General features: G+C 48.2%; 1 protein-coding gene across 1 annotated transcript; it reads right to left on the bottom strand.

The window, feature by feature from the left end:
- Nucleotides 1–40,933: 40,933 nt before the first annotated feature.
- LOC147729067 (elongation factor 1-delta-like) lies at nucleotides 40,934–67,464 on the bottom strand. The gene is made up of 3 exons (XM_086959352.1): nucleotides 67,169–67,464; nucleotide 67,053; nucleotides 40,934–41,591 (listed from the first exon to the last, which is right to left on the bottom strand). The coding sequence occupies exons 1-3, from the start codon at nucleotides 67,394–67,396 to the stop codon at nucleotides 40,990–40,992; spliced, it is 831 nt and encodes a 276-aa protein (XP_086815478.1). The 5' UTR covers nucleotides 67,397–67,464; the 3' UTR covers nucleotides 40,934–40,989.
- Between the last annotated feature and the right edge of the window lie 4,625 nt (nucleotides 67,465–72,089).

The raw sequence follows: 72,089 nt of genomic DNA, 5'->3' as shown, positions 1-72,089 counted from the left end.
TAAGAAAAATGAACATTAAACAAAAGGTACCACATATGGCGCACAGATGGTCCCACACAGTGGGAAAGCGTCAAGGTAAGATGAGGCAATGCTGCAACACCAGAAAGCCAGAGGAGTAGAGGCTTCGTCAGTTGTACGTGTCGGCAGTCCCGTTCCTACCCCCCAACATGAGGTCGCTCAGTTAGTGCAGCCGACAAGGAGTCCAGAATCGCCTTGTCCTCTAGGTGAGCCTCATCTCATCGATATAACTGTCCCAAAGTAGCACCCAACCCCAGCCCCCCACAACTCCCCCCCCCCCCCTCCCGTGCCGGTGCCGCTCACATCCCCCATTCATCCAACAGGCACACTCTAGAGCTGAAATAGATGCAAATTCCTCAGTGATGCCGGGCAAACTGCCGAAGGCAAACCATTAGAGAGAAAGGACACCAAGGGGCCCCACACGTGTTTGAAATTTTTGTAGTTGCCTAGGAATATGTCCGCCATTCTCTCGAGACTCAGGAGCCTCCACAGCCTCGCGTGCCAAAGGGAGATCGCCGGGGCCTCCTTCCGCTTCCAGGCCGAAGCCAACGTGAGTTTGGCCGCGCCGAGACACAGCCAAAGGATCTTTTTGTCAGCTCGTGTCTGGTGTTCAAGGCCAGGGTCTCTCAACCCCAGTAGCACGAACTCCGGGGAGTCGTCGACAGGGTACTTCAGGATGTCTTTAATATGGGACAAGATCTCGACCCAGAAGGGTTTGATGGTCGGGCAGTCCCACCAAATGTGGCGGAAGTCCCCCAGGAGGCCGCAGCCCCTCCAACACCTATCCGTGACAGCCGGGTAAATGCGATGAAGTCGAGCCGGGACCATGTACCACTGCGTAAGGGTTTTTAAATGCGCCTCTCTCAGGAGTATGGAGTGATTAAATTGTGTCATGTCCTTCCAAAGTGCCGACCACTCTCCGTCAGTGATATCCCTCCCTACCATCTCCTCCCATTGCTCCATGTAACACGGTCTGGGGGAAAGGGCCGAACGGAGCAGCAGTTTGTAGAGAAAGGAGATGGCCCCCTTCATGGCGGATGTCTTCAGGAGAAAGGCCTCAAAGTCGGACAGAGGTCTCGTCGCAGCCCCCCGTACACCCGGTGACGTGGCCCAGTGGAGCAATTGCAAATGCCTGTATCGTTCCACCGGCTGTACTTGGTAGTCCCGCATGCAGTTCTCAAACGTCAGGGGATCGGGGCCGTGGAACAGGTGAAGTAGTGCCCGGCATCCCCCCTCCCTCCAGGCGTCAAAGGGGCCCTCGGTGAGTGCCGGCGGAAACTCCGGATTGAAATGTAATGGAGTGAACGGGGACGGAAAGGTTGTCCACCTCTCATCACCCGCCAGGGTATCCCAGACTTTCAGCGTAGTCCCCGTGGGGGTACTAATATACGCGTTTGCCGGGCGGTCCCGCTTCGGCTTCCACGCCAGATCCCAGATGGACCGGCCCGCCACACTCCGGTCCATATGCAGCCAGTGTTTGTCGGAAAACTGCTGTGACCATTCCACCATGACTCTAAGTTGGGCCGCTTTGTAATAGAGGTGGAAATCCGGGAGGCCGACCCCCCCGTCATTCTGCAGACGTCGCAGGAGTGTAAACGAAAGGCGCGCCCGACCTCCCTGCCAGACAAATTTCAACAGCATCGATTTAAGGTGGCTAAAAAAGGAGGAGTTCAGTGGGATCGGTAGGGCCTGGAACAGGTATAGATACTTGGGGAGAAGGACCATTTTGACAGCGTGCACCCGTCCCAGCCAGGATAGGAATTTTGGTTTCCACCTCTCCAGTTCCGCTCGCGACTTGGCCAAGAGGGGCGGGAAGTTGGCCGTGAATAAGCCGCCCACCGTAGGGGTGAGATGAACTCCCAGGTATAGAATGGAGCCGGAGGCCCAGGCCAGAGGTGTCGTCGCCCTCACCTGTGCCACCTCGGCCTGAGATAGGTTCAGGTTCAGGACGTGCGACTTGCCGTAATTAACCTTGAAGCCGGCCACTGTTTCAAATTCCAGCAAAATATCTCGAACACACGGAAGAGAGTTAGCGGGGTCGGCTACTGATAGCAGGACGTCATCTGCAAAAAGGGTGATTTTGTGCTGTTCCCCTGTGAATGGGATGCCCTTCACCCCCTCATGCTCCCGAACCGCCATCGCCAGGGGCTCAATGCTGAGCGCAAACAACAGGGGTGAGAGGGGGCACCCCTGTCTGGTGCCTCGTGAGTGCCGGAAGAAGGCCGACAGGTGGCCGTTCACTGCCACCCTCGAGCGTGGGCTGCAGAAGTTGTCTCTCACCATAGCGATGAATCGATCGGAGAAACCAAACGCCTGTAACGTGTGGAATAAGAAGCCCCAGTCCACTCGGTCGAAGGCCCTCTCTGCGTCCAGACCCACCAAGACCGCCGGGATGCGGAACTTGTCCGCCTTCTCAATAAGGTGGATTACCCTCCTAGTATTATCGTGCGTCTGGCGCCCTTTAATGAAGCCGGATTGGTCTGCGTGGATAATCGTCGGCAGCAGATCCTGTAGACGACTTGCTAAAATGGCCGAGTAAAGCTTCGCGTCGATATTGAGTAAAGCTATGGGGCGGTATGAGGCACACTGCTCCGGGTCCTTCCCCGGCTTTGGCAGGACTGTGATCACTGCCTCCGCGAGGGTCCCGGAATTCACCCCAGGTCCAACCATATCGTTAAAGAGGGCGGTCAGGAAGTCACACACCTCAGTCGCATAGGTCTGATAGAAAACTGCAGTGAACCCATCGGGTCCGGGGGCTTTATGTAATTTCAAGTGTTTGATGGCAGAGAGGACCTCCTCCCTCGTGATCGGAGCATCGAGTAAGTCATTCCAGGCCCCGGAGACCCGCGGGAGCGATAAGCGCTGCAGGAACTCCCGTTGTTTAGCAGTATCCAGCTCTTCCCCCTTATACAGAGCGGCGTAAAAGCGGCCAAAGACGTCCGCCTTCGCCCCGTCGCAATGGTGGAGTGCTCCCGCGGGATCTCTAATCCCACCTATGTACTCACGCTCCCTCTTATCCCTCAGTTGTCGGGCCAAGTGCCTACCAATCTTGTTACCACTGGAGTAGGAGTGCCGTCCCAGCCTTGGGAGGGTGAGCTCGGCCCTATTCGTATAGTGTGCCTTCAGTTTGCCCCTAACCGCCGTCAGGGGACGCAGGGTTATTCTCGAGGGATTAGCTTTGTGCTCCCTCTCAAGCGTGAGCACCTCGGCCTCCAGCGCCTCCCTCTCCTTCCTACGTAGAGCGTTCAATTGCGAATTGAGGCCCAGGCAAGTCCCCCTGATCGTTGCCTTGAAGGCGTCCCACGTGGTCATCAAGGATGTGTCCGACGGGGGATTGCAATCAAAAAAGTCACGAATGGCCAAATGCAAGGCTTGATGGGACACCTCGTCCCTGACTACCGAAGCCGGGAAGCACCACTTCCAGTTCGCGGTGTCAGGGGGCGACCAACGAAGCGTGAGCACCATGAGGCTGTGGTCCGACACAGATATCGGGAGAATGGCGGCATCTAGAATGTTCCCTCTAAGGGATTGACTAAGGAAGACGTAATCCAAACGGGAGTAGGAGTGGTGCACATGGGAAAAGAACGTATAATCCTTCATATCAGGGTGAAAGAACCTCCAACCATCAACTAGACCCATGTCCTCTACCCCACGCTGCGTAGCCTCAGAAAAGACCCCCGTGTCCGCCCGCCGCCCCCCGAGCTATCCATGTCTCTGTCCCAAACCAAGTTATAATCACCCAACATGAACACGAGACCTTCTGCAAAGTCCCCCACCTTAACCAGTAACTCCTGCAGGAACTTATTCTGACCTGCATTGGGCAGGTAGAGCACCACAAATGTACATAGCCTACCCTGAATGTGCCCTTTGACCATCAGCCACCGTCCCTCCCTGTCGCTGCGGACCCCCATTGGTTGAAAGTGCAACGCTGCCTTGAACATTAAAGCCACCCCCCGATGCTTCGTGATAGCTGAGGACCTGTACACAATGGGGTACGCCCTATGGCGGAGCCGCATTTCATCCTTTCGTGCCAAATGAGTTTCTTGCAACCCTACAACATCAAGGTGATGGTCTACAACATATTTCAGGACCTTCTGTCGCTTCTGAGGAGAGTTCAAGCCCTTGACATTCCATGTTCCTATACTAATTGGCATGGCAAACACAAAACACAGACCCCGCTATCAGTAATACCAGTGGCGCCCATTCCGCATTCCTCCCCTCCCCCCGGCAGCGTGCACCCAAACGTCTCCAGAATAGCCGCTGGACCATCCCCACTGCAGCAAAGTACGCACTCCACCACACACACTCCGCATTCACCCCCAATGGCCTCCCGACACGGGTCCCCCCCCCCCCCCATCCCCAAGAATCCCCAACCAAACCCCCCCCTAAGCAAAACAAAACACTGTACAAAATCAGAAAAAGAAGTGCAGTAACTATACTCATCGAGATCAGTGGGCCGAAGTCCGTAGGAGGCCCCCAATCAAGAGACAGGCCGGAGGAATGAACCCACTATTCCCCTTGGCCACAATCGAGGTCGTCTCCTACCAGAGTACTTTCAGAATCCTCGATCAGAAGGCCCGAGCCCCTCCGGCGCCGATCCGCCATTCCTCGGGGATCACGCCGCCCCAGAGCTATGCTGCGAGTCGGCCAACGTGACCGAGGCCACCGAAGCGACTGCTGCTCCCCGTTCCTGCAGGCTGGCAGAAAGGTCCGGGCGCTGTCTGGCAGGGGAACCGGCGGGGGATCGCCCTACCCTGTGCCATGAGTTCGAAAGGCGGCGCCGCCGAGACGGGGAGGCCGCCGCGGCCTGCGAGGACGGCACATCCTCCATTCCCAAAAGCTCTTTTGCCGCCTGGAGCGTGCGGATTTGAGCTAGGCGATTCTGCCACCTGAAGATGATTCTGAAAGGGTGCCCCCAGGAATAGGCGATGCCCCTCTCTCTCAGAAACAATGTGACAGGTCGGAATTCTCTCCTTTTTTGCAAGGTGGAAGCAGCCAAGTCTTGATACAGTTGTGGCCGATGACCCCTGAATTGCAGCAACTCGATGATCCGGGCTTTCCGAAGAATCCTTTCCTTAAGCTGGAAATCGTGGACGCACACCAGGATGTCAGGGGGAGGTCCCCCCCCGCGCCGTGGCAGTCCCACCCGGTGCACTCTGTCCATCCGTATCTCTTTCGTGTCTGTCTCATCAAGGACCTGGAGAAACAGCTCCTGGACGTATCCCCGCAGATCCCCGCCTCACCGTCCCACGGCACCGCCCGTATTCGGATGTTGTTTCTACGGGAGCGGTTTTCAAGGTCTTCCGTATGTAGTTGTAGGTCCAAATTTTGCTCGGTGAGGCGGATGATGTCTTGTTGGAGCATATGAATATCGGTGGCCACACTCAGATCCTTGTCTTCCAGGGTCGCCACTCTCTCGCCTATGCCGTCCACGTCTCTCCGCACCTCCCGCAAGTCGGAGGCGAGTTGCGCCCTGAGCTCGGATATGTTCTCCTTGATTGAGGCGAACAACTCCGACATGAAAGCCTTCGTCGCAGGCGCGTCTTCATCCGAGGGCTTCGATGACCCACTCGCTCCAGGGGAGGCCGGTTGTTGGGAGGATTTCGAGGCGTTGTCCTTCCCCTGATTCCGTTTGCGCGGCAAAGTAGACATGGCGACTCACAGCGCCTTGCGCCGGCGCCACGTGGCTATGGAAAGTAGCGGGGCCTGCAGGCGGTCCAAGTGCTCGGGAGGCCGCTCACCGGTGCCACCAAGTATGTCCAGTCCCCTGCGCACAGGGCCTCGATCCGTGGGTGTATCCGGTGCCCAAGGCGGGAAACCCCGAGGGCCGGTGTCCGTATGCCTTAGCCCTCCGGGCCTCCACCTAGCACGTGTCGCACCCCCAGCCAGCGGGAGAGTCACTCCTTTGCTCCGTCGTAGTCACGGCTTTGCACAGCACCCAAGCCTCGCGCCTCGTGAAGCGGTGTAATGGCGGGCCTCGAGAGTCCAATCAGGCCGCAGGCGCCAACCACGAGAGGAGGGACGGGCGGCGTAGATAGTAGAGAGTTGCTGCTCGTCCGAGCTCCACTGCAGTGCCAGGGGCCGGTGCTCCACCTCCCCCAGGTGTGGTGGGGTATGATCTGGGCTCCGCCGTCAGGACCTTCGTCGCCCAAGGCGCAGTTCCGATCAGCCTTCCGTCTACCCCAATGCCTGCACGCGGATTTAGGGCCCCGCCCTTCGACCGCGCCGGGCCTCGATGTCCGGAGAGCCCTGGGGTCTCGCAGGCCGCGGGTTATGTTCGATCTCTGAGTCGCTGCCGGGGGCACCCCGCCTCCGCGACCCCACCAAAGTCTGCCGCTCCGTCAGGCGATCTTCCCCGCCGCTGTCGGGGCGCGTGGGCACCCCCAAGATCGTGCTTTTAGATGCTTTACTGGATCAGCGCCGGAGCGGCACGGAAAGGCGTCCTACTCCGCCGCCATCTTGGCCACGCCCCCGGACCACTGTCTTTTGTATCGCATAGTACCCAGGTCCAGGACCACATTTGGGTTAACCCCATTTTTTGAAATGGCTAACCAGGCCTAGAGCCAGTGTTATGCCACAAGACACTTAGAATACAGAGAAAACACCTATATACACTTGGGAACACTATGCATTGCTGTACCCCTCTGATTAGCATGACCTCATCTGTAAGGCCCTAGGAAATAATAGGGCAGGGGGATCAAAACTACCCCCTAAAATGTGCCACAGGGCGCGTTTGTACAGTGGCGAAGGGAGGGGGGGGCTGAGGTGACATGTGTGCAAACACGTCCGTGGCACATTTTAAGTTGGGGATAAAATCCCCTTGAATCCTGAGGGTCCCTGGGGTCCAACTAGACCGCCAGGTACCTCCAGTAAGCGCCACAGAGCTGCGTTGCAGAGAGGTGTAAAAAGGGTAATGGCCTGGACCACGTCTCTGCAACGCAGCGCAGTGGCGTTTACTGGAAGCACCTGGTGGGCTAGTTGGTCCCCAGGGGCCCTCAGGATTGAAGTGGAATTAATTCCCCAACTTAAAGCGCGCCACAGGGAGTGTTTGCACACATGTCACCTCAGGCCTGCTCCCTCTCTTCACCACTGTCAAACGCACCCCATGGCACATTGTAAGTAGGGGGATTAAGTCCCCTTGAATCCTGAAGGTCTCTGGGGTCCACCTAGCCCACCAGGTACCTCCAATAAGCACCACAGAGCTACGTTGCATAGAGGTGTAAAAAGGGGCGTGGCCTGGAACACCTCTCTGCAACGCAGGCCTGTGGCGCTTACTGGAGATACCTGGTGGGCTAGTTGGCCCCCAGGTGCCCTCAGGATTGAAGGGGAATTAATTACCCAGCTTACAATGTGCCACAGGGCGTGTTTGCGCATGTCACCTCAGGCCCGCCCCTCCCCTTCCCTTTACCACTGTGCAAATGCGCCCTGTAGCGCCTTTTAAGTTGGGGGATTAAGTCCCCTTGAATCCTGAGGGTCCCTGGGGTCCAACTAGCCCACCAGGTACCTCCAGTAAGCACCACAGAGCTACGTTGCAGAGAGGTGTAAAAAGGGCGTGGCCTGGACCACCACTCTGCATCGCAGCCCTCTGGCACTTACTGGAGGTACCTGGTGGGCTAGTTGACCCTCAGGGACCCTCAGGATTCAAGGGGACTTAATCCCCTAACTTAAAATGCGCCACAGGGTGCGTTTGTAGAGTGTTGCTAGGAGAGGGTGGGGCCTCTGGCCCAATCGCTTCTTTTTTTTTTTTTTAGAAGGGGGCTGTGTGGCCCCCCTTTTTTCCCTTTTTTGGACCCTGGGGACCCCATCTCACAGGGCCTTCCCTCTTTAAAAAAATAAATAAATAAATAAATAAAAGGAATGGGAAGGGGGCCGCTTGGGCCCCCCTCCCGTGGCCAATTCCAGCCCTGGGGACCCCATCCCCCGGGGCCGGCCTTGATTTATTAATTTATAAAACACATTTTTTTTCATTTTAGGGAGGGGGGCCACATGGCCCCCTCTCCTCAGGCCAAATATGGCCCCGGGGACCCCATTCCCCAGGCCTGGCCTCTCCATGTTTCTTTTTTCTGCACATGTGAGGGGGGCTGCGTGGCACCCCTCCCGGGCCACTTCTGGCCCTGGGGACCCCATCCCCCGGGGCCTGGCCTCTTCGGTGGGGACTATGGGGGGAGCACCAATGCCTCCACGGTCCCTGCCTGCTCCCCTCGTCCTTCGCGAGCCAGCATTGCTTTTCCACATGGGGAGCTGCCAACATTCAGCTCGGAAAAGCAATCTGCTTTTCTACATTGAAGCGAGTGCATCAGGTTTCCCTGCTCTTGCTTCAATGAAGCAAATCAGTTTGCAATGACAGGGCAGGAGCCATGAGGCTCCAGCCCTGTCATTGCAAATAGCAGTGTCCCAGCAGTGTCCCAGCAAACAGCAGTGTTCCACGGATGGGCACCCCGGAACTCTGCAGGAGCCGGCCCTGGGGGGTGGCGGTCCCCAGTGCAATCAAAGTCTCCAGGAGGGGGGCCGCGTGGCCCCCCTCACAACAATTGCAAATCTCCGGGGAGGTGGTTGTCCCCAGGGCTCGGGGGTCTGTTACGGACCCCGACTTTAAATATTAATGCCCCAGGGAGGTGGCGTTCCCTGAGGAGTGTGGGGGGGGCTCAAGCCCCCCACACAGATGTTATTTAAAAATTAAAAGCCCCGGGGTGTGGCGGCCCCCGGGGCAGCGGGGGGCCGTGTGCCTCTACGAAATTATTAATGAAAGTCCCAGGGGTGGTGGTAACCCGGGGCTTGGAACCACCCCACACATAAAAAAACAAAGCTCGGGCAGTGGCGGTCCCCAGGGCTGCGGGGGGCCGTGAGCCCCCGCAAATATTTATGGGAAGCCCCGGGGGTTGCCGGTCCCCAGGATTCAGGGGCCTCCCTGGGCCCCCCTATTAGATTTTCACATGCCCCCGGGACTTGGCCCACCCGGGGGCTAAATGATAACGAAGCGCTGCGTTTTTTTTTCTCTGCCTGATTCGCGGATCCTCCAAGTATCTCGTTGATTTTTTAAAAAAATGCTTTTTTTTGGCCCTGGAGGTCCTTGTGGCACCCCCTAAGCAGGCCTAGGGGGTCAGGGTGTTTCTACCCTGCCCCTTTTTCTTGTTTTACATGTTTGTTTCCCTGGTTTCGTGTGCCTCAGTTCTACAGAGGCACAAGATGGCTGCCCACACTTCCTGGTTTGGAGTGTTGACAGCCATTTAGAATACAGCTCGTGGTCGGGAGGGTGTGCGGATCCTCTGTGTCTCTAAATATCAAAACTTTAATTTTTGCTTTTCTCAACAACTACTGAACAGATTTACACCATTTTAAAAAAGTATGCTTTCTAAAGCATGCACTACTTTTTTGCCAAATTTGGTGTAATTCGTGTCTAAAGTTTCCTATGGGAAATCGATTTTCCGACCTCTATTTTTTAGGTTTCGCCCTGGCCGTAGCACCTGCGAAGCAGGTGCTCCGCCCAGGGCGAAATCTTATGATCTCCAGTATGGGGCTTCGTCCCGCCTCTGTCTTCCATTGGCTAGCTCCATAAATGGAGGCTAGCCATTGGAAGAGATTGGCTGTCAATCACGCTTTCCCAGTGAAAACGCGATTCGGGGGCGTTTCTCGGTCTTTTTTTAAGTCCCGCCCCTTTTTTCGTCATGTCTTTCTGGGCTCCGCCCCACTCCCGCATCTTGTTCCCTGCCGTGTCTTTTTCCCGCCATGAAGATCACCGCCGCCAGCCTGGGGATCCTGTGAGGGGCAGCGTCGGGACGTAAGGTATCAACATAGGTTTTTTTTCAGCTCACGTTGCGGTCTTTAAAGGTGAGTGTTCCTCGGTCCGCCATACTGTATCTCGTGTTTCAGTGCTGTTTAATATTACGGGGTGTGTTTGTGGGTGGAAGTGGGAGGGGCGTCGGAGTCTGGAAGGGGCAAGCAGCAACGAAAATGCGGGGCAGCGATTCGCCTTTGTTAGTGCAGAATGGGGTTGTATACCGCAGCATGACACCCTCCATGTTTGTGTGTTCATTGTGAAATGTAGAGGGCTCTGCGTCTGTGTGTGTGTGACGGGGGGGGGTCGGATGTATACAGGAGAAGGAGTTGTGAGTAAGGACAGGAGGTGTGGCTCTCTCGGCTCTCAGGCGAGGAAACTGAGGCGAGTACGTTGTCTGTAGGGCTGCAGCCTAGGAGACGTCCCAGCTCCGCGGAGTAAGTTCCCAGGTCGCAGGCATTATTCACTCCCCGAGCTCACAGCAGCAGTTGCTGCTGTCTGCAGCGGGAGAGCAAAGTGGTAATTCGATCCCCTGGCAGATGACAGATTTTTTTTGCCCTGCTGTTGTTTTTTGGAGCAACTTTTAAATCCCTATCTATCACTATGGGATCGATGGCTACCTTACTCAGACAAAATAGTGGGCTGCGAAGGGAGGGGGCAACTGGAGCAGACGGGCATGCAAAATGCAGGATGGCTACTGTCAATAGTGAGGCGACAGGGAAAGAATGATCGGCTGCCGAAAATCTGCTGAACTAACGCTCGCCATGTAGCCGCGGACACGTTTCCTCGATTTCAACATGGTGTCCATTCCTGCACCCGGACTGGGTTTCAATAAAGGGGCAGAAGGCTTGCACTGCGAGGCGAGGCACACATGCGGCTGTCTGCGGGGCTGACGGGGGCAGGCGCGTCCTCACTGTAGGAAGACTCCTCTGCAGCCCACACCGAGGACGAGGGACGCACATACAGGCACACACACAGCCACAGACAGACACCACAAGAGAGATATAAACACACACACTTGCGAATGCAGAGACACACAGAAAAACTCATGCCCCCACAAACTCAAGCGCGATGAAGCACATGCACGACATACACAAACACAGGAACACTCCCACCAACACATCCGTGATAGATACACACACAGTCTCACACAAACACCGGCGTACACTCACTGCACGCGCGGACAAACGCTCACACATACACAACCAAAAAGTGAAAGTGAAAAAAACATTTTGGAGAAAAATCACGTGATGTCACAGAAATCGCTTCATCTCTTAGTGGTGTTTAATGTAGGTACATTTACAAACCCCAGCCCTCACATAAGGTGTCTGAAATGACTCAGACCTGGCAGATTCTCTTGATGCCCATGAGCAACAGTAAAGAGCATGTTCACCGCTGAAGAGAGTGACCACTTCACCGTTCATCCCTTTGTGCCTGCAGACAGAACTGAATACTTCACCTTTCACCACTTTGCATCTGCAAACAGAGCTGACCACTTCACCAGCTGAGCATCATTTGCACAAGCGTCATTGACACCCCATACTACCGATTTTTTAATTACATATGGTACCCACAATCACTTCAAGTACGTATGTTGTGATCGGTAGTCTCTGTCACCTGCTATACATTCCACCATACAGTTTAAGATTCTTTTTTGTATTTGTATTCATCCATTTACACCCTTTTACGTTAAAATAGCTATAGCTTTACTGTATAGTTGCTATAAAAGCTTATAATATGGTATAGTGTGCACTTAAAAAAAAAATCACTCCACTGCAAACAAAAAAGCATGAATAAAAAACATTGCCATTTACAATGCAGTAGCTCCAACTCCAGCAAATGTGAGACCTATTGCAATGTAAATAACAATGCCATTTATTTATAAGTAAAAAAAAAAAAGAAATGTCATGAGCAATGCCAATAGCTCTAACTTTTCCAAAGGCGAAACCATTGCATTGTAAATGCTTGTTTTAATTTCTCAGGAACTACTGAACGGATTTACACCATTTAAAAAAGATCTTTCTGAACCAAGGGCTACCTTCTTGCCAAATGTGGTGTAATTCCGTTCAGCAGTTCGGACTGTAGTCGTGTCTAAAGTTTCCAATGGTAATTAACATGGAGAAAACATGTTTTGGGACCCCCCTTTTTTCTCAGCCCCCTCTTGCCGAATCACCCCAAAACTTTAAAAATAGGAGCTGACCGGAGCAGGCCGACGTTTTGAAAATTTCGAGAAGATTCGTCAACCGACACCAAAGATATTGGGAAAACAAAAAATGAGTTTCCTATGGAAATTAAGTCCTAACTATAACTACCAACTGGCGATTGCCAGTAGGTAATATATATATAAATACATATATATTAAACTTCTTTCCAGTACAGTCCTTTCTTAATGGCCATACACTAATTGACAAAAAACAAAAAGTGAAGTAGACTACTTTTTCTGTCAGAGTTAATCAAATTGAAATTATTATTTATTCAAAATAGCACAGTTTTCACTCAATTTTGTACTTATTCCATTTTTCATAAAATTGCAACATTAAAAAACACACACAATGTATAAATTCAAGAACATACAATACATACAATACACTCTCAGGCACTCCAAAGTCCGGATTCTCTCACCTTCAGTCACAACCACTCCACACATTCACCACATACAACAAACAATATATTTACAATTATCAGTCTTTTTTTCACAATTCTTTTTACAATGCCATAGAAAATTGAATCAAAAAAAGTCATCTCATTTAAATTTTTCTGAGGCTAATGTTTACACAATCTTATCGCTGGAAAATAACTGGTCTACGCGTTTCGAACTCTAGCTGGTTTATAGAGTTCTCATCAGGACCAAAAAGACAAGCTGTGGGGAAAGGAAATAATAACCTAAATAGTCTCATTGCTCTTATCAGCCTGCCATCCCTCTCTTTTAGTCTGGAGCATCTCTTACCTGTCTACACTTGTGAGTAACCCAAATGAATCCGTCGCAGGACACTACAAGGGAAATCACAACCTGTGCATTAGCACTTAATGTTCAGCAAAACAAATCATTACAAACACTCCCTCAGGAGTACTCACATTCACACTGGTGGTTAAACTTACATGTGGCTTGTAGGACCAGGGTCACTGTCTGTCGGTGGTTGGGGTCTTGTATACCTGTGGTTGGATACAATCAAAGCTATGATATGTGGTCTATTTCTCACAGACGACTATTTCCCAAAGCAGTTTGTATCATGGGTTAAGAGAGGCACACTAAAGGGGGCAATTCAATTTATACTTTAGACTGTAAGCAAATTAGAAATGTACCTATGAGAAACATTAGGAATCAGGGTAAAATATGTTACTGATGTAGTGCTTCTCACATCACATAAGGGATGCCTGGTGAACAACATAGAATTCAAATGTTTTTGCAGGACATTTTGTCAGGATTTGTCAGGAAATATGGGGTTGTCTTGGTGTCTGATAAACATTCAACTTTAATTATTTCTAGTTAGGAATGTGGTACTGAAAAAAGCAACTTTGTCCTAATGTTGAGGGAAGTAAATGGCATTGGAGGAGATGGTCAGCCCGTGCAAGTGTTGGAGGAGAACCTATATTTTATGGCTCATTTTGCATCCTTTACAATCATCACCAAAGTGAGTGACTCATCCTTAGCTCATACGGTCAATCTCCAAGAACCAGATGTGAATTCCTTCATGTTCAATGGTCGTGGAAATTACTTCATTGTCTACCTTCATTAAACTAGTGCACCTCACGTTGTAGCTGCGTAGCAGGATAATACAAAGAACAGGTAACCCCAGTCGCCTCTCCCACCACAGAAGTATCAAAGTGTCCAGCTTCACTCAGCTCCATCTACCCGCCCACACCAGTGTGCACAACAGTTTGTCCTATTGAGTGAATGTGGAGGTCGGAACTGGGCACATTGCATTATGCAACCCATGAAGGCAGCATGGTACGAACTGCATTTTAGTTACAGAAATCCTACCCATCATCCCTGTGAGAGCAGCACCCATGCGCCGCAGCTTTCCCAGGGGAAACAATTTGGAGTTAACTCTGTTCAAGTGAAGTCCATATGCCATGGTAAATATTAGTTCTTCCAACAACAGCTGCACCAATCTCTCTGGTCTCATAGGTCCACCATGCTGTTGTCTACACACATCAACACCATGTGGGGAGTGCCAGTAAGGTTGACATCCCACAGGTCAAGTCTGTATTTCCGGATCACAGGCCAACATCTTGACGACTAGCGCAAACAGCACAGGGAAAAGGTGGCACCCCCATCTTGTCCCCTTACCCACCTCCGAAGGGTCTGAGACAATGCCACCCGTGTGCACCCTCGCCTCGGGATCTGTGTATAATAGTTGTACCCACTGAACAAAGTTGGGGCAAGAACCCATGTGCTCTAGAACAGCCAACATATATTTCCACCCAACCTTGTAGGAAGCCCGCTCTATTTCGAGAGCTGCCACAGCAAAATCCTCCTCTGAGGAGGTCAGAAAGTGCAAATAGCAAGGATTGCACATTGTGCTTCTCCCGAGGATAAATGCTGTGTGGCAAGGGTGCACCAACATCGAGACCACTCGTAGTAGTATTTGCCAGCAACTTACATAGTATCTTTAAGTAAGTGTTTAACTAAGACAGTGGTCTAAAAAAGGAACGCTTGCTGGGATATCTCCCATCCTTCGATAGTAACACCATCACAGCTTCCCTCATATATGGTAGACGCCCGCCCAAAATGTTTCTAGTAGTCACAGGGTAGCGTCTGATAGACTTCATCCGCAAGACCATTGTATACCAGAGTCCAGCCTTGCATCAATCAATCAGGATTTATAAAGCGCGGCTAGTCACCCAATAGGGTATCCAGGCGCTTACATGTCCCAGAGGCTTATTTGAACAGGCAGGTCTTGAGGGCAATTTGAAATTCCAGAAGTGAGGTGATGGTCAGAAGGTGCGTGGGTAGGTCTTTGCTGCGATGTAGGAGAAGGAGCTACCTGTAACAAACAAGGGTTCCCTGTAATAAATACGGTAATAACCCCTAGGTCAGGGAAAAAGCACTGTGTAGGTATCAACCCAGGCGGTAATAGATGGAACTTGCCCACGTGATAGTGATAGGACACAACAACCCACTTCCGTAGCAAAAGACAGTTTCTTTTATTAAGACAAAATTCATTAAGAAAAATACAGTGACAAAAATTTATTTTAAAAGGAAGCATGTAAATACATGCAATACATATGGACAATTAAAATGCAAGACAAAAAATAATCCACAACAATCACAATTTCATAAAAGCATAATGTTAATTCCAATATCAAACATAATTAGGTATGTTGTCGACGCGCGTTTCGGCGACCAGCGCCTTGAAGACAAACAAAACTTTCAGGTTCCTAGGTAAAAAAGCATAATTACTACTCCAGACAATGTAATCAGTTATCTCATAAAAATAAACAATAACTTTGTAATGTCTATCAATACATTGATAAAAGCAAACTCCATAATATAACATCACATATTAACTGTCAAAACAACATGAACGGAAGTGGGATGAGAGGTTTAGGGAGGTCCTAAGGGATAAGCAAGTAGTAGCCAATATGACAGATGTATGGTTAATGCAGACTTCGGTGATCATTTGAAAAAGGTATTTAATCACGAGGTATAAGTGTTAATAATAAGACATTGGTACCAGGCTGGTAGTAAACATTTAATAATAGTCAGATCAAAAGAGAATGCAGATGGGTTTGTTAAAAATGAGAAAGAATGTAGAGAGAGTGCGTTGGTTTACTCTTCATTTGTCTCTTGATTTATTTTGTCGATTATTTATGCTAATATATATCTAGAGTACATTCATATTTGTGGCCATGATTGCCCCTCAGCAGATTGAAATAACTGCTACATACATACATACAGTATGATAGTCTAATAGCCTATCTCTAATTTCTAATAATAATAAAACAAATGTAGGAGAAAGAGCTACCTCCACTTTCGCTTCAATAGATGCGGGTAGTATGGGCAAGTGACAGAGAAGCAGAGCATATTCTTCTGGTTGGTGGTAGTTCATGCAGTGATTAATGTATGCAGTTCATTGGTTGTGTAGAGCTTTGTATGCTGGTACAGCAGCGTGAGTTGGCATCTCCTCTGTATGGGGAGCCAGTAGAGCTGCTTGAGGTGGGGTATGTTGTGGGTTCGTCGGGCAAGGATTTGTCTGCGGCATTCTGTAGGTTCTGAAGTCTCCATGGGACTTGTGTGGCAATTCCTATGTAGAGGGTGTTGAAGAGCATGGGGCTGAGGTTTGAGCCCTGGGGGAAACATTGGGTAAGTATGTTTTGAATCTATCAAGGACCCCCACTACAATGACACAGCGCCCCACTGACTCTAGAAACACCTTTTACAAAAATGGGACTTCAGCCACTATCCACATCACCATTCCTCTAGCATAATTAGAGTATGTAGCTGTGAACATGTGTCCCCCCATCTCTTACACACCTTCATATCTTCTGCTCTCAGCAGGTAGGTCTCCTGGAGAAGCGCCACCTTCACTTTATATCTCTGGAGATGGGAGTGTACTTAATATCTCTTAGGGCAACTATTAAGCTCTCTGACAATGCATGTAATTAGTATTTTATTCATGATTTAGAGTGAGGGTCTAGGAGACTATATAAATTCTGCATCTCGCTGTAATCAGTAACACCTCCATTTTGCTTAAGGCATTTGGTCGGGCCATGAAAGCTCAGGTTTCAAACATTGCCTCTCTCTGGTCAGACAGTAGCATCTAGACATAATAAACGAATGCGCCTGCTGTTTTTGAATACACATCTCATTTGTTTTTAAACTCTTTATTTTATAACAGTACATCATTAAGACAGCAACAATCATCTCGGTCAACATATCATCATCAAAGCTTTATTTCGATATACAAAATATCATAAAAGCACATAAAAATATGAAACCACAATTCATTAGCTATACATTTTTTAAAATAGGTTATAATAAAAAAACATTCATATTTCAATAAATACTTTAAAACACATTAAACTTTAGCAGCTTTGTGAATATTTAAAAAGATTCAACTAAAACTATAGTCATCTAGTAGCCTTCAATCTAATCAGCCAGCCCCAACTAAGAAATTTGGCCACCCCACACACTAAGGTTATACTAATGTCAGCCTTGAGTATTCTGAGTGCAGAGGAGTGGTCCCTGGTTCCAAGCAACAGACACACAGGTTTAAGCCATTTCTGCCTGGGTTTTGCATAGGCTGGGCATACAAAGAAGACATGAGGGATATTTTCAGTGACACCTTCAGAGATTGGGCAGTCAGGGGACGTTTGGTACGGGGGCTTCCACTTGCAGGTGTACTCAAGAAGGGGAAGTGTTCCCAACCTAAACTGGATGAAAAGGGATCTGTCTCTTGGTTTCTTAATGAAATCCAAGTAGGACTCCAAGCGAGGCTTTAATTTATGTTGTCTAAATGCCTCAGTCAGCCTACCTTGGTTTGGGTCCCTTTGTTCTTGATCATCAACCCATGTCCAGTAGGCTCGCTTAGTTTCAGCCTTGGATAAAGAGACCCCAGGCTCCCAATCAGTTGGCAGGCCAGATTCGAGCAGGAGCTTCTTTATATTTCGAATCCAGCTAATTTTGTGGGCACCATGGAGATTCATAACTTCTCTCAAACCATCTAGATACCTTGAGAGCTCCGGGGTCCGCCATAACCGAGCCCAATATAAAAGAGGGCGTAGACTGGCTAGATCCTTAATAGAGCGAAGACCCAGATCACTCAAAAGTGGTTTGGTTGGAGTACCCCTCGGAAGCGATACCAGCTCCCTAAAAAACGTATTCTCTGAAGTGACCAGGGCATCAACACACTCAAAGCCCCAGAGCTCTGCGCCATAAATGGCGCAGCCTACAGCTTTTGCAGCGTAAATATCCAAAGCAGGAGCAATGGGCTTAGAGATGGATGTACGATGTTTTCGCCCTAATGCTCCAACTACCCTTTTATGGTTTAATGCCATTTTATCAATATGTAACTGCCACTTTAGTTTGTCTGAAATTATAATTCCCAAGTAGTCAAATTCTTTTACACGTTCCCGTGGCACCCCCTCCAGGGAAAGTATGGATCCGGATGACTTACTTGGGTTAAAATAGAGGAGCTTAGTTTGAGGTATTTATGACAAGGCCCATGAGCTTACAAAACAGGCAAAAGCGGTTCAACAACTTCTGCAATCCTGCGGGAGTTTTTGATACCGACAGCGTATAGTCCACAAAAAGGAGAGCGGGGACTTTATCACCTGCCAGGACCGGGGCATCAACGTTGATTTCAAGCAAAATAGAGACTACACCATTCACAAATAGCGTGAAAAGTGTCGGGGCTAACACGCAGCCCTGGCGTACCCCTCGATTCACAGGGATTCTATCTGTTTTTTGCTCCTGTGAACCCCATCTAATACGGGCGTAGGTGCCATCATGCATACGTGCCAGGAGATTCAAAATTGGCAAAGGAATCCCCATCTCCCCCAAGATCAGCCATAGGCGGTCTCGGGGACCAGGTCAAAGGCGGTCTTCAAGTCAATAAATGCCAAATAAAGACCGCCTTTGCCAATGGTAACCACCTTCCAATGTAAAAGTACCAGCCTAAATGCCTGATCTACCGTGCCTGTGCAGGCCCTAAAGCCTGCCTGATAGGGTGAGATGATGTTGTTCTCCTCAGTCCAAGATAAAATTCTCTCCAACAGTACCCTCTCAACCAATTTCTGCCCCGTATCTATAAGACTAATTGGGCGATAGTTGGCAGGGTCCTCCCTGAGACCCTTCTTGTAAACAGGGATCACTTTGGCCGCCTTCCATGAATTCGGAACAGGTGAGCCTTCCAGCAGTGCATTTGTCAGGCTTGCAAAGTAAGTGGCCCAACTGTCAGGATTGGCTTTAAAAAGGTCGCCCGGTACACTGTCCTGCCCTGGGGCTTTAGCAGGTACAATTTTAGCTATTGCAGCCAGGACCTCTTTTTTATCAACTCTAGTGAGGGGAGCCTGTCCAGAACCAGTATCCAGGGCACCGCTCAAATGCCCTGGGGCTCCGGGCAGTTCATTACCACCATAGAGGTTACTAAGGTGCTCAAACCATTCACTATCTGTGATATGGTTGGGAATTTTATCCGGGTCACAACCGTTCGATCTTCTGACTAAGGCCCAGAATAGGTCACCATTCTTGGTATTACTTGCAGCTCTAAGGCATTCATTCTTCCCACTCCCTTTTAGCTTTTGTTATGGCTTGTCTATAATGCAGTCTGGCCAGCCGAACAGCTACTGGATTGCATGATTTAATAGCACAAATTAAGTTATTTTTAGTCATTCTGCAGTTACTATCAAACCATTTCTGCACTGGTTTGACAGTTGTCAAATTCATTTTACCCGGAACTATGAACAGTTTGCCAATCTGATCCATAGTAACAGTGTAAATGGTTTCTACCTCCGCAGACCCAGCAGTGCCATAACATATTGCAGAAAGCCTTATGGACTGCTCGCTAAGGATTCCATCTAGCGCACTCAGTCTGGTTTCGTCCATACTAAACTTAGGCCACTTAAGAAATCTATTGCAATTGGATGGTATAGCACACTTAGTTATTAACCTTGCACTATTTGATAAGGTATGTTCCCTTCTCTGCCACAAATCCACTAGTGTGAGGGACAAGGGGTTATGGTCACTCTCCACTGATGGTATAATGACCATGTCCACCACTGACTTCCACGCTCTCCTGTCCACCATTATATAGTCAATTCTACTTTCACACAATACTCTGTTATATGTATTTGCCCCCTGAGTATCGGAGATGGTGCGACCATTTACAGCTCTTAGACCGGTTTCGATCATTAGAGCATTGAGTTGAAGGACTACTGGAGACCATCTCCTCACAGGCGTGAGGCAGAGGGGTGGAACGCCCCATTGGGCATCATCTTCGTGTACTCCAAGAATGTCATCTACTGCCAAAGGCTCAAACGAACAATTAAGGTCCCCAGCAACCAGGATTAGAGAGTCAGAAGAACATGATTTAAGCAGATCAGTTAAAATATCAATAGTGAAGGATTTGCCCCCCCCCTTGGGTACTTCTAGCGTATACATTAAAGAATTCCCAAGTGGGGGCACCATTCATACCCCTGATAGAGAGTCTCATAACATCCAGAGATGAGCAAGTGTGGTGAGTAATCTTGAGATTAAGATCAACCCTCACCCATACCATAAGCCCTCAAGAGGGACGGCCACGCCCGACCGTAGTAGCCGGTACATAAAAACAAGAAAATCCCTGCTTATATAGAGGTTCGAGGCTCCATGTCTCCTGAAACATACATGTGTCATACCCATCGATAAAATTATTCCAATCCGGTAGTGAGAGCTTGTTTCGCAGACCTGCCACATTCCACGAAACAAGTTTGAGATTATTAATATGAACATTATCGGGAATTGGGACACATGAAGTTTCACCTAAATCCTGGCTGATAACGGTATTAGTGATTCTCAAGATGTCCAGAGCTAAATTTGAGGACTCCGAGACCACGGACTGTCGTATTGCAGGTGGGTGGGGAGAGCAACTACCCCAGGGGTAAAGGGGATTATTCAGTTCTCTTGCTTCCTCATCCAGTCAATCAACAGCCTCCAGACAGTCAAAGCGGTTGTGGTTAAAGATAGTGTCCATGTGAAGGGAGGGCATATGTTATCCCCCCTGAGGTGGTCCCCTCCTGCCCCGCTGTACTAGTGTCCACCCATCTATCTGTGGGGTGAAATAACCTGGGGGATAAAAGTAAGTCAGTGGGAGAGAGTGAATAGTAGCACCTGCACTAGGGTATCTCCAATTGCAAATATAATCAACAATTCTAGGGTTGTTAAAATTGATCAATATACAGTCGCCCCTTATGTTTTTGGCCAAATGACCAACCCATGGTACCCTCCGAATCATAAGTATTTTGCCAACAAGGTGCGCGGGCAGGGGTCTATTCGTATTTAACCAATGTACAACCCTATTCCAGAGTTTTGTGGGGGTTTCCACCTCATCTTTGCCCAACTTTGGTACCCCAGCTAAGACTACAACAAGTGGACAAACCTTCGGGGGTAGGTTTAAGGTATTTTTCCCTATATTAGGTCGAGTAGTGGGGACCTCCTCACCTGTCATATCATGTGGTGGATTATGCTTTTGCTTATGTGGGAGTTTATATTAGCAGACGCCATGTCCTTAATAAGGGGTGCTGCTTGAGGTGCAGGTAAAACTAAATGGGCTGTATTTGGTACTATTGCTTCTTTCTGGGTGGCTGAAGCCGCAGCCTTTTCCTTACGGGTTTTAACTAATGATTTAGTAACTGTAGGAGGATTATCCCTAGTGAGGGGTTCTACAATTCCCTTGAGGTCGCGCTCAATCCTTTTTAAATGGACCTTGATCTTGCTCAACCTATCCTCTAATGGAGCTAACAAAAGCCTAAGAGTCTCATAGATGGCGTTTGACTCAACCTCCGGGACCCCCTCCCGATCCCCTTGACTGGGCAAGTTGCCTGTTACCTGGCTCACCCTGCATGGCAGGAAAGAATCAGCTAAGCCCAGGCCAGGTGTTACAGCGGGCTGCTCCAGGGTAGCTGGATTTTCTTTCCTAATTTCTGGGGCTTTCCTTTTCCTCCCACCGATGTTATTTACTACCCCTTGCTTGTTTTTTGGAATTGCCCCCGGATCTCACCCACACTGTTGTCTAGTATTGTACACCTTAACTGTGTTAGGCACAGAAGGAAACCTTTGGGGGGATAACAACAATGATTCTGAGGCCGTGGACTGACTACTAAGTGAAACCTGTGATAAATCGCAAGAGGGGAGCTGTGGGGTAAGGAGTTCTAAAATTGGGGAAGCACTTATACCACTATTAGCATTTAGGTTAACAGGAGTTCGCACCTTCGAAATTTGTCCCAGTGAAGATCTTCTTGAAATGGCCAGTTCCTGCGAAACACGTCGTTCCATTATTGTAATCCCCTCATCAACAACAGAGTTCATACTCGTTATGAACTGGTCCATAGCTCCCGTAAAATTGACAGTGTCCGCTTTCCCCTTAGCCTCCTTAGGAGGCATTACAGGATTCCCAGTAAACTGCAATAATGTACAATAAGCAAGGTACTCACAAAAGTAGTTCGTGCGGTAGATGAAAAGGGGAGGCCCGACCCGGCCTTCTCCGGTCTTGAACGGGCTTAAACGGGCCTGCCCTTGGCCCGTGCGCTCCCGTGCGCGACTCGCGGGGCGAGAGGCGTTCCTCTCTCTTAATGCGCCTCCGGGCACTCTATTGGCGTCACTCGCTGGAGTCCCTGCGGCGGCGATGTTGCTGGTGTGGCGCGTCGAGCCGTTCCCCTCACGGCAAAATGACAGCAGCCCCAAAGGAAGCCAGTTGAGCCTTTCCCCTCATGTCAGCCGGTAGGTTCACACCGTCTGTTACTCGAAAAACTCTCCCAATGAGCGCTCGGCGCTCCTCTCTCTTAACGCGCCTCCGGGCGCTCTGCTGGCGACACTCGCGCGCCACAATCGCCGGGGCACCTGGGAATTGGAGTCCCTGCGGCGGCGATGTTGCTGGTGCGGCGCGTCGAGCCGTTCCCCTCACGGCAAAATGACAGCAGCCCCAAAGAAAGCCAGTTGAGCCGTTCCCCTCACGGCAGCAGGTAGGTTCACTCCGTCTCTGTTACTTGAAAAACGGTCAACATATCTTTACCACTGACATGATATATACAATGGAGTATCAGCATCCTATGCCATATGATATGCAAACAAGTGTGTTTTTCTAATTTGGCCACAGGTCCCTGCTACTCGTCACAGGAATTAACCCCTCAGTATATTTGGATGGGTCTGTAGGTCGAACTGCTTGACAGAGCATCCCCCTACTCTCGTTCCACTTTCCCCAGATCTTCTATTTGTGTTGGCACCCCTATTCTCGTAGACCACTCTTTTCACTTGCATACACCAGTCCTTATCTTTTGCCCAGTCATTGAAAGTCAGATTGAACTCGGCCCCCCACTTGCGTTCTATGTTGCGCTTAGCAAATATAAAGCCCAGTGGGCCCAGAGTTTCTCCCCCATAGTTAGGTCTGTTTTCTTTAAAATGTGTTTATTGGGATTTTTACATTACTTATTACATGTTAACATCTTATATAATTGTAATGCATAGACACATGACTGCAATTAGGAGCAAAATGATTGAAAGGAATAGCATGTACATTTTTACTGGATCACAACCATTATAAAACTAGACATTGGAAAATGTTTCTGGGAGGAATCCTCTCAAATGTGCCAGCGTATCTGGAGAATTATTTAATATCTTGCGGTAGGTTAATGAAATTGCTCCTCCCCTTTGGGAGCCTATATCCCAAAGGGGAGGAGGCCGAAAGTTCTGCACCCCTCGGAATAGCCTGGGTTAATGCTTGCCTGACCTGGAGGTACCGAAAGTCTTCTGTGGGAGCTAAGTCGTAGTCTTTTTAAAGGTCAGCAAAGTGTCTAAACTTCCACTTCGTCCCACGGTTGCCCACCCTGGAGAGGCCAATTGTATCCCATTTATCGAAACCCGGCTGATTCCCCAACATTCCCAGCTCTCCAGACTCCCATAGTGGTGTGGCTAAGGATATCTTGTCTTTCCATCCCAACACCCCTGATGTTGATGCGGTGTGCCATATCTTGGTTGTCGATGATGTTGGGGGTAAAGTGGTGTTGCCTGCTTCCCATCATAAAGGGCTCATAGGTATCCCCCTGGCTTCATATTGTACCTGTCTATATTATAGGCTGGATTGTCTTAGGGTACATGGATCCATCTATTAACTACTACAAGGTGTGTTGCCCAGTAGTAGGCCTGCAGTCCTGGGAGCGCAATTCCCCCATCGCAACAGCTCTTAATCAGTTTGTGTAGTGCGATCCATGGTGTACCACCATCCAAGAGGAGTGTTCTTAGTTCTGACTCTACCATTTTCAAATACCCCGGGGGCACCACATATGGCGTATTTTGTAAAACGTATATAAAGCAAGGGAGCGCCATCATTTTGTATTGGGCTGCTCTACCTAACAGTGACTAGGGTAAGAACCTCCAGTGTCGCATGGGGGGTCCAGATTCCGGTCATGGAAAACTGCCTGTTATCTAGTTACTAAATTCCCAATTATTCAAAGCCCTCTGCCACCACTGGGCCGCACATTCCCTGGGAAGTCTCTGAGTTGCGCCCCACAGGGAATATATAAGCAACTTATCGCAATTTATGGTGTACCGCGAGTATTTTTGACATAGGGTGAAAATATGTAATATTCTGTGCAGGGAGGAGTATGGTATAGCCAGATAGAGGAGAATATCGCCTGCAGAGAGGGAGATTCTATCCTCCCAGTCTCCTGTTCATCTAAGTCCTCTGATAAGAGGATCCCCCCGTATCCTCACGGCCAGGGGATCCAGCACCAGGGCAAATAGCAGCCGGGACAGGGGGCGTCCCTGCCTTCTGCCTCTACAGAGTTGTAATATGGACGACCTACCTCCAATCACAGACACCTGCGCCAGGCAAACAAGAAGGGCCACTCTATCATATCGAACACTTTCCTGGTGTCTAGCGATATTACCACTGCCTCTTCTCTAGTGCTCCCTGCCCTCCCTACCAATCCATTCAATTGCCTGACGTTGAGTGACAATTCCTATCCGGCATGAATCCTGATTATGCATCAGCGGGTTGCCTGGATCTCGGCGAGGACCTTCATGTCTACATTGAGTAGAGAGATCAGCCTGTGTGACACATAGTCCTCTGGAGGCTTACCTGCTTTATAAATCATGACTATATTGGCAAGTCTTTGATTCTTGGGCAATTTCTACGCCAGGACACTTTCCTGAAAACATTTTCAATAAATACTGTGCGGTTATAGAGGCTGTCACCTTGTATAGCTCGATCAGCAGGCCACTGGGGCCCATTGCTTTCCCTGACCTCAGTGCATCGATCGCTATTATCACTTTACTGTCCGTCAGTTCAAGCTCTAGTCTATCTCTATTTGACTTATCGAGGTAGGGTATATTGAGGGTGTCTAAAAGTTCCTGTGCCTCCACGTGGGTAATCCGAGTTGAGGACATATACAATTGTCGGTAGTAGGCTACAAAAGTATCCGCGATTCCCTGCCTATCTATAAACCGCTCTCTCCCCATGGAGATGACCTCGAAGTCCCACCATGAGGCTTGCTCCCGCCTATCTAGCAACGCAAGTCGTTTACTTGCTCTGCCGCCTACTTCGTATAACCAGTGCGAGGTTGCCCGGAACAGCGCTTTAGCTTGAACATCAGCAATATCTCTGTATTCCTGCTGTTTAAGCTGTAGCTTGTGCTATGCTTCTGGGGTGTTCGAACGCAGCAGATCTAACTCCAGCTGTAGGAGCTCTTCTTATATTTCCATGATCTGCCTTGCATTTTCCCTTTTATCAGCGGAAAACAGGGAAATGCCCTGTCCCCTAATGTAAATCCACTAACCCCTTATTTTCTTCAAAGTAGTTAGTTGATGTTTTCAATAAATCATCTCTGATACTTGGGTTTTTGAGATACCACAGATTAATTGGTATGTGGGGACTGCAGGTTGGGGGAATGCCTCCATAGGTCACGGCAATTGGGGAGTGATCAGAAAAACCCCTTGGAAGAAGGAGTAACTTCTTAAATTGTGACAATTGATCTGCCAACCCGAATACATAATCAATTCGAGACATGCTCCCATGCACTCCCGAGTGAAAGGTATACTGTCGGGCAGAGGGATTACATGTACGGCATATATCTATGAGGCCAATAACTGATAGGAACTCTGCCAGCGCTTTACCTGCACGATCTTTGTGTCTGGGTGGCCAACAATCTACTTCTCCATCCAGAGCTGCATTACAGTCTCCCCCAATCAACACTTCACCCTGCCGCAATTTTACTAGATGTGCACCTAAGTCAGTGCAGAGGAGTGGAGCCGCGGAAGGACGTAGAGCGAGACAATATGTAGCAGTCTACCATCCCAGCTCCAGGACAATATCACAAAACGTCATAGTGGGTCATGAGTCACTGATCTAATCGTAAATGGTTGGGATTTACATAATAAAATACCCACCCCTCCTGAGCCTCTTGTGTACCCCGCATGCACCGCTAGCTTGTAGTCCCATCTGTTGAGTGTGCAATGAGATGTGCCTTGTATATGACTTTCCTGTAACAGGACAATATCAGGTGCTCGTCATTTGGTATATTGCAGCACCACTCCCCGCTTAATTTAATCCCCTAATCCATTTACATTCCAGGAGTGGATCACCAATTGACCAGGGGGTACCCCTCTATTCACACTGTCTTGCATCCGGATTATCTGAAGATGTGGATGGGTCAAGTCTATCCCATGGGATGCGTTAGTCAGCCTCCTAGTGGTCCGAGGGGCACAGACGGTGAAAGACCTGCAGTCCATTTCCAAATCAGTGAAGGTGGTATCTTGTATCAAGTCTCTTGAATAGTTGTCATGCAAGTGTAGAATAGCGAGAGCAGACCTTCTCTTCATGGATAATTTAATTTTTACTTGAATTGCCAAATAAATGCGTGCATCACAGCGCTGTGAACAACCCACACAGCATAACAATGATACTTCAAGAAGGACTACCATGGCGCCCCCTGCTGTTGCACTGCTATAATGAGGATGCTCACTTCTCGAAATAAAACAAATTCGCCACTTTTTTAACCAAGTAATCCAAGGTAATCAATAGTAGTCCACTGCAAATATCAATGTTTAATCCATCCTTCTTTGAATCACTCTGGAGACAGCGATGGTGACTTTGAATCTTTTATTTCGTATTTTCAGATGTCTTATGCTGCCATTCAAGCTTAAACAAAGACACGTGCTTTCAACATTCCTTCGAGGCGGCATTGTTAAAACAACCCAATGCATTTCGAACTGTTAACGTTTTTTGTACTAAAAATAAATTAGAAAGAACTGCATAAAGAAACAATATAATACAGTTTGTACCTGTGCTTAGTCACAACAACTAAAATGATGACTAAAACTATAGCCAATTTTCCTCCCTAAACCCCCTCACCTTAAATCCCCTTCATTTTCTACAACGAAATTAAAAATACCCAGAAGCCATTTAATCCCAAAAACCCTCTCACAACCTCATTCCCCTCGTGCAAACTGATACTACCGCCAGTGCTTAATTTGTAAAATATTAGGTGCAGGTGCTCAATTTTTTTAGGAGGCCACACCCACTTTCCCAGCTCCACCCACTTCTTCCACTGGCCCCACCCACTTACTCTTTTGGTTCTACCCACATCCTCAACTGGCACTTCTGAAAGCCAGATGCAATACCCCGTGATTCCATGATATATAGTGGGTCAGGTCCATCAAATATCCAGGTGCATTAGGCTTGCACAGTCATAATATGCGCTATATATTGCTTCAAATTCACCACCCACGCTCTGCCTCTAGTGTCCAAGCATAGCCCAAATGTCGACAAACAACCACCATGTATAATCCAATTGCAGCCACATGAGTTCTGACACCACCTTTAATTTCCAACACAGCTCCATAATGCACAAGGCTGCGAAATAATCTATTCTGCAACCCTAGGTAGTGTACGGTGGTAGATGGTGTTCCATGACCTTCTGTTGTGTATTGACTGGCCTACGTGCTTCTCCTTGCACATGATGGACTGCCCTCGCATGATCATTTGGGGTCTGTGTCTCATCCCGCATGTGGTGCACGTGCACTCCTTGCGCCTCGCCTATCCCCAAAGGTTTCTCCTGCAGGTGGTGCAAATCTGGAGCCTCCTCCAGGCTCCTCATTTCTCCTCCACACCAGACACCTACGCCCGGACCTCGGAGAGCGGGCAGCCTCGTCCTCGGAGGCCCCACCCTGCAGGGTCCCAAGAAACATAAGATCATATACAAAAGCTGCGCGGTCCTGTGACAGGCCAGGCTGGCTGCAAGCCCCTGCAGGCTGCATTGTTCGCTGTCAGAGGAACCTGCTATTATGAGCCCCTACCCAAAAAACTGAACACTTTCCAGCTGTGCCACACACGGTGCTTCTAGTATTCATGACCCGTGTATTTCTGTCTGCTTTTCATTTCCGTTCCAAGGCAGAGAAACCTTTCACAGCCTTGGTTGCATCTCACTCTCTTTACTGTGAGTGGCTCTGCCGTCCATGACCCGGAAACATAGCTGCCAAGATTTCAGATAGGTATGTGTGACATTTAAATAATTTAATTGCAATTATGAGTCACATTTCAACGACTTTGAGTGACACTTTATTGCGAGCAAAATCGAGCAATGTTGACGAGAGAAACATATAAATATCAGAATTTCAAAATGGAGCAATGTTGACGAGGGAAACATACACATATCAGAATTTCAAAATGGAACAATGTGGATGAGGGAAACATATAAATATCACAATTTACACGCATTTGAGCAACAATAAACTCCTAGAAGATTTTAAAACGGTTGCAATGCACCAGAAATGGTCTCTCTGTCCACAGGAAGGATATGCGATGAACAAGTTACACACGGAGGCATCTGAGCTGCCTTAGACTCACCCAGTTTCAGCTCGTACAAGACAGGCTGTCAAACACCGTTTTGCATTATCCTCACGCTCACAGGCCAAGGCCGGCGCAGTAATGTCTCATACAATTTAGCAGACAAGTTAGGACTGTCAGAAACATGTTTTAAATTACCCCCAGCGGTTTTGAGAAATAAACCGCAAACATAAAGGAGGGGACAGAAACACACACACACACTTGGTCACTGTGCAGCAAATCCCTTCCTCATTCATGCAAGCCTCTTAAATCACTTCGAGCCCTGGTCAATGTGTGGAGTGAATCGCTGGAATACAAAGCCTCTAGAAGTGGCGCCTCCTGTCACCCCTCGCAACACGCACACCTGACCCCATGGGCCATACCTAACCATCACCTTGGGCCTGGCTACTATATTCCCACACCATGCTCTCCCTGTCACGTCACCACTCTACCTGTACCCGAGCCCAGCATTTGCAAGATGATAGGAGTTAGTCCCCAGATGTCTTGTTTCAGGGTGTGGCTCCCAAGGCTGGTCGCAGGGTCGGTCCTGCCATTAGTCACTGCAAATGCGGCGAAGAGCTCAGGCAAAGCGCGGTGAAGTGAACTGGGAGGTAAGCCACTTGCAGGGACCACAAGCTGGTGTACAAGCGATAGCTACTGGCCACAACACCGTACTTAGCAGGCCCCTTGGGATGGCAAGTGACTGTTGGGCACAATACACAAAGCGCAAGGTGGGCGGACCGGGAGATCAACAAGGGTGAAGGAGGAAGACATGGATCAGCAAAACCTGGATCAGTTGAAGGAGGAAGACAGGGTGCGGCAAGCGCTATATAGTGAAAGCATATTTGTAATCAGAGTAAGAGAGAGTTCATAATCCAGACTGCACTCACTTTGCCCTTGCAGTGGCCTCAACGACTCCGATGTTCAGCAGCTGCTTGGAGAGACTGGTGCACCTATGGCTGCGATGAACAACTCCAGCACAAGTCATGCTAAGGGCGGTTCACTCAACCGACCGCACCCCGGGGCGGTGGGTCGGCTCCCTCTGGTTCTGGAGCAACATTTGCATTATTTAAATTAACCGCGTTGCGAGCCTGCCATAAATTTAACTGACGCTGGTGGCAGCAGGATATGTGTGCTACAAAGCTCGTCTTGACCTCCTGACTCTAAGTCACGGAAGTTAAGAATGTAGCAAATATGCCTTGCCGCTGCCGGTGGTGAATCCTAAATGTTACAATAACACGTAGCAGCAGCCACAGCTACAGACTCCGAGACGGCCCCGGAGTGCAGGGCACACTGAAAATGAAATACTGTTGTGGAAAAACTCGGTTTAGCAACTTTTGCACAGCTTTCAGTGAGATTTAAATTAAATCTCACTGAAAGCGGTTCAGAAGCTTAAATCATTTAATCCAATAGGAAAAACTACATAGGAATAGTAAATACATTAAAATATGGTTTCATTCCCCAATCCAATGGGGGAATCCCCGTTCCGAAGTAGCTGTTTCCATTATGATGAAACGCCTTGCTCGACTGTCCAATTTACAGACCTGGATGTAAAGTTCATCCTAGCGCCCAGGCGCAGAACTTTCTACCCCCTCCTCGCGAATGGCACCTCTGTAAAGTCCTTGGGGTCCCTTTAACCCTCTCCCACACAGGTCCTTATTGTCTGGAGGCGTGATATGTGGCCTTATTGGGTGGTCTGTGTGTCTAGCACGTCACTCCGGAGATATCGAGGGTGACGCACATTCTGTATTGGGACTTGCGTAGGTCGCTTGGATTGCCTCATTTGTTTGTTAAACGTCCCACTGTCTACGAGGGAGAATCCATTTTTTCCTGTATTACAGCACCGCACCGCTTGACACCTGCTTCAAAGCGCTTTACATTGTGGAGAAGGAGGCCGAGCGCACAATTCCTGTCGCATCCTTTAGTCCTTATATGGTGAAGACAAGGCGACACGTCATATGGACAAACTCCCCATCCCTTTACGGTGCAAATTTAAGTGGGCTCCTAATTCGAGGTAAAATATTAAAATAAATGAAAAATCGAAAAATAAACCTAGAGGCACCGATTTCATGGTTTGCGTAGTTCTTCTGTCGCAGACACACGGCACCACGCCACACAGGATCGTCGGTGGGGAAGTAGTTGGGTATTTCATCATTTCTTCTCACACACACACCCCCTTTACAGTGCAGGGTTTTACACATGTAGGCAAGAGTGCTTCTACGCAACACATTGGAGTAGTAAGCGCTATATTACCGTTACAAAATACAAACACATGGCAGCCTGTCAGAAGCGCCGGTGCTAGCCATTAAGTGCCGGTGCTGAGCACCGGAAAGCACCGGCTCAAATTAATTTAAAATGACAGTGAAAAACGTGCTCCAACCCATTAACATAATGTCCATAAAAGCAAACTCAGTTCTTTTTACCTCATCACGCCATAACCGGCAGTTATTTGTATGCTTATCTTCCTCCGTATTCAGGGCATCATCAACTTCCCTCCCATTCTGACCTGTCCTAAAACCTATTTTCACACGTGTTCCCTGTAAGTCCCTAATTAAGGCAAACCCGTGACCAAACATGTGCTGTGCTTCCTAATGCAATAAATTAGTGCCTAACATACCCATAATGCACTGGCCCTGTAAGCAGGAACCGTGAACCAAACTCAAATAAAACAAATATAACTAATTATTTGTGAGCAACGAGAAAAAAAGTGAAACAAGTCAATATAGGAAATAAGTTAAAGCTTAAACAGTCATAAAATCGCTCTTAACAACTGAATCAGTCCCTTTCTATTCACCAACAATCTGTTGTGTGTAACAAATAAACTTGATGTTAAATTAAAATTAGATGCAGTTCAGACTAGATGACACTGTCAGCAATCCGCCCAAGATGATTTAATTGTTGTGCTGTCCCCACAGTTGTCTTTCTCAATACACAAATGTATTCAGTCAACAGTATTCTTCTGGGGTGCAGCTTCGCGTTTGGGATGTGAAAAATTGCGATGCAAGTGTAGAATAGCAAGTGCACACTTTCTCTTCATGGATAATAACATTTTTGCTTGAATTGTCAAAAAAATGCATGCATCAAAGTGCTGTGAACGTCATTAACAAGCACCTAACGACACTCCAACAAGACATCGACTCAGTTGGCACCAGGACACTTGCCCTCAAATCCAAAATGCAGGATCTGGAGGACCGTGCGCATCATCTGGAGACCACAGTGGATCTCCTCAATGGCCAACTCAAGACAGAGAACCTAAACCACGAGGACCTTGAAAATAGATCCTGAGGTGATGATGTAAGAATTCGGAACTTGATCGGAGCTCGATCGAGGGGGCGGAAGGGTCAGATATGAAGACCTCCACCGTAGGACTATTTTCTGAACTTTTGGGAAGTTCACACATGAAAGTAAAGATCGAACAAGTACATAGGGTGGGCCCTCTGTCTGGGGAGAAAAGCGTGGCCCCAGAGACATTTTGGTGAAATTACACTCTTTCAAGGTGAAGGAGGGGGGGGGGGTTATTTGAGGTTAAGACATGGGGAGTCAGACTTGCAAATGGGTTTCTTAGACTATGGAATGTTTGAGGGCGAGTTGGGGTGTAATACCAGTGCATCATTTACTTATAGGCATATCCGCGTTGTGGCGTGCTCTGGAATGTCTTTGGGATATCCCGCCATAACCGGGCCCACTCCTCAGGAGATATGTCTGAGGCTAAGTCTGAGGCCCATCATGTCTAATATCCGTGGGGTGTGGGGTGCTGAGAGCGTTGTAAAACAATATATGCATTAGAAATCAAGCACTTCGACCCCTCAAATTAGCGAACCAGGGACTCAAATGCGGTGAGGTGTCTAGTAGCTCCCTGGACTTAGGTCTGGGAGCTAAGCCAATGGCGTAGCTGGTAATATTGCATACGTGCCCCCCTGTGAGATGACATTTTTGCCTGCATTGCTCAAAAGTAAGAAAATCCTCTCCCTGAAAAAGGTCCTGAATGACCTGGCATTCGCCCTCTGTCCATGTACCAAACGCCTGGGTTTGCATTGCCGGGGGAAACATCAGGTAACTGGCTATTGGAATATTTGGGGATGGGAATGACGACAGACCTCGGGAAACTGCCAACTTGTCCCAGATCTCCAATACCATCTTCGTAGGGGTGGCTATGTAGGCGCCGCAGGGACACGTGGGAGCCAGGCCAAGTCCCACAAAAGGTCTACAAGCCACTGCCCGGTCCAGATGAAACCAATGTTTTCTCTTTCGCAAACCACCCATTCCGAGATGTACCTAAGGTGACAAGCCAAATAGTATTCCAAGAGATTGGGGTACGCCAGTCCAACCCGGTCACGAGGCAACATCAGAATCCTGTTAGAAAACTGCGACGGGATTTCCCCCATATAAATTTAGTAAAGTCACACTGTAGGGCAAGAATATCAGCCTGAGGTATTCGGGTGGGAAGAGTTTGGAAGAGATAGAGAACTTTAGGGAGGAGGGACATTTTAATAGTGTTAATACGCCCTAACCAGGCAAGGATAAGAACCTCCCATCTGTGTATTTCCTCCCAGATAGCCTTCCTATATCTAAGTCAATTAGATTGAGTCCAGATCGAGAGTGTAGGGGTCAAGTCTAGGCCCAGATATGGAATCGAGACATTTGTCCACTGCACCGGAATCAGGTTGCGCAGTGCTTGGACTGCTGAGGCAGAGTGAGTAAGGTTAAGAGCATGAGATTTTCCCAAGTTGATCTTATATGCAGACGCATTCTCAAAGGTCTTCAGAAGGGAGGCCACTGCCGGGTGATATGTAGAGGGAGAGGATAGGTAAAGGAGGAGGTCATCCGCAAAGAGGGAGGCTTTATGTTCATACCCACCCATAGGAATGCCTTGGATATTCAGATCTTGACGAATAGCAGTAGTCAGGGGTTCCACAACCAGGGCAAACAACAACGGGGATAGCAGGCTTCCCTTTCAAGTGCCCCGGTAAATGGGGATAGAGGCGGTGAGACAACCGGTGAAGCGAATGCGGGTAGAAGGTTTCGCATAAGGTGCCATCAACGTGGAGATCATCCCTTGTCCAAGCCCCACTCTCAGCAACACTTCTCTAAGGAATCCCCAATCGAGTCGATCAAAGGCTTTCTCCGTATCGAGGGATACCAGACAGGCAGGGATATTTCTATAGCTTACTTTTTCCACGAGATGGGCAAGCCGTCGGATATTATCCGCTCCCTGGCGATGTCGAATAAAAATCACCTTGTCCGGGTCAATGAGACCGGGAAGATGGGGTTCCAGACGAATGACTACAAATTTTGTATAAATCTTTGCGTCTGTGTTTAACAGAGCAATGGGGGCGGTATGATATGGGGAGGGAAAGGTCCTTACCCGGCTTAGGAATAAGTACCACCTCCGCTTCATTCATAGAAGGGGTAAGACCCGTGACGTAAGTGAAGCTATTAAAAAGATGAAGCAGATGGTCTCAAAGCTGCGGGTAGAAAACACAATAGAAAAGTGATGGGTAGTCCATCCAGCCCCGGAGTCTTACCAATTGGGAGTTGCTTCAAAGCCTTAGCTATTTCATTGTGAGTAATGGGGCTTTTCATAAAGTGAGAATCAATAGGGTCCCAAGGGCAATAATTAAGAAAGGCACTAACGGCATTGGGAGGACAAGGATCATTCATATAAAGATCCCCATGGAGCTTCTCCAGTTCAAGCCTTTATCCACCTCTGAAATGGCCCTTGAGCCATCTGGGTGCTTAAGTTTGACAATGTGTGCTCTCGCAGTCTGTGCTCGAAGGCATAGTGCCAGGTCGTGCCAGGCACACCTCAACCTTATCCCCTCCTGTGTAGAACTTCTGCTTAAGATTAACCCCTTCGACGCTTGTGACGGAACGGTTCCGTCACGAGCGCCGGTTGGGCTGTGCTTATGACGGAACCGTTCCGTCAAGGCCACGCCCGTTTCTTAGAACCTTCAGCACAGCGTGAAAATTCGCGCCACGCTGAAGGTGTTAAGCAAAAGTCTTGAACAATTAGAGTTAGGACTGACTGTAGGATCTCCCTGAGATGTATGCGCAGGAAAGCATCCTGTTGCTGATTAGGGGCATATATGTTAATAAATGTTAGGTACCACCCATCACGAGCCATATTTGCCTTAATAAACCTCCCGCCTTCATCTGTCACAACTTTGGGAGTCATCACATGCCAGCTTGATTTAAAGAAAATTACGACCCCCATGGTTTTGGAAGATGAACAGGCCCAATATTGAGTGGGATATTTGGGATGGGACATAAGACAAATATCTTTAGAGAGCAGGTGAGTCTCCTGAATAAAAATAATAAAAACTGATGCAAAAGATTTCGCCAAACCGGATGCCTCTTCTTTGGGGAGTTCAGACCCTTCACATTGAGGGAGAAAAATTGAATAGAGCCCATCGTAACGGTTGTGAAAAAGAGGTACCAACCCTCCAGCCCACACAGCCACCCCAAAAGCATGCGTTCCCACTCCCGAGATTACATGGACACCCAGTAGAACAATAGGGCCATTACAAGACAGCAACACAGCATTACAATCCCAAGTATCACCAGCAAAGCTTTTGTATGCATTCTCATCCCCCCAGCCCCAATATTCAGCACATCCAAAAGAAGGAAAAAAAATTAAACTATGGTGAAAAAGGAAAGAAAAGTGAAGGATACAACAACTGGTGGCCAACTGGGCCACTCACAGCCACAGTCGATCATGAACAGCCCTGTGTCACACAGACGGGCCATTCCGGAAAAGTCACTCTCCTACAGGACGCTGTAGGGAGGTGGCAGTTGTACAAAGGTTTGTGGGGCTCCACCACCACAGTCCCGTGGCAATGTTCAGAAAAGGGAAAACGCAATAGTTGCCCCAATCCTCGGGCCAACCTCGGGAGGATCAGCTGCAGCCGCGATTCTGACGTCGTCTGATGGCGTAGTCACTGAATACAGCAGGGTTAAATGTCACTTTCTATGGTGTGCAATATCGCAGCCTACAATCCTGCTCTAGCAATATCAAGGAGTTCCTTCCCAGAACCGGAAGCACCTCAAGACTAATTCAAAGCACAGGTGGTCCCATCGCAGGTCCAAAAGACAGCACAGCCAGGATGAGTTCATTCGGTATGATCTGATGATCGGGCCGGGGAGGAAGAGCCCACTCAAGGATCGAATATGACTGATAATCTCCTGTTTCGCTTGAGAAGAAACAAGTTCCTGCAAGCGGCATCTGGACTTAGGAGGCATGACTGTGGTCTGTGGACCATATCGGGCAAAGAGCCCCCTCTCGGCGCTCACGCGGTGAAGACACGTGCCGGCTCGGCTGACCGTCTTGAGGTACCGACGGAGAGGTGAGTCGAAAACCAAGCTGTACTTGGACATTGTCTGTTGACAGCATTTTCGGTGTTTTTTATGCTCTTTGCACCGAGTGCTTGCATTGTCTTGATTACTGTTTGGGGCATACGATTGTTTCTAAACTATTGGCTATGTTGCTACTAGACAAAGTGAGGGTAACATACGAGGATCTCTCCTACTTATTCTGGGGCTCAATCCAACAGCCTTGAGCAAGGATAACAGACTTGTGCTTTATGAGCATTTTAGTAAAGAATTGAAGTGGGCTAGTACTTTAGTTGAATAGAGGTTTCTAGTAGGGAACATATAACACCAAAATGAGATATATATCTGACTCACTGCCTATTAGGCTCAGTATTGTGTGAGATATTAAGAAAGGAATAGGGGTGTTTTTATATCAGTGCTACACTCCATTTTTAGATAATGATGAATGGGTACATCAACTCTAACCATATGATAAACAATTTTAAAGTTAATGTGTAAGTGACAGTAGGTGCATGACATGATGGCTTCGTAACACTTTTAGAGGATGTTAAGTCAGTTAGAAGAACATACATATTTATGGTTCTACTTTGTACTTTTTAGAGTGGTGCCTCCCCCTATCCCTGAGCTGTTGCCAGGTGAGGTGAAGTAGCTTCCTTGCAAAATCTAGGTAAGAATTGTAAGCTTATGGCCCACCATTGGGGCATAATAGCTGGCAACTTTTGTGCCACTATTGGTTTGATCCTTTCTGTTTTCCTGTATTGTCTGGGGACTAGCTATACTGAGACATACGTTTTTCTTTAATTTTCCTTCTAGATATCATCAGTCATAGGATGATCGCAAAGGAAGAGAAACACACACCAAGATATAGGTGATTTTAGTTGTATCGTTGCCAACCATTTTTATACACGATCAATGAAAGTATTGTTTTTTCACATTATTTGCTTTTGACAGTAGCAAATCTTGGGTGGGTCCTGACGAAAGCACAGGTAGAATATTGACCTCATGTGCTGAAACATGTTGACCACAATAACATCTTAGACAGTTATCTGTTGACACTGTCTTTTTTGCACTGTTTTTCACGTTTCACCCAAGCACTGCACTTAGTTTCCACACAAAACAACCACTCTCATCTGGTAGGACCTAAAATAACCAAACTAAAACATCATCGGGCTCCCAATCATTATGAAAAGGTTGTAGCCCTTAGAGCCACCAGTGTGGTTGAAAAAGAGGAGACCCAGATGATGAAGCATGTCACCAGTTTGGTGAGTGATGGGAACCCGTAATTTCCTTTAAGTTTTTTTCCCTATTTGTGACGCCGGTCTCAGTGTTGTTGTCTGCAGAATATTTAATGTAGACCCGTGGATACTCCAGGTTTGTGATGAAGACACGTCCCCACCATCAGTCTCCGATGGGAGCTGCAGAAGCTGTTTTGCATCTTTTAGTGAGCGGAGGACTCACCTTTTGCCCTCCGATATAAACATCAAGGTGAACGGATGACCCCATTGGTATCCGATGTTGAGCACCCTTAACTTATCTGTGACGGGCTTGAAATGTTTTTACTGTCGAAGCATAGGTGGTGAGGCATCCTCGTTCTCTCGAATGGCTTGTAAAAGTTCTGCCGTATACGTTGGGATGTCTTTGCCCTCGACCCCCAGCAGAACCCCCTGATGCACAAGTTGTTCTGCCGACTGTGGTTTTCCAAGTCCTCCTGCTTCAGCTGCAAGGTAATATGCTGCTCCTCAATCTCAGACATTCTCTTACAGAGATTTTCATGATCTTCAGTCCTCGGATCCATGGTGCGCTCAAGGTCATCGACTCTACCTCCAATCTCTGTGACCTCACAGTGAATATCCTGTAGGCCTGCCTTAAAGTCCAGTCTGAGAGAGCCAATCTCATCTTTGATTTCCTGCAGGAGGGACACCATAAATGCCTGGGTGATAGGCACTTCTGAACCGGGCTTCCCCAATGCCAGGGTTGAGGGATTGGAGTCGTCCTACGGCTGAGGAGTGGTTTTCGACCAGAGGGAGGTGACTAGGTTGGCGCGAGCTTTGGCAGATTCTGCGTCTATGTGTGCTTTATTTTTAGTAGTCAGGACATGGCGCTCCAGGGTGGCCACACAACCAGCAATGGAGGAAGACCAGGCCTTGAAGACAGATCTGAAAGGCGTTGAGGAGCGAAGCCGGTACAATACTTCTCGCATTCGTCAAAGGCTCTCTGTGAGCCGAGTTCAAGGAGTCCCAGGATACCCACACAGGTGTCACAGCCCTGCCCTGATGCGGCCGGGCTGTATCCAAGATGCAAGGGACGAGATCCTAGTGCCCCACTACCAGGGCCTCCCACAATGCGCAGCTCGGGTCATTTTCCTTCCAGCAGATCCCAGGGCGGGCCAGGGGGTCATCAGAGAGGCACGCATCCCAGCTGGGATGATCCCACAACTCGGTCGCTGCCTTAGCAGGGTCCACAGTCCACCTCAGCTCAGCTTCAGGCTCTCTCCGCTCAGCATGAGCAAAAAGCCGATATAGGCATTCCAGATTCCTCTGCTGCCGTACTCTGTACCACAGACAATAGTCCTTGGCCCCGGAGACAGGGATCAGGACGGGCAGCAGTGAGCAGGGCTGCCTCACATGATCTCCCCAAAGTGTACAGGACCCAAAGTTAATTTGCCGCCCCAGCAGGGATCCTAGATTCAGCACACAGCAGGCCTCATGGAGCTCAGCAGTTTCGCCTCTGTAGACTCTCATTCCAGGCCGCAGCAACCAGGTGGTAAAGGAGGCCCCCAGGGAGAGTGCCGGATTGGCCTCTCCCGCAGCACCTCCTAACAGTCATCAAACCCCAGGGTGGATAGGACCAGCCCCAAGATACCCCCTGCAGACCATCAATGCCCCCTGCCACCCTGACCCGGGGGGCGGCAGTCAGCAGGGCTGGGAGGGCCTCACCCTCAAAATGGTGGCCAGAGGGATTGGTGGAGGCCTGACCGACCTCGCGAGTCACCGCAACTCACCTCACGCTGTTTGAAGGGTCCCCTGCACTCCAAAGTCCCCAGGGCAGATTCCTCCTCCTCTGAGCCGCACACCAGCCCTGCCACTGACGATCGACCCTCCAGGGCCGTGCTGCCAGGCTGGGGCGGGTGTCTGCAGGACACTGGTGCGAGGACTGGGCGGCCCCCATGCTCCTCACTTGTCGGCCACTTCCAGTACTCGTCACCGCCTCAAAGTGTGCCACAAGCTCTTGCGTGTCCAGCACAGGGACCAGAGCGCGCGCCCGGTCGTGGCTCTCAAAACAACCGCAAGGCAGGGGCCGTCACCTCAAGATGGCAGCCGGAGAGAGTGCTGTGTAGGCCGCCCAGGGATCTGCGCCTCCAGGCATCACAGAGTTCCCGGTCGCACTTCAGGGGTCTCCACAGTCACTCAGCGAGCAAAGCAGACCTCCTTGCTTCGGTTAGTGGACCCAATGAAAAGGAGCAACAGAGGTAATGAGATGTGGTGGAGCGGAGACCCAGGCTCACACGTCCTACTCCATGTGCTACCTGGCCATGCCCCCCTCTCCCCCAGAAAAGGCTTTTGACTCGGTCGAATGGTAATTCCTGTTTCAGACTCTGAGGAAAGTCAGCTTCTGTGTGGGCTTTCTGAATATGATTAAAGTCAACTACTCGGCACATATAGCTAGAGTTCTAGTCAATGGGGTCAGTTTCAAGAAATGTTGTCAAGGACTCGCAATGGTGTGAGAAAACTCCTCAGGATCAAGGCCACAAACAATATGGTCTACCTCTTGATATCTCCAATTCTGAATACCAGGAAAGGTACAGAGTTTTAAAGCAATCAAGTGAGGGAAAGGGTATGGGGAAGGGAACAGCAGGGAAAAAGAAAAAAAATGAAACAAGATTAGCAAATGAAAGAACACCTACTCTCATAAAGTCTCACTAAAGTGTATCAGATTCACCTGAGACTTACTAGAGGAATCGCCTTTGCAACCTCTGTGTAAGCTACACTCTTGTGATTACAAAGCTTAGGATTACCTTTCTGAATCTTTGGATACAAAAATAATTAAGCCTCCAAGCCCATGCTACATGGTCCACAACAACTCATCAAGATCATCCTAAATTTTCCTCAAACATACCCAAACAAGAAAAGAAAGAACACGTTTATCTAAATCTTTTGGAAGAGTTCCTCATCAGATTGTAAAAGAAAAGTATTTCACTATCAGTGCTGCAACCATTGATATAATATTCATTGGTTCATCATCACCGCAAGTTCAGTCTTTTACTTGACTTTGTTAAGCAATTAATTCTCATTGCATTTGTTCCAGAAGCAAAAATATTCAAAAGGACAGAAAAATAAAGAGAGCCCAGTTGTTTTACTTCAAGCACTGAATGTAAAAGTCTGTAGATAATCAGTCTTTTTTCAACTTAACAGCTTTCATAAAAGAACAGATTTCTGTTTTGCCTTTTTTATTTTGTTCATGTTCCCTAGAATAACAAGTACCTCCAACAGAAAGGAAGAATATACGTCTTTTTTGAACCCATGTGAACTTTAGTTCAACTCAGCAGTTCCATAAAATACAACTAACAGAAAGGAGGAATTTATAGGCCAGATTTACCATGGGGTTTAGCATGCGCAAATGGGTTTGCAACCCGTTTGCCCATGTTAAATCCTTGTGGGCCATGTACAAACACTATTTTACGACTCGCAAATAAATTGCGACTCCCAAAATATTGTTTTGTGACTCGCTATTAGGAAGGGGCGTTCCCTTCCAAATAGCGACCCCAAGGCCATGTATGAATGTTTTGTGACCGCAATTGCGGTCGCAAAACACTTGCAAATTACCACCCTCCTCGAGAGGGCGGTAATGCACTCCAAAAAAGAGAAGGCGTCTCCAGGGGTCTCCTTCGCAAATGCAGGGGGAAACATTTTTTAGGGGCATGCATTGGTCCCAGGGACCACTGCCTGCTTAAAAAATTAAATGAAAACGTTTCATTTTTAAATGCATCCTGTTTTCCTTTAAGGAAAATGGGCTGCATTTTTTAAAAAAACCTGCTTTATTGAAAAGCATTCCCAGACATGGAGGTCTGCTGAGCCCAGCAGGCCACCATCCCTGGGAGGGCCAGTCATTCCCAATGGGGTCACAAATTGCGAGTGGCTCTTTAATATTCATGAGCCTCGCATTTTGCGACTCTATTGGGAATCACAATCAGTGTCTCTGCCACTATTGTACATTCTAAATTGTGACTCGCAATTTGCAACTCGCATTCGAGCGCAAATTACGAGTCTTTTTAAATTTTTTTTTTTTTTTAGATTTTTATCCTGCATGGTTAACCTTTATTATTTATAGTAAAGCCTACATCAAGTCTCAGATCTTGTTGAAAGCAGCAATGTCGACACTCTGCACGTAATTTTCAAACTTGGTGATTCCCTCCTCCAGGATGTCTGTTCCAACCTTGTCGTCCTCCACCACACACTGGATCTGAAGCTGCTTAATGCCGTAACCAACAGGAACCAGTTTGGAGGAGCCCCACAGCAGGCCGTCCATCTGAACCATCCTCACGCACTCCTCCAGCTTTGCCATGTCCGTTTCATCATCCCACGGTTGGACGTCGAGGAGGATAGAGGACTTTGCAATAATGGCTGGTTTCTTGGACTTTTTCTCTGCGCACTGGCGCAGCCTCTCTTCTCGGATTCGCTCAGCCTCTTCATCTTCTTCATCATCACTGCCAAAGAGGTCAATGTCGTTATCATCGTCTTCTTCAGGAGCAGCAGAGACTTCAACTTTCTTCACTGAAGCAGAAGGCAGGGCATTAGTGGTGGGTGCCACAGATGGAAGAGCTGCGGCGGGCTGGCAAGAGACAGGGGATTTCTCAAGTGCTGTGAGACGAACCTCAAGCTTCGAGAACGCCAACTGCAGATCTTCAACAACTTTGTGGAGTGACTGGTTCTCGAGCTCCAAATGGGCAACTGTTCTGACCGGGTTTTCTGCCCCTTTTTTGAGTGTAGGTGACTTTAGCCTGCTATCATTCTAATAGGAGGACTGGAACCTCAGACCTGGCCTATTTACAAGGTGTTTGATATAATTCCCTACCCTTTTCTTTATTCTAGGACCTATAAACCTATGTTATGGGATAGATTCCTTAGTATTAGTACTAATCCGTCCTTTTGTAAGGTTGCTAATATACTTCTAATGGAGTTATGCTTATTTCGGGCCTTGCAGGCCTCGAACGGGAGAGACTCCAGCTTTCTTTCTGCCTCTGCAGCTTGAGATGCTTTTAGGTCAAATGTAATGTTTTAGTTATAAGGTGTTGTTCGCTTGGAGAGAACCGGCTCAGGCTGGCCCTTATCGAAAGACTGTATTTTTCTTCGTGTCGAAGACATAACATCAGGCCGGCCGGCTGAGAACGTGTCCTTGGCACGGGGTGGTACAAGAATTTGGTGGGCGGCAGGTTACTGGCCATAACTTTCCATGCATGAACAAGGTTCCATATTAGCGAAAGCACGAAGAGTTCAGGAGTCAGTCCGTGAGTCAGTTAGTAGGCGGAGCTAGCCGTTAGCATTATTGCAGTTAATCAACTTAAGGCAGACAGTCGCCATTTTGAAGTCCGAGAAAGACCGAAGGCTAATACTCTCTTAGAAAGATAGAAGTTATTTTAGTTGGAGCAGCTGGTGAGCTTTGATACTAAGATCAGAGCATGCAAAATGAAGCAGTTAGTGGAGCGAACGAATACCAGAGCGGCAGAAACTGATTTATAAGATCGAAGTTGGAAGGTGAAGATAGTCCGTGATTGAGAGGAGAGAGGAGTAGTGCAGAGCAGCGAGAGTGCAGCAGACGAGACAGAGAATAAGAGGAAGGTTCCAGTGACTTGGAGGGGAGCAGAGGAGACTGAGCATAGCGGTGCAGACGTGTATCCGTGACTGCAGGGGTGATCCTAAGATGAGCCAAGGCACAGACGAGAAGGGAACCCAGATGATCACCGAGTCCAGACTTCGTACTCATAAGGTGACGTCGACCCTTTCTTATTAGTGTGCACATACATTCTAATCTTTTCTTTTGCTTTTCAGGCTATATGTTATATTGCAGTATTATATTGTTATCGTTATTATTGAATAAAGGTACCCCGTTCTTAGTGAACTAGTGTGTGATTGTTATTCCTTTATGATAAAGTTAACATTTCTTCTAGTCAGATGCTGTTATGTGAATGAATGCGTCTCCCATCCAGGTAAATGGTAACTGAGCAAGGGAGTAGAGGAGCACTCGAAATAGGGAATAACCTTTACCCGGTGTGATTTGGCCATTCTTGTGTGAGAGAGGATTGACCTGTCTATCTGTCACATAATCTATAATATCGTATTATGTAATACTAGTAGATAAAGAGATTTCCCAATATAGAGAGCTGAAGGTATTCATAGGAAAGTGATCGTCGTTGTGTAGCGGCGTTATACCCACAAGATTGTGGCTTGAGAGAGCACCGGGAGGATACGGTGTGTAATGAGATCGCTGCTAGGGAAAGTGGCGTTAACTAGAGCATTGACTGTGGTCAATGTGTATACCCACAGGATTGTGGCTTGTGTATGTATGAAATAGTGAGAGCACTGGGGGGATACAGTGCGGTTACCCACAGGATTGTGGCTTGCGCGAGCACTGATGGTGATCAGTGTGTAATGGTAAATAATCGGAACTGCCTCAGGGTAGTTTAGTCTGGGCCTATGTTGCCGCGAGACTATAAGGTATGAGTGTGGTGTTTTAGAAGATCCAAGCTTGTATATTGCTAATTCCCCATCCTTAGGTAGGCACCCTGGTGCCTTCTTGTAAATAGGTCCTGAGGAGGGAGATGGTTACGTTTCGGCTGGGTTAGTGGTGTCTTGGTGAGCTGATTCTATCTGGTCCGAAAATCCGGTCGTTACATCTGGCGTCATGAACCGTTTATGAAAGCCTGTTAGCGCGGTGTTGTTTCTATCTTGTTGGTTTGCGCTCGGCGCGTGCGGAGTTCATTTTGTATATTGTTTGTTTATAGTTGTATATATCCTTTTCTTTTGGCACAATGTTTTTGAAAAGATCAAAATCTACTTTTAAATTGCCTGTTGATATTCCCGGCTGGGAATCAACGCCTTACGAGGCATTGGCCCATGAGTGGGCCGATTCTACTGGTTTGAGTGAAAATTGGAGTTCTTGTTTGGAACTGGCGGAGCCAGCTAATGTGATTGCTTGTCTACAGAAAGCACCAGTTGTGAAGGGTGAGGAGCTTCCTGTTTTGGGACGTAGAGGTTGGATTGTTTTATCTGCGTACAGGATTGTGCATGCGAGACTTTTGAAATTACAGAAACAATATGTGGAGATGGAAGAGAAGTTTGTTGAAGTGCAGAATGCTCACACTCTTTTGAGATGTCAGTATAAATTGTTTGCCGACAAACTCAAGACTTATCAGACAATTGCTGAAAGAGCTGCTGTTCGTATTGCAAAATACAAATATAAGAATCGTCATGGTCGGGTTTGTAAACGGAAAGTGCGTCTGGTCGTGGCAAAAGCCGGACTGGATTGGAATCCTGATGAATGGGATGGTAATATCTGGGACTCAAATGATTCTGGCTCCTCGGCTGAGGAGTCTGACAGACGCGAGTATTCTCGCACCGGACGTGACTGTAAATCTAATACTTTTGATAAACTTGATGGTTCCGATGGCCATGGTCGGTATTCTAAATCTGATGACATGTCTCAATCTGAATGTCTCTCTAAATCTGTTGATCGGGCTTCTTCTGATGCTCGTACTGAGGTTTCTGCGCATCCGGTTTTTCGACGAAAATTACAGCAAGCTCCTGGTAATCCAAATGGTATTCCTTTGGATAGTTTGGAAGATTTTACGCAACAGGAAGTTAGTGACATTTTGCAACGATTTCGGCAACGGCCCGGTGAGGCCTTGCTTACATGGATGGTGCGCCTTTATGAACTGAGTGCTGCGGGCATCATGTTAGATGCAGGAGATGCCTTGAAATTTTGTTCTTTGAGTTCTGATTCTACTGTTCAGGATCATTTCCGTAACTATAATGCTGCTGGTCAAATTAGTCTGCTTCAGTTAACGACTGATGGTTGTAATCACAAATACCCTACTGAATCTGATTGGCCTCTGAATGACAAGCCATGGTACACATTGTGCGATGCGGCACAAAGGCTTATGGAGGAGGTGATGAAAACTGCGATTTTTCTGAGTACTTCTGACAGATTGTTGGATGGTTTATTGACAACTTCTGTGCGGAATCGCATTGTCCGTTCTTCCCCTGTTGCTTATAAACAGGTTATGATGACTTTGTTGATCAATCAGACTGGCAATGCATTGTATATGGTGCTTGAATCTGTACGTCAGCTTGGTGAACTGGGCGAATGGCTTAAACCTGAGAGAAAGTCCAGACCTGAGGGTCGTACTGCTGGGAATTATAGGTTCACTAGACGTGATATGTTTCTTGCTTTATTAGATGATGGCGTGAAGAAAGAAGACATTGATGGTGAATCCAATAATCACTTGTGGGATATGTTTCGCAAGCGTGGTTTGGATCGGAAGGAGGGTGCTCGACGTGTGCGAAAGAATGAATGTGATCATGAATATTCTGATGACAGTAGACGTCGTGATGATTCGGATCGGCGTGATAGACAACGGAATGAGCGAGATGTGTCCCCTCGGCGTGAAAGAGAGAGGGGGAGAGAGGGGGAAATAGAAAGGGGGAGAGATGACCGTGTTGAAAGCAGACACAGAAATGAAAGGGATCACTCCCCTGAGATGAGGAGAAGAGAGGATCGACACAGATTTTCTGAACGAAATTCACAATACTATGCAGACGACAAAAATCCATTTCGTAATGGGGATGGATATGAACAGGACATTATATCGTTTAAAAAATTTGAGAGCATTTACCCTGATTTGTCTTGGTTGTCGGAACACAATAAAAATGACTAGGAAATAGGTCAAGCTCCAGTACGCAGGTGGGCTCACAAAGACAATAGACCCTATGTAGATATAGACATTTTTTGGAAACATCGTAATATACAAAGGGCCCGAGCATTGGTAGATACAGGAGCGAAGGCCACTCTAATTCATGGAAAATCGAAGAAATTTAAAGGACAATTTTTCACAATTACTGGTCTAGGTGGAAAGGAAACCCCGCCAGTGCAAACAAAAGTTGAAATGAAAATAGGTAGAATCCCTGGAAAAGAATATTCTGTTTTAGTTGTGCCACTTTTAGAATACATAATTGGAATTGATATCCTAAAAGGTATGACGTTGCATCTAGATGATGGTTGTTATTAATTTGGAAGTAGAGGTTATATATCATCCAGACCTGTACGAGTTGGTCGTTTGAGAATGCCTCCTATAAAAATTCCTCAGGCTACAAAAGTTGTTTGCCAAAAACAGTATCGTATCCCAGGTGGTCACGAAGAAATTTGTTCTACAATTCAGGATCTAGTGAATGCAGGAGTTATAACTCCTGTTACTTCTGCTTGGAATAATCCCGTTTGGCCTGTGCGCAAAAGTGACAATTCTTGGCGTATGACTGTTGATTACCGCAAATTAAATAAACAAACACCCCCTTTGACTGTTGCAGTACCAGACATGATTACTTTAATTGAAAGAATTCAGAAGCATCCAGGAATATGGTATGCGTCTATTGATATTGCTAATGCTTTCTTTTCAATCCCAATTGCCCCCGAGTGCCAGGAACAATTCAGTTTTACGTGGAATGGACTTCAAATGACATTTAGAAGTCTTCCCCAAGGCTATGTTGTTGTGCAACAAAATTAATTTGTCTAAACGTTTTGGTGGTGACAATATGGTCATATATTTTTTGTAAATATATATACACATCTTTTTCAGATCCCTTGGTATCTGCACAGTCATGATGAAAATGGTCCTGATGAAGGCGGTTTAAGCTGCCGAAACGCGCGTAGACCTGCGACGGGAGCCTAAAGTTACATCTTGGCCCAACTCTTTTTAGCGTTGTCATCTTGCTAAAATATCAATTCAGTTCCTTTCACCATCCTAGTTTGGAGTTTTGAGTGTGGTATGATTGTTAGCACGTGAGTGTGTTGAGAGATATGGGTGTTACCAAGGGTTATTATTAATTAATTTTGTATGTTGTACATAATCTTTTGTTGTAGATATTTAGGATTTAACTGTACTTGTCTTGAAATTTCTGATATGAATTGAAAAATGTCTGTCTTGTGATTTCTGATTGACAACAGAACACATATAAACTAAAAGATAAAATGAGAAAAATAAATTTTATACGTTTTGAATAATTTCAGTATTTTTTCCATTTTTTTGTCACCTGGTTAGATATTTATAAACTTAGCTGTGTAAGTGAATTAGCAGGCCACCGCAGGAACATTTTCACATTAGAATTGTTGCTTGTTCCCCTCTGTTCCTGGGCCACAACGTACTCATTTGAGGGGGTCCCTTCGTACATGTTGCTTCCCCAAGGCTATGTACACAGTCCTACGATCTGTCACCGGCTGGTGGCGGAACATTTATCTGAAATACCCATAAACCCACAAATTCAGATGTGTCATTATATTGACGACATTTTGATTCAAGGTGAGACACAGGATCAAGTTCAGACTCAGTTAGATCAGGTCATCAATCATTTACATGAAAAAGGTTGGGAAATCAATCCCGACAAGTTGCAAGGTCCGTCACAAAGTGTGAAATTTTTAGGCATCAATTGGCATAAAGGTAACAGAGAAGTGATTCCACAGGTCAAGCAGAAAATTCTTGATTTTGCGGTTCCTCGGAACCGAAAAGAAGCCCTGACATTTATTGGTTTATTTGGTTTTTGGCGTCAACACATCCCACATTTGAGTCAGATATTGGCCCCTTTATACAGAGTTACTTGTAAAAAGAATGTGTTTGAATGGAGTAAACCACAGCAAGATGCGTTTGATTTGGCGAAAGAAGCAATTCAGTATGTTTTGGATTTGTGGCCCGTGCGTGATGGTGATGTGGATCTGAATGTGTCTGTGCAGGGTCCTTATGCAAATTGGAGTTTGTGGCAAAAACAAGGCAGAAATAAAGTACCGCTAGGTTTCTGGACTAAAAAGTTACCCGATGCTGGTGAGCGTTATGCACCTTTTGAGAAACAATTACTTGCATGTTATTGGGCTCTGGTGGATACCGAGCAATTGACTTTGGGACATGATGTGGTATTGAGACCTGAAATTCCTATTATGCAATGGGTTTTGAGTTCACCGAAAACTCATTGAATTTGGCATGCTCAAGAGGCGAGTGTGATTAAGTGGAAATGGTACATACAAGACAGGGCACGTGTGGTACCGAAAGGTGTTGCGGTGTTACATGAGCAAGTGGCGCAGGCGCATCGAATGAGACTGGGAGTGAATGCTCCGTACCTATAGTACAGGAATCCCCTGTTAAGTCGGGTAAACCATTTGATGATCTGTCCGCGGAGGACAGAAACCATGTGTGGTTTACGGATGGTTCAGCGAGGTACATGGGAGAGAAGAGGCATTGGAAGGCAGTGTCCTATAATCCTATCACACAAAAATTGCTGAGTACAACTGGTGAAGGAAAAAGTAGTCAATTTGCTGAATTATATGCTGTTTACCAAGTTTTAAAACAGGAGATACCTGGTACATGTCACATTTTTACTGATTCCTGGTCCACTGCTAATGGACTGGCGGTTTGGTTACCAACTTGGCATTCTCGTAATTGGGGATTGCATTCTAAAGAACTTTGGGGTAAAGAGTTAGGGTGGGCGTAAAATTCGTTTCGCGGGCGAATTTGCGGATTCTCCGCGATTTCGCGATCCGCGAATCTCGCGAAATCGCGGTAAAATCCATGAATCAGCGGGGACGAATTTTCAGCCAAGCAAGGGTGACAGCAGCAGGTGCAAAAGTTGAACCTAATTTCTTTGTAACCTTTTACAAAAGGGTTACAAACAAATTCACTTCAACTTGGACACCTGCTGCTAATTGCTTCCTGGCGCCTCGTTGCCTACTTGCAACTATTCTCTGACCCTGCTCTGACCCTTGAAGCAGGGTCAGAGAATAGTTACAAGTAGGCAAAGAGGCACCTGTCCAAGGAATTAAACCTCATCAGGAAGCACTTACAGATATAAAAAACAGTAAGAAGGGAGAGGATGGCAAATACACCCATTTTGAGTTGTCAGGAGGGGTTAGACTAAAAGAGACCTTTACAGCACAATTTTCATATGCATTTTGCTAAAAATAAAAAGCTGTATGTTTTGTAGGGGCAACTCAGGAATCTGGCCCTTCAGAGATCCCGCCTCTCTTTCTTTCTCTCGTTCTCTCTCTCCCTCTCTATCTATCTATCTATCTATCTATCTATCTATCTATCTATCTATCTATCTATCTATCTATCTATCTCTCTCTCCCTCTCCCATAAACCACTGCATGGGTAACTTCGCTATGCAAGCGGCTCGCGAAGACGCAAAAATCCCCGCGAACACGCAAAAAACCCAGCGAACACGCAAAAAACCCCATGAATACGCAAAAAAACAAAAATCCGCAAATTCGCACAAATTCGCTAATTTTGCGGATCGCGAATTCGCAAATCCGCAAATTCGCGGATTGCAAATTCGCAAAATTCGCCCATGCTTAGTAAAGAGTTATGGCAAGAAATTTGGGAACTACTTCCATAAAGTACTGTTACAATCTTTCATGTGGATGCTCATACATCGATAGACTCCCTTGACAAATTTTTTCACAACATTGCAGATGAGAAATCTAAAATTGCTGAGGAAGTGGTGGACATGCAGGATTCTGATTTGGCGGGATTGGCAAAATGGGCCCACCAGAAAGCAGGACATTTTGGAGAGAGAGCCACTAGCAGGTGGGCTGCTGATCGAGGAATTTATATTCCTTTAAATTTGATTAAAGATACTATACTGCATTGTCCTATTTGTCAACATTCTAGACAACGAAAAGTACCCCAAATTGTTAAAGGACATTTACATCGAGGAAAATTGCCTTCTCAAATTTGGCAGATTGATTATATTGGTCCACTCCCTATGAGTAAAAATTGGCAATATATTTGCACCATCATTGACACATACAGTGGCCTTTTGGTGGCCTTTCCCTGTAAACGAGCTACCCAAGTAAACACCATTAAAACATTGGAATTGATTATGCTCTATTATGGTGTTCCATTTCAAATTCAATCTGATAATGCATCCCATTTCAAGGGAAGATTGGTGCAGGAATTTTGTGTGGAGAAAAACATTGAATGGGTGTTTCATATACCATACTATCCACAGGCAGCAGGCCTTATAGAAAGAATGAATGGTTTATTAAAAGATCAATTGCGTAAATTAACTGACAATAAATATAAGAATTGGAGAGAATATTTGTTTCAGGCACTGTTGATTTTGAATAATCGTCCCTTTTTAAATGCTGAATCTCCATTAATGCGTTTATTTCCTCCAGCTGTTGACGCTAAACCGAACACAGTTAAAAATACTGTAATGTATTGGGAGATTTCCCCTGGAGCCCAAGCTCCATGCAGAGCAACCCCAGGTTCTGCAGGCTTGGACCTGCATGCCATGAATGCCATTATTGTAAAAAGCCGAGATCGAGTTATCATTGAAACTGGCATTGGTGTCTGTATACCACCTGGAAATTTTGGATTAATTGCCCCTAGATCGGGCCTGGCCTTAAAATGCATTCAAGTACTTGGAGGCGTCATTGACAGTGATTATCAGGGAGAGATTAAGGTACTCCTGCTAAATAGCAGTGAAGTTGATTTACCGATTCAAAAGACTGACCTAGGGGGGCGTGGCCAAGATGGCGGGGTGAGCGGACGCTTCCTCCCGCAGCTCCTCCGGCCCGACTAAGCTCGAGCCCTTTTCTTACGCTTTTCTCCCCCCGCTGATGCTCAGCGTGTGAGAGGAGTGTGGCGGAACACCTGGCGCACACGCTGATGTCGCTTTGGCCCTGATCGTCTCGGGGACAGCACCCCAAAAGTCCGATCAAAGTTCGAGGAGCGCCGGAGAGCCCGGGAGGCGGAGCGAATCGGAGTGCTGTCCGGACGCCTCGGCTGGGCCTGGTGCTGAAAGCTGACGATCGGGAGGGAGCCTGACCCGTCACTCGACGGAGGATAAAGGAGCCTTGCGGGCTGGGACCCAGCGACACGGAGGACTTTGGTCGTGTGCTTTGGCGCCCGGACTTGTGTCGGTGACACCCTGCACTGTCTGGGCCCCGGCCCCGTGGGCGCAGTACGGCGGTCTCAATGCTGGAGCTGGACCATTGGGGCCTTTTTTGTGTGACTGCGTAAAGCTGGCTGTGGAACTTCTCCGATTGCTGTGTTTCTGAGGGACCCTGGTGGTGTCGCCGGGCTTGGACGTTCGGACCTGCCCCGCCCGGCTGCCATTTTGTCCCCGAGGGATCGGTGTTGTTGGCCTCCGCTGGGACCCTTTGCTGGCGGAAACCTGTGCCCGTCACCGCTGCTGGGCTACCTCTCTGTGGGGCGTGCTGATGGAGGGCCCCCAACTATAGCTCTCAGTTATCGCCTCGGCTAGGGGCCACGGCTGGCGACACCCGGACTGATCCGCCATTTTGTCACTTGTGGCGCAGCGACTCTGTTTGCCGGGAGATCCCCACATCGAGCGCTTGCCGTCGGCTGGGCATTCCTGAAGCGGCTGACCCTGTGCCCGCTCATCGACTGCAGCGATTGCGATGACTGGAAGAGGCGGTTCGAGGAAGGGGGATCGCACCCTGCCGGACATGCTCGGCAGGACCCAGCAACTGCGGGACAGAACACAACCGTCGCCGGGGTCCTCCCGGGCCTCGGCGGATGCGACTGGAGGGGAGCCACCGGTCACGAGGTCCTTTATGGAAGAACTGTTTAGCTCCCTCAAAGAGGACTTCCAGACGCTGAAGCGGGAAGGGGCCAGTGAGGTCCGTGAAGTGCGCAGGGAAGTGGAGGGCCTCGGCGAGCGAGTTGAGACGGTGGAGATGGCGGCCCAGCGCCAGGACGAAGAGATAGTCCATCTTCAACAGGACGTTTTCCGCCTCCGGGAGCAGTGTGTTGAGCTCCAGGCCCACTCTGAGGACCTTGAGAATAGGTCACGGAGGAATAACGTCCGAGTGCGTGGTGTGCCATCCGCGGACGAAGGGGCCGACCTGGTGGGCTACCTGCAGGACCTGTTCCGGGAGATCCTGGGAGAAGCTGCGGACTTCCCTATTCGCATCGATAGGGCACACAGGGTGGGCCGACAGCGCCAGTCATCGGCGCCCCCACCGGACATTTTGGCTTTCCTGTCCGATTTCCCGCTGAAGGAACGCATCATGACTGAGGCCCGCAGGAAACAACCCCTGACTTTTCGGGAGCGGCCTGTGGTGCTTTATCAGGACCTCTCCGCCATCACGCTGCAGAAACGCAGGTCCTTCAGGATTGCCACTGACTTTCTGCGCGACCACGAAACGCCATACTCTTGGGGGCATCCCTTCCGCCTGGTCTTCCGGTGGAATGGGGTGCTTCATCAGCTCCGCTCCTTACAGGACGTTTGTGGAGTCCTGGGACTTACGGCGGCGGAGGAGGAAGGAGCTACACCGTCATGGAGGCGCTCAGAGAGACGGAGCCGGCGAAGGTCGGCGAGGAGGCAATCGGCGGCCAGCGCAGGGCGCCCAGATTCCCCTACGATCAGGGCAGACATGGCAGACGCTTTGAGGGCGGCAGCTGGGGGCTCGAACGGCTCCTCCGATGTGGCCATGACGGCCTAACACTCACTCCGGGGGGAGATTTTCTTAGCTTCTTCGATGCTTGGTTTGGGACGGGGGGGTCGGGAGGGAGCGGTTGGAGGTGAGTGGCTGAACGTCCACTTTGCTTTTTTCTACGGGCTTGCCCCCTTTTCTGGGGCTTGACTGAGACAATGGGGTGTTTGAGTTTACATTTGGCTAGTTGCCATGGTTGTGTTTTGGGTGGGTGTCAGGGTTGTTCTGTTGTTGGGGGAGTCCCGTCTGATGTTGTCCATGCCCACGCTTGGCCTGTTTTGGCTTGTCCTGCGCTACTGCCCCGCGCGCCCCACCCGCTGATCCCTTGCCCTATGCATAGCGTCCCTGATCCCCGGGAGGAATGTCGTCCCTAAAGGTAGTGACCCTTAATGTTAAGGGTCTGAATAACCCTGTGAAGCGCAGAGCGATCTTATCTTTGCTGGAGGGGACGCAGGCGGACATCTGCCTCTTGCAGGAAACACACTTACTGTCCCGGGACTGCCATAGGCTGCGCTCTGCCAGGTTCCCCACCCAGTTCTTCTCCTCGGCTGCGAACAAGACTGCGGGGGTAGCCATTCTTTTAGCCTGCTCCTTTAGGGGGGAAGTTTTGTATAAGTACGCTGAACAGAAGGGGAGGCTTCTTGCCTATCGCATGCGCTTAGGAGGCATAGCGTTTACGGTTGGCTCCGATTATAGCCCAAATGACCACCAAGAACGTTTCTTGGACTCAGTGTTGGTGGACGTCACTGCTTCTCCCGACCGCCATGTCATCTTGGGGGGAGACCTTAATATTGTCTTCGATTCAGTGATGGACAGGTCGGCACAGCGCTCTCCGCAGACGGGGGAACTGTCCCAGGCTGTGAAGGCCCGGATTGCGGAAATGGACTTGCACGACCTTTGGCGCTCCATGCACCCCTCTGATAAGGACTACTCCAACTTTTCACACGCACACCGAACCTATTCACGGTTGGATTATCTCCTGGTGAGTGGTCCGATGCGCGCTGCCGCCGCAGCGTCGGACATTGGGGTCCTGACTCTGTCTGACCATGCACCAGTCGCTGGCGTCTTCAAGTGGCCGGCGGCCTCTCCCTCTCGGGGGGTGTGGCGCCTTCGGGATACCCTTTTGCACAAAAAGTTTGTAGTGAAGCGCGTTGGGGAGGTCATTCAGGACTACTTGACTCACAATAGCAATGCCGATACCTCCCAAGCGACACAGTGGGCGGCATTGAAGGCAGTCCTTCGGGGGGAGTTTATTTCCATCTCCTCGGCCGAAAATAGGGAGCGGCAACGGAAGAGGGACGAGCTGACCGTCCAGGTCCGGGAGCTTGAGCAGGTCCACCGCCGCACGGGGGCTCCTAGGGTGTGGAGACAGTTGAAGGCAGCGAGGAAACTCCTGTCGGCACTGGATCTTGATAGGGCGGAGTATGCCGCCTTGCGCTTGAAGCATGCCTTCTATACAGGGGGGGACAAATGTGGTAAGCTCCTGGCACACCGGCTCCGGGTCGCGCAACAGCGTAGCGTCGTGCGGGAACTGGTGGGCGCGGACGGAGTGGTCGTTTCCGGAGACGCAGAGGTGGCGGACTCCTTCCGCAGCTTCTACGAGGCGCTGTATGCTGAGGAGCCCTCCTCGCCGCAAGACGCCGAAGACTATTTGGAGTCGGTGGCCCTTCCGGTGCTGGATCCTGCTCAGGCGGAACATCTGGAGCGGGAAATTCATGTGGAGGAGGTGATTTCCGCTATAGCGCGGCTGAAGCATGGTAAGGCCCCGGGCCCAGATGGGTATACGTCTCTGTTTTATAAGACCTTTTGCACGGCTGTCGCCCCTGTCCTTGCTCGACTATTTAATTCCTTCTCCGAACCGGGAGCCATCCCACCGGATCTCCTGCGCGCGACGGTCTCGGTCATCCCGAAACCTGGGAAGGACCGGGCCTTATGTGGTTCGTATCGACCCATTTCGCTTTTAAATGTCGACCTCAAGCTGTATACGGGGATTCTAGCGTCCAGGCTGGGCCAGTACCTCCCCGGATTGGTGGAGGCGGACCAGGCCGGCTTTGTACCCGGCAGGCAGACGGTTGACAATACCAAGTGGGTGACGCATGTTCTGGAGAAGGCCTCGCGGATCCCAGGGGAGCGGATGCTGTTGTCGGTCGATGCGGAGAAGGCCTTTGATAGAGTTCATTGGCCATATCTTGAACTGGTTCTCAGGAAACTGGGAATCGGCGATAAGTTCCGCACCATGGTCTTCAACTGTTATAAGCATCCTTCAGCGTTGGTACGGGTCAATGGGTGTAGCTCCAGTGGCTTTGCTATCGAACGTGGCACGAGGCAGGGCTGCCCCCTCTCGCCGCTTGTGTTTGCCCTCTACATGGAGCCGTTCGCTCAGAGGATACGCAACAAACTGGACACTATTGGGGTCAAGATGGGCCAGTATGTCCACACGGTTAGCCTCTATGCAGACGATGTCCTGTTGACCCTGGATGACTCTAGGAGGTCGTTACCTGCTTGCATTCGGGAGCTGGACACCTTTGCACAGGTGGCCGGTTTCAAAATGAATATGAGTAAGTCGGTGGCGTTAGATGTGTCCCTGGCTGCAGATACCAGAAGGGACCTTCAGCGACTTTTCCCCATGCAGTGGTCCTCGTCTACGGTGCCATACCTAGGGATTCTGCTGGCGCCCACACTGCCGGAGATGGTTGCGGCCAATTATGCTTCCCTCAGTAGGAAGTTCAAGGAGGAGCTTGGCCGCTGGAGCAAGGGCCTGCTGTCCTGGCTGGGACGAATCGCGGCGGTTAAGATGACGGTGTTGCCCCAGATACTGTACCTTTTCCGTGCCCTGCCTCTTCAACCCCCGGTTGGCTGGATACGACAAACGCAGGCTGACATCTCCCGCTTTGTCTGGCAGGGCCGCAAGCCGCGGATGAAGAGGGTCCTCTCCACGCTTGCCCCGGAGGCAGGGGGTCTTGGTGTCCCGGACCTCCGTAAGTATTTTCAGGCGGCGCAACTGCGATACCTGGTGGAGTGGAGCAGGTGGGAGTCCGACAAACACTGGCTTTTTCAAGACCAGGCGGTGGCGGGCCGCACCTTGCAAGAGGTTCCGTTCCTGCGCCGCGCGCATCGCCCCCTCAACCTTTACGCCTCTTTCATTACGCGGGTCCCCCTGAGGGTGTGGGATGCAGTCTGCGAGGACCGGGGCCTTACCACCTTCCCATCGCTGTTCACGCCCATAGTGGGTAACCCGGACTTCTCCCCAGGGATGGAGCCGGGAGCTTTTTCCCATTGGGTGAGTGCGGGCTGCAGGGTGCTCTTCCAGATCTACAGGCCGGAGGGCGTGATTCCTTTTCAGCAGCTTCGGCAGGACTTCGGCCTGTCGGAGCTGGACAGATTGCGCTACATGCAGGTCCGGCATTGGGCCCTCCAACCCCAGGTGCGCGACACTGCTGCTCGTCAAATTACACCGTATGAGAGGTGGTTAGTGACCCGCACCTCCGATGCCAAGCTGATTTCCGATTTGTACAAATACCTACAACCCCCGCCGTTTCATTATTATAACCCCGGGAGGGAGCGCTGGCACAGGGAATTGGGCAGAACACTCAGCCACAAAGAATGGCACAAAATTGCATACCGGGCGCGGCACTCTGCATATCATACGGGCCTCACGGAGACCTTTACTAAGGTGTCCACTTATTGGTACTATCCCCCGGAGAGACTGTATGAGATGCATAGACACACTGACAAGGGGTGCTGGCGGGGCTGCGGGCAGGAGGGTACCCTCTCACACATTCTTTGGGGTTGCCCCGTGCTGACCGCCTACTGGAAGGAAGTTTTAGATGAGGTGGATAAGCACTTTGAGATAGAGCTGCCGCGCTTTCCGGCGTATGTCTTATTGGGCCTCCCCAACGACCTTATGTACCCATTGAAGTCCCGCAGGGGTAGGCAGATTGCGATTGCGCTGGGGTCTGCGGTCCAGAACATCCTTATCCACTGGCGTACCACCACTGTCCCCTCCATTACGGGTTGGCTGCATAGGCTTTGGCATGTGCTGGGTATGGAGAAGTTGTCGCTTACGGTGGCGGCGGAGATTGACCAATTTGAAGAGCTGTGGCAACCCTTCCTAGCGCTGCTGTCCACCGAATTCCGGGAGCTCACCTGCCCGAGGTACCTTAGACTTCTTAGGCTGACGCCACCGGTGATCCCGGCGGTCTAGACTAAATGGGGGACGGGATTCTGGGGGGGGGGTGCGGGTTTTTTGGGGTGGATAATCCTAGTGCGGGGCCATTGGACGGGGGAGTTGGGGTATTGTTTTCTTCCTTTTTTCTTTTAGTGGGGGGTGGGGGACGGGGGAGGATGGGTTGTGCCTTGTTGGGTTGCTAATGGCTTTCATTGCTCAGATTTGGGGTGTTAGATATGCGCACAGGGGTCACACAGATTGCATTTTCTTCTTGCTTTTCATTTACTGTGCTTTCCCTCTGGACCAACGAACTGCTCTTCGCCAACGCTCCTGAGCTGCACCTTTTTCTTTTGTTGTATTGTATGTAACCTTAACCTCCTATCCCCTTCCCCCATGTTTTTTTGTCTCAATAAAAAATACTTTAAACCTAAAAGACTGACCTAATTGCTCAATTGCTAATCATGCCTGTTTTCAGTGGTGAGATTCAGAAAGGCACTGCCCCGACTTTGTTAACTGTTCGAGGACAAAAAGGTCTTGGCCCCACTGATAATCCAGGAGCGAGAGTGTGGGTGCAATCACCTAAAAATCCCCCTGAACAAGCTGAAATTATTGCAACCGGTCATGATAATGCGGTACTTGTCATGAGACCAGGGAAAGATAGCTGGGATCTGTCCCAGCTGACAAATGTTATTTACGAGAATGAATAATGCCTGTATTTGATTTTCTTTCAGATCATTCTCTGGACTGCTGTTGCTGGATGTGCCGGCGTTGGACTCCTTTTGGCTTGCTACGTCGGGAAAGGAGGGAACCCACAGACTTTGGTTGATCGAATAATCAGAGTACCGCGTTCCTTTGCTGCGTGGGATTCATCATCTAACTTTTGGATTACCCTGGCACGAAGGGTGACAAATTCCCCACATTTCTGTTTAACACCGATGCGTTCGGTGACTGACATATTAGCAACCTGTTTGGTTGCCGTCCCTGCTTCGTTGGAGACCCTTGCCCATATTTTCAATATATCAAATGCCCGTCCTAATGTTATTCTTGGTGATTTCGCGACACATGAATACTGCCCTTTATGTACTGTGCTTTCAGATCCAGTACCACCGATTCATTCTCAAATAATTACATATAATATCACGCAGGGTGATTTATGTTTCTTCCTTACCTGTGATCCAAATGCTATAACTGAATGTGTGCGTTTAAAATTGAAAGGTGCTACTTCATTTACAGATCATGAAAAGACTTTATGTTCCCGGAGATCACCGAAGTCATGTATTTCAGTTAAAAATAACATGACATGTAAAAGTCTTGTAGTTACCCCTAGTCACTATCGTACAATGCTATTGCCTTCTGGATGACTTTTCTCTTGTGGCAATACATCTTGGCCTTATATTCCTGCAAATATTACTGGAGGACCTTGTGCTATTACCAGACTGAGTTTACTAATGTTTTCTTCACATCCTAATATGCATTCCCGTGTTGTCCGTGATGCAGTAATGTTTTTTTTTTATCTTCACATTTTTATTGTTGCCTGAAAATTGCTGGAGACCAGCAATGCAGCAGCAGGTACTTTTCTTTTTTTAATTTTTTTAAACCTTTATTGAAAAGACATGAAAATACAATAGCAGTCATACAGCGACTTCGGGTCGACTGGCAACAATTCCAAATCATATCAGGATGAAAAAGTACACAGCCCTTCAGCCGACAACCCATGGCCCGGCGGCATTTAACAAATCATGCCATACCATGCGTAGGTGTACAGGAGAACTAAGGTTTTGATTTTATCTTTTTAAAAACACCCCCCCACCAACAAACATAAGAAAACTACTGCAAGGGCTAAATAAAAGGAACAACCATGGTTAATCCTGGAGAGGGGGTACCGCATCTGCAGCTATACATAAGCAACAAGAAGAATGTCCAGGAGGGGAAGAGAGAGGGAACAAGAAGTAAGCAGCAGTACATAAACAAAATCTGGACAAGAGGGAACGCCTTGCTAAGGGGACTGTAACCGCTCCGGTGGAGGCTCAAAAGGAGGGGTACAAATCTCACCACGGTATTGATTCCACTGACTCCATATCTTTCTCCATTTCTTGGGTCTGCCCCTGGCAATGTATACTGTTTTTTCACGGAACATGCACCAGTCCATGTTCCTGGACCAGGCCGACAGACTCGGTGGCCTTGCTGACCCCCACAATTGCGCAATATCACGCTTGGCGATCATGTTACCCAAGGTGGCCCACTGCGTTTGGGCCACATTATAGTCGTTGGGCTCCCATATATTCAAAAGACATCTCCGGGCCTCAGGCAGAAGCGAGACACTCGTTACCTCAGACATAATACCATGCACACGAGTCCAGAAGGATGCTACCGCAGGACACTCCCACATGATATGAAGGCATGTACCCACCATACCACTGCCTCGTTTACACAAAGCATCCGAAACAAACCCCATCCGCAACAATCGAGGACCCATCATGTACACTCGGTGTAAGATTTTTAGTTGCACCAATCTCAGACGAGCCGAGATCGCCACCTCCTTTGGAGAGGATATCGCCGCCTGCCAGTCCTTATCGTCAAGCTCCAGTCCATCGCCGGTCCAGGACATGCGAAGCTGTAAAAGAAGTTCAGCTCGATGGTTTATCAATTTTTTATATATGAGTGAAATCGTACTGTCCGGAACGTGTCCATCAAGTACTCTGTCCTCCAGGGGCGAGGAATCTGGAACGGGCGTACCAGCCAGTATGACAGAGGAGAGGGCGTGTCGAACTTGCAGGTATCGAAAGTATTCGCGAGGGCCGAGCTTAAATTCTAGTTGCAACTCCTCAAAGGATTTAATCTTGTCCTTCCGCAAAAGATCACCCACTGCACTGATTCCAATAAGGTCCCATTTGTCGAACCCCTTAGTCGTCCACAGATTTCCCAACTTCTCAGAAGCATAAAGTGGAGTCGCCCGAGTAAGGGTATCCGACCAACCCGTGGCAGCGGTAGCATTGTACCAGACCCGAACCGCGACTTTGGTAGGCCCGGTTAGTTCCACGTCGGACCGTTTTGAATAAAGTGCCCTATTATAATCTCCGCCCAGAAGCAGCCATTTATCCATTGCAAAGGCCGGGTTAGAAGCCGGACCATACATCGCATGGTTAACCGAGCTCAGTTGAGAGGCCCAGTAATAACGTCGGATATCCGGTAGCGCAATTCCGCCATCGTACCATGGCAGCGTGAGCTTGGCCAAGGCAATCCGGGGACGACCGGCCCACACCAGTTTCCTTTGTAGGCATTCTATCTCGTGAAAATAGCTAGAGGGCACTAGATCTAAAGTGTTCTGGAGAGCATACAAGAATCTAGGAAGGGACATCATTTTGAATAAGGCTGCCTTACCCACCAGGGACAGAGGCAGCCTGCCCCACGCCTTCACGTCCGCTTTTAACCGCGTGAGCGGAGGGAGTAAGTTGAGTCGATATCTAACAGTCGAATCACGTGAAATATGAATGCCAAAATACTTGAATCCGGTGGACGAGATTTGTATAGGACAGTTGCGTGGTACAAGTGGAACATCATCCGTAAGCGAGTACACACAGGACTTGGCCCAATTAATGACCAGTCCCGAGTTCCTGCCAAAGGAACTAAGGACATCGAATAGTACTCCCAAGGATTTCCGGGGAGAGGTAAGGTAAAGAAGAATATCATCTGCATAGAGGGAGATGCGATCTTCAAAACCGGGGGCCCACCTAATGCCCTTGAGGGATGGCTCCCAACGCAACCAGGCCGCCAAGGGCTCGAGAGCCAGAGCAAAGAGCAGCGGAGAAAGGGGGCATCCCTGCTGTGTACCTCGACCCAGAGCAAAGGGAGCTGACACTCGACCGTTAACGACCACCTGGGCCAGGGGCTCCTCATACAACAGACAGACCCATCCAATGAACACCGGCCCAAAGCCGAACTTCGCCAGAGCCGCCCATAAGTATGGCCATTCCACAGTATCAAACGCCATGGTGGCATCTAACGAAACCAAAATGGCCGGTTCACGCAACGTATCCGCCCTCGCCAGCACGCCGCGAAGGCGATGCAGATTCAGCGCGGTGTTGCGAGCAGGGATAAAGCCAGATTGGTCCGGGTGCACCAGATCGCCTATTACAGTTATCAGTCGGTTGGCCAACACTTTCGCCAAAACCTTGGGTTCAACATTCAGAAGCGAAATAGGTCTATACGAGGTACAGAATTCACGTGGTTTACCCTCCTTAGGAATCACCACAATAGATGCAAGTCGCTGATCACGAGGAAGCTGGCCTCTCTCTCTAGATTCCAGAAACATCGAGCGGAGATACGACGCCATTTTGTCCGGACACAACTTGTACAGCTCGATGGGCAGACCATTTGGTCCCGTAGCTTTACCCGAACGAATGGAGCGAATAGCGAGCGCTACTTCATCAGTGGAAAAATCCGCCTCCATTAGCTCTCTATCAGAGTCAGATAGACAAGGCAAGGCGATATCCCTAAGCAAAAGATGGGAGTCTTCCTCTGGCCGGTCCGAGACCGGCGCATACACCGTTCGAAAGTGAGAAGCAAACTCCTCCACAATATCCAGTGGATCCGTCACACGTACCCCATCCACTCGCTCGATCACAGGCACCACACGATTCAATCTCTCCCGTTTGTCCAACCACGCTATCAACTTCCCCACCTTATCGCCCACATCATACAGACGGCCCATTTGCTCCCAACTCATAGCTTTCGCTGCATTCGTGACCAAGGCCTTATAATCAGACTGTTTTAACTGCAGAACATGCAATTTCTCCCACGTGACTCCATTTTCAAGATCTCTCTCTAAAGTTACCACCTCGGCCTCCAACCGCTCAACCTCCTCATTGTGGCGCTTCTTGGAGCTAGCGATAAGCGATAGCGCCTGGCCCCGTATCACAGTCTTGAAAGCTTCCCAGAGGGACACAGATGACGACACAGATCCCACATTCTCAGTAAAGTAGTGATCTACAGCTTTAATCATCCCCGCTCTTGTCTCCGGGACCCGGAGATGCCAGGGATTAATTGGGGCGACCCGGCCCCCTGCATTCAAATGGAGATCAATATGGACCCACAGCGGGGAGTGGTCCGAAATGCCTCTAAGCAAATGTTGGGCCTCTCGCACCGTCGTGGCCTGGGCTGCGGGCACAAGAAGATAGTCAAGCCTAGCCAAGCTCCCGTGGGCCCCGGAGTGAAAGGTATATTGGGCCTGTCCAGGGTGAAGCATCCGCCAGCAATCTACCATATCAAACGTATCCAGGAACCCACTAAGACAGGACTGTGAGAGTGTGAGAACCCTGGGAGGATGTCGATCCAGCAGGCCATCAATCACCGAGTTGAAGTCTCCTCCCATCACTAGAAGCCCCTCGGGAAGCCCCAGCAACAATTTACCCAAGTCGACAAATGTAGTGGCCTGCAAACCGGGGGGGACATACACCGAAAGGACGACTACCGTTCTTCCTTCCCACCTCCCAACAATCGCTGCATATCTACCCCTGTCATCCAAGATTGTGTCATCAATCTCCAAGGGAAGGGAACTACGGAGCATAATACCAGCTCCTCTGGAGCCTGAAGTAAACCCCGAATGTGCCACCAACCTGTAACCCCTCCGATTCATAGCATGGAACGTATTCCCCACCAGGTGTGTTTCCTGCAGGAGTACAATGTCAGGAGAATGATGTTTCACATATTGGAGTGCAATCCCCCGCTTTATTTTGTCCCCCAAGCCATTGACATTCCAACTCAAAACCCTTATCCCCTTACCCCCCATCCCGGAAGTGAGCAGTCAGGTCCACCGAACCCCACAAAGGAAACGCAAAATATGCAGCAATACGTAGCCCCAAATGCAGTATGAACAAAGAAAGGAAAACCCAACCCCCCTCCCCCAAAACACCAAAACAACAACCCCCCACCCTGCACCCCTGCAATGACTCAAAAAACCACCCCATTCAGCAGTGTGTCTGTCGCCCTACCCCAGAAACTAAACTACAGATAGAAAGGAAAACACCCCAGGAGGAGGAAAAGTCCCCGAACTCCCCGCCGCCCCAGGGCCCATTGTGAGAAGAAAGTCATTGACCCAGACAAGGAGAACAACCCATCGTAACACAGTACAATGGAAGCACACACCAGTACCTCTACTCCTCCTGGTCCCGTTGGCCACCTTCAGCACCACTAGATTGATCCGCATTGTCCCGAGGCATAGATAGCGTGTCCAACCAGTCACTGGCCACCTCAGGCATATCGAAGAAGAGCACCCGCTCATTATGTTCAATGCGCAATCGGGTGGGGAAAAGCATAGCGCATTTCATGCCCAGATCTCGTAGTCTTCGTTTCACCCCGGAGAACGCCAGTCTCTGTTTTTGCACCAAGGGAGTATAATCAGGGTAAAAGTTGATGGAGGCATTCTCACACCTTGTGGGGCCGCTGGTCCTCGAGGCCTGCAAAATGGCGTCTCTGTCCCTGTAATTGAAGATCCTCGCAATGATGGGCCGCGGGGCCGTCCCCTGCTTGCGTCTGCCACCCGGAATCCTATGGGCGCGTTCCACCGCAAATAGCTTGCTCAAGCCTTTAGGGCCAAGGTGGTTAATGATCAGGTCTTCGACAAGAAGGTCTGTCGATTGATCTGCTGATGTCTCCGGAACCCCGACTATGCGTATATTATTGCGCCTAGCGCGACTTTCGAAATCCTCAAGCCGGCGGGCAAACTGATCGCTAGAGGATCGAAGAGTACGAACCTCAGTCTGGAGCTCGGAGACATCCGTGGTGAGACTGGCCGTCTTGATATCCAACGACTTCACCCTCTCGTTGGTTTTAGCCAGATCCGCCCTGATCAAGCCCACGTCTACCGCCACTGTATCGATCTTGGCTGCCAGGATTTCATATTGTTGGCCCATCGACGATTGTATGCTGGCGATGGCGCCCATGACATCTCGAAGAGTCGGTTCCTCCGATTCCGGGGGGCCACCACCCAGGACCTCCGAGGTTTTACCAGTCCCACTTGGCGAGCCCTTATTACGTGCAAATCTGTCCATAATAGAGGTTTGGGTCCCGCCACCACGAGTTGTAGCTTTGAGAGACCGCTTGTCACTCTCAGGCTTGGTCGCCATGTTGGGTTGCTCGCCCCTCCGGGGCTTTCGGGACCTGGTGTAAATGGCTCCCCCAAAGGAAAAATCCACAAGGTGTTGAAACACGGGGCATCGATAGGGCTCAATCAGGAGACTGCAGTAACCAGCAGGCTCAAGCACTTAACAGCCACCTCCAATCCTCGCGTCCAGGGAAAAAACGAAACCGAAAGTAGACCCCGGGCAGATGTCCCCTGCCACTGGCCGTTGTTGTTCAACTACTTTCTGGTTCCTCCTGATGCCCAAGGTCCGGGACGAGCCACGGTGTAGGCCTCTAGGCTCCGGGAAGGAGTAAGTCAGGCATATGGAATCCAATTCAAATTCTGAAAAGGGTCTTCCAGATCAGGAGAGTCGCGGCTAGAAGAACCCGTCGTCAAAAACAGGATTAATGCCAGGATAGTCGGTGGAGGCGGCGAGGGTCTCGGGAGCTCACAGCTCACGCGACCATCTTGGATGCGCGCTACGCTCCTTCCTCGCAGTAATGTTAAAAGACAACTGTGACTCTACACTACATTTATTTTCTGAATCTGAATATCTTTCTTTGGCTTTTTCTATTCTGGGTGTCCCTGCTTTAGCAGTCTATAATGCTAAATCAATTGGAAAAATGGTCTGTTGGATGGTTAAATCCATTAATCACACTTCTACAATTCTATCTGACATGCTACTGGACGCTCTGGGTGAACGCAGAGCTATTTTGCAGAACAGGGCCGCAATAGATTATCTTTTGCTTAAACATGGACATGACTGTTCTGACTTTGAGGGCCTGTGTTGTTTCAATTTATCAGATCATAATAGATCTATTCAGGCACACATTGACAAACTTCACGACTTGACCAAAGAAGTTAGAAAACACATTGACCAGGGCTGGTTTGACTGGCTCTTTAGGTTGCCAGATTTACATTCTTTACGTCAGATATTAGGGGGTATCCTGATTACTATTTGCATTTTAGTTGCTATTTTCTGTTTTATTCAGTGTATTCCTTCTTTACTCCAAACCTGTAGATGTGGTACTAGAAATAGATCAGTTAGTTTTGTATCATATTATTCTCCGACAGATGTTAATTCCATTTAGCGAATGATTAGCAGTCTAAAGTCAAGGGTGAAGTGTTCTGACCGGGTTTTCTGCCCCTTTTTTGAGTGAAGGTGACTTTAGCCTGCTATCATTCTAATAGGAGGACTAGAACCTCAGACCTGGCGTATTTACAAGGTGTTTGATATAATTCCCTACCCTTTTCTTTATTCTAGGACCTATAAACCTATGTTAAGGGATAGATTCCTTAGTATTAGTACTAATCCGTCCTTTTGTAAGGTTGCTAATATACTTCTAATGGAGTTATGCTTATTTTGGGCCTTGCAGGCCTCGAACGGTAGAGACTCCATCTTTCTTTCTGCCTCGGCAGCTTGAGATGCTTTTAGGTCAAATGTAATGTTTTAGTTATAAGGTGTTGTTCGCTTGGAGAGAACCGGCTCAGGCTGGCCCTTATCGAAAGACTGTATTTTTCTTCGTGTCGAAGACATAACATCAGGCCGGCCGGCTGAGAACGTGTCCTTGGCACGGGGTGGTACAAGAATTTGGTGGGCGGCAGGTTACTGGCCTTAACTTTGTATAGGCATTTATATAGTGCACTACTTACCCGGAGGGTCCCAAAGCGCTTCGACCGCTGCGAAACCCTTCCTGGCTTCCCTGAGAGATGGTCCCTTAATGGGTATCTCCAGGGTGAGACCAGGCATCCCCGGCGGTCTGGTGGGGCGGTTAGTGAAGATGAGGCAAGCTAATGCCCAGAGTTGCCGAGTGTGATCGCTGATCAGAGTGGGCACCGAGGCGAGAGAATTATCGAGTCCGCTGACCCTGGTCCAGAAACCTGCCGCGCCGGGAATCGAACCCTGGTCCCGGGCCGTCCTCTGCTCTCGGGTCTGCCGCCTCTAACCAGTGAGCCACACTACTTCGATCTTATAAATCAGTTTCTGCTGCTCTGGTATTCGTTCGCTCCACTAACTGCTTCATTCTGCATGCTCTGATCTTAGTATCAAAGCTCACCAGCTGCTCCAACTTTCCATGCATGAACAAGGTTCCATATTAGCGAAAGCACGAAGAGTTCAGGAGTCAGTCCGTGAGTCAGTTAGTAGGCGGCAGCTACCGTTAGCATTATTGCAGTTAATCAACTTAAGGCAGACAGTCGCCATTTTGAAGTCAGAGAAAGACCGAAGGCTAATACTCTCTTAGAAAGATAGAAGTTATTTTAGTTGGAGCAGCTGGTGAGCTTTGATACTAAGATCAGAGCATGCAGAATGAAGCAGTTAGTGGAGCGAACGAATACCAGAGCAGCAGAAACTGATTTATAAGATCGAAGTTGGAAGGTGAAGATAGTCCGTGATTGAGAGGAGAGAGGAGTAGTGCAGAACAGCGAGAGTGCAGCAGAAGAGACAGAGAATAAGAGGAAGGTTCCAGTGACTTGGAGGGGAGCAGAAGAGACTGAGCATAGCGGTGCAGACGTGTATCCGTGACTGCAGGGGTGATCCTAAGACGAGCCAAGGCACAGACGAGAAGGGAACCCAGATGACCACTGAGTCCAGACTTCGTACTCATAAGGTGACGTCGACCCTTTCTTATTAGTGTGCACATACATTCTAATATTTTCTTTTGCTTTTCAGGCTATATGTTATATTGCAGTATTATATTGTTATCGTTATTATTGAATAAAGGTACCCCAGTTCTTAGTGAACTAGTGTGTGATTGTTATTCCTTTATGATAAAGTTAACCTTTCTTATAGTCAGATGCTGTTATGTGAACGGATGCCTCTTCCGTCCAGGTAAATGGTAACTGAGCAAGGGAGTAGAGGAGCACTCGAAATAGGGAATAACCTTTACCCGGTGTGATTTGGCCATTCTTGTGTGACAGAGGATTGACCTGTCTACCTGTCACATAATCTATAATATCGTATTATGTAATCCTAGTAGATAAAGAGATTTTCCAATATAGAGAGCTGAAGGTATTCATAGGAAAGTGATCGTCGTTGTGTAGCGGCGTTATACCCACAAGATTGTGGCTTGAGAGAGCACCGGGAGGATACGGTGTGTAATGAGATCGCTGCTAGTGAAAGTGGCGTTAACGAGAGCATTGACTGTGGTCAATGTGTATACCCACAGGATTGTGGCTTGTGTATGTATGAAATAGTGAGAGCACTGGGGGGATACAGTGCGGTTACCCACAGGATTGTGGCTTGCGCGAGCACTGATGGTGATCAGTGTGTAATGGTAAATAATCGAAACTGCCTCAGGGTAGTTTAGTCTGGGCCTATGTTGCCGCGAGACTATAAGGTATGAGTGTGGTGTTTTAGAAGATCCAAGCTTGTTTATTGCTAATTACCCATCCTTAGGTAGGCACCCTGGTGCCTTCTTGTAAATAGGTCCTGAGGAGGGGGATGGTTACGTTTCGGCTGGGTTAGTGGTGTCTTGGTGAGCTGATTCTATCTGGTCCGAAAATCCGGTCGTTACAGCAACTCTGGTGATAAGGTCACCGGGCTCTCCACCTGGTCCCGCAGGAGGAGCCGCGCTCTCTTTGTGTGGCGATTTTGTGGTCGTTTTGCAGGGATATACAGTAGCCTTCTTGCACGGTGACACATTTGCATTAGCAGGTCTACTCAGCTGCTCGTAATACTGCCTCTCTGCATCATCATACCTTGGCTTATCAATCCAGACCTTGTCATACAATAAAGATTCTGCATCCATTTTTGTAGTCGGCGGTGCAGGGGAGCGCGGCTTCTCCAGGGCATTTTGTGTGGCTGGCACTGTAGGGAAAGGGCCCAAAGTCTTTTTTTGAACTCATGTGCCCTTTAGTTCAATTCTGTAGCTCCAAAGACTACAACTTTTTCCAGTCGGCTGCTAAGGAATATGTATGAAGAAACGGAATGACTTAATTTATAAACCCAAGTTCACTTTGATCTGCAGGGAAGCTCTTCTTGCATATGCTACAAATACTGTCTTTCCAAAAGACAGCTTTTTCAAATAACGACTGCAATATTCAAATGAGAGACAAACAGTCTCACCCAAAGTGCCAGCCTCTGCAACGACATCACAAATGAATTACGCATGCGCGTAGGCTCCTCCTATAAATCTCCCATGATCCTTCAGAACTCCTCATGTCCTCCCTAGGCATCACGGAACTTGTAGTCCATGCAAACTTAGGGGCCGATTAGGATGGCGGACGGATCGCCACCACCATGCAGGCGGTGGCAATTCGTCCGCCATCCGTGCACGTCCGCCACCTATTTCCCCCCGCCGTATTACAATGGCGGGGGGACCGTGGCGGACGGGAAGACCGTCCACCACTTTTCCACCGCGGTCCCCTAGCGACCGCGGCGGAAAAGGTTTAATATGGTGGCGGTGTCAATCAGACACCGCCAGCCATATTAGGATGTGCTGTGGGCAATGCCGCCACGAAAAGGCATACGGTCTTTGCTTCGGGGGCCCGTTGCGGGCCCCCAGGGTGAAGCGGGGGTGGGGTGCACATAGGGGGTACCTATGGTACCCACCTGCGTTTCAAAATACAACATGGGAGGCACCATTAATTGATAATTATGTTCATTTTATTAATTTATTTTCTGTCGCAGGTTATGGGTTTATAGGGGAATAGGGTGGGAACATTTTAATTTATTTATTGGTATTTATTTTGAATTAATTGATATTCACATTTTTGATTGGTAATTAAATAAAATATAATTGTAATTAATTTTAATTAATTGATTAATTGATAATTAGGTTAATTTTATTAATTTATTTTCTGTTGCGGGTTGTGGGTTTGTAGGTTAATAGGGTGGGAAGTAATTGAATTGTAATTAATTAAATATTTGAATTTATTTATTGTTTTTTTGTTGTTGTAATTATTAATTATTTTTTAATTGTTAATTATTTAATTGGTAATTGGTAAATATTTTGTATTATTAGGTAATTATTTTTAATAATTAATTTATATTTGTATTTTTAATTGATTCATTATTATATTATATACAATTGTTAATTACTTTGAATTAATTTGTAATTGGTATTATTATTTAATTTTATTTTATTCATATATGAAGTATTTACTTTCCCTACTGTTGCACTCTCTGGAGTGTGAATAGTAATTTTTACCCCTATGCTAACCAACGCTTTCCCTACTGTTGTACTCTCTGGAGGGGGAATAGTAATTTTAACCCTCCCGCTATCCAACGCTTTCCCTACTGTTGCACTTTCTAGAGTGGGAATAGTAATTTTTACCCCTACGCTATCCAATGCTTTCCCTACTGTTGCACTCTCTGGAATGGGAATAGTAATTTTAACCCTCCTGCTATCCAACGCTTTCCCTACTGTTGCACTCCCTGGAATGGGAATAGTAATTCTTACCCTCCCGCTATCCATTGCTTTCCCTACTGTTGCACTCACTGGAGTGGGAATAGTAAATTTTATGCCTATGGTATCCAACGCTTTCCCTACTGTTGCACTCTCTGGAGTGGGAATAGTAATTTTTACCCCTACGCTATCCAACGCTTTCCCTACTGTTCCACTCACTGGAGTGGGAATAGTAATTTTTACCCCTATGCTATCCAACGCTTTCCCTACTGTTGCACTCACTGGATTGGAATAGTAATTTTTACTCCCACGCTATCCAACACTTTCCCTACTGTTGCACTCTGTGGAGTGGGAAAAGTAATTTTTACTACTATGCTATCCAACGCTTTCCCTACTGTTGTACTCTCTGGAGTGGGAATCGTAATTTTTACCCTCCCGCTATCCAAAGCTTTCCCTACTGTTGCACTCATTGGAGTGGGAATAGTCATTTTTACCTCTACGTTATCCAACGCTTTCCCTACTGTTGCACTCATTGGAGTGGGAATAGTAATTTTTACCCTCCCGCTATCCAACGCTTTCCCTACTGTTGCACTCTCTGGAGTGGGAATAGTAATTTTACCCCCCGCTATCCAACGCTTTCCCTACTGTTGCACTCTCTGGAGTGGGAATAGTAATTTTAACCCTCCCGCTATATAACGCTTTCTCTACTGTTGCACTCTCTGGAGTGGGAATAGTAATTTTTACCCTCCCACTATCCAACACTTTCCCTACTGTCACTGGAGTGGGAATAGTAATTTTTACCCCTACTCTATCCAACGTTTTCTCTACTGTTGTACTCTCTGGAGTGGGAATAGTAATTTTTACCCGTGCGCTATCCAACGCTTTCTCTACTGTTGCTCTCTCTGGAGTGGGAATATTAATTTTTACCCCTACGCTATCCAACGCTTTCCCTACTGTTGCACTCTCTGGAGTGGGAATAGTAATTTTTACCCTCCCGCTATCCAACGCTTTCTCTACTGTTGCACTCACTGGAGTGGGAATAGTAATTTTTACCCTCCCGCTATCTAACGCTTTCCCTACTGTTGCACTCACTGGAGTGGGAATAGTAATTTTTACCCCTACTCTATCCAACGTTTTCTCTACTGTTGTACTCTCTGGAGTGGGAATAGTAATTTTTACCCCTACGCTATCCAACACTTTCTCTACTGTTGCACTCTCTGGAGTGGGAATAGTAATTTTTACCCTCCCGCTATCCAACGCTTTCTCTACTGTTGCACTCACTGGAATGTTAATAGTAAATGTTACCCTCCTGCTATCCTATGGTAAAAATATTGTATATTTTTTATTATTATTATGTTTAAATATATATATATGTGTTAAAAATGTAATTGGATGTTTATTTATTTTTAACTTACATTAATTATTTATAAATTTTAAGGTTATTTAAGTATTTTAAGTATGGTTAAGTTAATTATATTTATTATTTCATTACTTTTACATTACTTTTAAGATATTTTAAAAATTCGATATTTTGACTAACTATATTTTTTACATCGATATTTTTGATTCGATATTTTTGTACTTACCTGTCTGGAGATAGGAAGTCGATATTTTGGTATTCTATATTTTTTACTCGATATTTTGCTACATCGATATTTATGTCATCGATATTATGTCAGTGATTCTGCTGTAACATAGGGACCCCTCGGACCTACTGGAACTTCAACTGATTCCTTACCCCATCCTAGGCAATCCTATGCATAAGCAGAATCTGGAAAATCGGACGGCACATAGTCAGACATTTGATATTGGTTCCGTCTATCAAAAGTGTTAAACCCATCCTGTCCACGTGGATTAGCATCAAACTTAGCACAATCATTTGTGCTTCCTCTAGGCCCTGGATATCCTGAACGATTTCTTATTTGTCCCCGACCACGTGGATACTGCTGAGCACGCAGTACTGGACAATCAGAAAGCCAATGTCCAAATTTCTTGCAGTACGCACACTGATCAACAGACAAATTTGAACGAGTATAGGAAGGAAAGGACGAACCATAAGATCCACGTCCACCTCTATCATTACCTCTAGAAGGCGTGCCATAAGCTTGAGCCAACATAACCTTTGTTTTCAATTCTTTAAACTTTTTATCATCATTACTTTTAGCTTCTAATTCTTGTCACTCATAATACTGAGCCTAGTTCGGAGAGAAACCGGAGAAGAGGTAGTCCATGAACTTTCACTCGCCTTTAGGCGACTAGCTATTACTGGCAAAAGGTTTGCGAAATATTTATCGACAAACAGATGCCTACCCGTGTCATCTGTCAATAATCATGGAATGCTTCTTCAAAGCGTGTGAAGAAGTCAGAAACGGATTCATCTACCTTTTGCTTGCAAGACGCTAACACTGTCCAATCTATCTTATTAGGGGGAATGATCGTCTTTAACTTAACTAATATAGCTGCCGGAAGATTTAAAATTAACTGACAGGGTTTCTGTGCAGGTTCTCTATCTTCATCTAACTGCTCTAAATCTTTCCACAATGCTCCAAATGTCGCACAATCATCAATTTTACGCACAGTTCTCCACATATCAGGCGGTAATATTAGTCCAAAAAACAAACCAATATCAGGCAAAGTCATAGTACAAGAGCCAATGGCACTTTGAACTTCCTCATAAAAGGCAGCTGGATTCTTTCGCGGATCAGGCAATGCATTTTTAAGGGCCATATTATCTGCTCTATTCCAAGGACGTTTCACATTAATTACAACATTCTTATCTGTTTCAGGAGTAGAAGTTTGTGCCATGCTGATTTGGGATGTTTGTGCAGCTGCATCTGCTGCCTTTTTCTCCTCTCGCAAAGGGGCTGCATCAACACACACTTTAACCAAGCGTCTGATCGTGTCAGCCACCTGGGAGAAGACAAAAAACCCTTCGCGTAGTTGTTTACAATCAGCTGCCACATCATCAGGCTCCATTTCTACCGAATATTTTCTAAACCGTTCAATAACCTCTGGGGCAAATGTATTGGTAAAATATATTTGCTCCCTTTACTGCCAACCTTTTAAAAGTTCAGAAGCAGTGGCAGTACTACGA

The sequence above is a fragment of the Lissotriton vulgaris genome, chromosome 2_2 (genome assembly GCF_964263255.1).
Source record: "Lissotriton vulgaris chromosome 2_2, aLisVul1.2, whole genome shotgun sequence".
NCBI classification, from domain to species: Eukaryota; Metazoa; Chordata; class Amphibia; order Caudata; family Salamandridae; genus Lissotriton; species Lissotriton vulgaris.
Note: the sequence above shows the minus strand (reverse complement) of the source record. Positions and strands in the feature narration are given on the sequence as shown.

Excerpts from the sequence above, each read along its gene's own strand:
- LOC147729067 (XM_086959352.1), bottom strand. The coding sequence starts at position 67,396 with ATGGATGCAGAATCTTTATTGTATGACAAGGTCTGGATTGATAAGCCA.